Genomic DNA, 72,089 nt, shown 5'->3' with positions numbered 1-72,089 from the left:
CAGCCCCTTTCATTGCAGTGTTATACATAAAACGTATGTCCATGTGGGCTTTTGAATTAGTGAGGAGGTAAGCCACTTTTTTCTGCGTTTTACTCATATCACACGTAGGAGGAAAATCGAAAGTCGCGCAGACATTATATCTCACGCGAGACAGCCCAGAACGCGTATATATCAAAGATTCTGGGCGAATCTGTGAATCTTAGAATTTGGGAATTGAGTGCCCATGACGATCAGAATTGAAAGGTTGACAAGCAATCGTTGTTACATCACCACCTCCATACACTACTGAAGTCTACACCAAATGAGTTGTACCCTTACATCATTATAATCACTGCTACTGTGTGATGCTGACTATAGAAATAGTTATCAATAGTATTTATCACTTTCACAAATATCCTCTCAGGGGGACAATAATTTTATACCACTTCAACCCCCGTCCCGGGCACAGCCACAAACAATCTCAGTTAATAATTACCCAGAGCATTGTAACCGTATTCTAACACACACACACACACACACACACACACACACACACACACACACACACACACACACACCCCACCCCACCCCACCCCCCTCGCTTGAACCAGGCCTTGGCTTGATCCGTTGTTTTACAATAGTAAGAACATTCTTCACAGAATACCAGACGTATGTATTCACAGGCGATGGATTAACGTGGTGCATGCACACCTGTGATGTACTGACGAAAGTGCCTAAAAACGCAAGCTTTTCTCTCTTACCTCACGTAATCCGACACACATTGCGAGCACAGACTTACGTTTCTGTTCATACAGAATAATAAGGCGCATATCACAGTTGTCAAGTCCGGAATGTCAGCCATTACTTCACCTACAACACGTGGCTTTGTACAAAACAGGAACAAATTCTTGAACTGGATCCCAAGTCCAATGTTTCACAGGAAGCACGTTTACACAGTGGTTCATCCTTCTACACCAAGAAAGTTTGAACAGAGAACATCGCTCAACACATACAAGAGACAAACCAAGATCCAGCCAAGCTGTGACAATATTATTGGGGACATGATGAGATGCTTTGGCAGAGATCAGTCAGTCATGTCTTGGCCCCATATACAAATCTTGTTTCTTATTTGTTAACCATAGGGGTTGGTCTATCGATGTCCCATCCACTCGCAAATTCACAACGGTACCTTGACGCCCTCCAAGGCTTCAACACATCGCAGCCATTCCTGATTTTCAAAATCATGATTCGATTATGAAAGGCATTGCTGGTCATCATTTTTGGTTAGTTTTGTTTTTTGTTTACGCCAAAGTAAGCAATAGTCCAGCCATGGTAGGATGAGTGTCATCAAACTCAACTTTTAAAATGAAAATAACTCCAAGAGAATGGAAGTGGAATAGAACTTAGCAAACAACCATTAACAAGTCGCAGGGTCGGGTAGAAGTTCAGGGTTGGTCGATAATAAGAAACATGTGGACTTTTAGACGGGTTAATGTGGTGTTGTTGTTGGCCGACCATTAGATATCCTAGGTCGAGGAGGAGGCTGTGATCTGTACCAGCCTTTTATGTAACAAAAAACATTCGTCTTTAGGTTTTATGTCATAAAGCTCCATCACCACGCCTAAAGGTTCTTTGTATTCGTTAGTCATAGCCGTAATACCGACGAGTCCACCTCGCCTGTCAACATACGTCATGTTTCCGAAGGTGAGAGTGTTGACAATCTTCCACTTGATATTGATCACTTTGATGCTGTTATTGAATCTATCCGACACAGCACACATGTTCCTTGACATAGCCGTAATATTATACCTACGAGTCCACCTCGCCTTTCAACATACGTCATGTTTCCGAAGAAAGACAGTGATCGCCACAGAGTCATGTCGAAATCATCGGTTGTTCGAGACTGAATGTCCCTCGATAGAGAAGTCGAACTTAAGGGCTGACTGGAAGGACTGGTGCAATTTGATGACCGTTGGGGTTGATATTGTCGTCGAGGATGTTGTCTGCTCATGCAACAGTGGACGTACGCTACTCACACTTGAGTTGGGCTACGCGCAGTTTCAACAGAATACACGTGGACACCGTTCTGAGAGTCCACGACCACAAGAGCCTGTCCAGTCCGACTCGATTCAACCATTGAGATGGTCCTTGGATCAGGAACGCCATCCAGCGGTACCACTGTTCGGCACTCACCTGTCTGTCCATGCAGGACGTGGATTTTGCGGGTCTTGTGATCCAGAATGTACACATTCCCATTGTTATCCTTAGTAATTGCATTGGGTTCCTTCAGTTCCTCGCCTCGGACTCCATGGTAGGAGTGTAGCACGGCGCCATTCGTCCCAACCATCACCACAGCCTTATTTTTCCAGTCGCAGATGACCAGCTTCCCATCACTCAACGCCTCCACTGACCGCGGGTACTGACACTGAACGTCGACATAGGAGAGGACGTCTCCGAGGCTGTTAATGACGTCTACTCTCGGGTTGCCGTGAGGTCGACACATGCCTACTACATACGTATCATTTCTCAAGCTTGAGATTGAGGAATAGGGCCTGGTTTGTACGGTTTGGCTGATGTAGTAACTGTTGTTGTCGGCGTCGTCTGCTACAAAAACCAGAAAAGATTGGTTAGGACAGGTTACAACCAGTTGTCTGATAGAATGTGCATAAGTTATATCCCAAGGATCCATGTTTCCGAAGGTGAGAGTGTTGACAATCTTCCCCTTGATATTGATCACTTTGATGCTGTTATTGAATCTATCCGACACAGCACACATGTTCCTTGACATAGCCGTAATACCCACGAGTCCACCTCGCCTTTCAACATACGTCATGTTTCCGAAGAAAGACAGTGATCGCCACATAGTCATGTCGAAATCATCGGTTGTTCGAGACTGAATGTCCCTCGATAGAGCAGTCGAACTGACGGGTTGACTGGAAGGACTGATGTAATTTGATGACCTTTGGGGTTGATATTGTCGTCGAGGATGTTGTCTGCCGAACGAATAGGATTCCCCTGGGCGTGGTCTGAGGGACGCTGAAGAGAATCCCTGGAGACAATATGGCCGCTCTTCAGGTTGTTGTGGTTTTTGTTGTGGTTTTGGTGGTGGTGGAGCGGAAGGTTCTACTGGAGCTGAAGCTTGAAGCCTCTCTAACTTTGCCTCTTGAGGTGTCTCAACCACCTCCTCCTCCTCCTCTTCCTCCTCCTCAGCTATTTTCACATCAACATTCTCGACCCGCAATTTGATCTCTCCTATCTTGACTCCAGCCATTACCTCCTCTACCTCATTAACGAGAGGCACAAACTCAATGGGACTCTTCTCGCTGGAGGACTGAAGTGTCTCCACAGCGGTGGTGTAGTTGGATATCTGCTCTTCAATGTTGTACAATGCTGTGAGTGCGTTTATGGACGAGCTGCTCATGAGCTTGTCAAAGAGGTCCACCGTATCGTGGAACGACTTTATCAACGAGGAACATTCGTTCACTGAGTCAGGGATTCCTTTCTTCTCCTTCTCTATAATATCCGCCAGTTGTTCGGCTACCTCCTTTTCCTTCTGAATGAGACATTTTACGAACTTACTCTTCAAGTCTGAAAAATGTTCTGATATCTTTAAAGCAAGTTCTTCTTTCTGTAACCGGAGTTCCCGTGGTTTTGAGAGCTCAAATTTTTCTCTTGCTCTCTCCACGTCATCTTTGAAGGTCTCCATTTTTGTTTTAAAATCTTTCAACTTCGAGGCTGCGACGTCTGCAGCATCGTTAGTGTTAAGGTGATGGTTTCCACAATCCTTGTGTTCCGCCAAACAACACTGTCCGCACACACCAACACGTTTCAGAGTACAGTAAGCGTCACACTTGTTTACAGGGTGTTTAGTACACTTCTCAGACACTGTGGTCAGGGTCTTTTGTATGGTGTGGACTGCCGATCTCGAACTGCGCGTATTTAACGTCTCCATCAATCCAAGAATAAAGAAATTGTCTGGGAAAGCGTCTGCCCATTCTTTCAATCTGTTTCCATCCGGATTGGCGGGTTTTGTGACCTTTCGACACACGGGGCACGTGAAGGACAGTGTTCGACCACGTGGGACGTTGTTGGCGATGTGGTCTCCCAAACACTTCCTGCAGAAGCTGTGAAGGCATGGCAGTTGCTTTGGCTCCTGGTACGGATCCAGGCAAATACTACACGTCAAATACTCGTCCGAGATCTCGTCAGCCAGATCCATCCTGGCGACAGGGATACTTCAACTGAAAGAAGACACATTGTGTGAGTGAGATAAACTGTAACATCGCATCATCACTGAGGCTGACCACCCGAACCCGTTAGTTGCCACTTACGACAAGCATGGGTTGCTGAAGACCAATTCTAACCTGGATCGAGGGCCGCAAGTATATACGATAGCACACTTCCACATACTGTATCCCCGTCCATCTTTCCAGTAACATGGGATGATGCATGGATGAGTGAGCGAGTTAGGTTTAACGTGGTATTGAATCGTATTTCAGTCATATCACGATATGTCAGCTTAATGTGTTAGTGTTGTGCTGACAAACCTGGAACATAAAAAGGACGAATTTTGGAATTCGAATCCACGATAATAGTGTTCTGTCGCAAATCTGCACAGCGAGCTACGACACTTTAGACAACTGGGGGGCACGAGTGGCCCAGTCGTCTAAGGCGCCGCGATTCGCTGTGGAGAGTTGCGTCCCTTGGGCATGCCAGGTACCTATGATCGTGGGTTCGAATCCCGGTTCGCCCCGATTATGTTTCTAGGTTTGTCTGCACCATACCCGTGCCCGTGGGTTTCACCGAAGTGGTAAACGTCCGAGACCTGTATCACTTCGGGCTTTCCTCCCACATTAAGCTGACACGCCGTAATATAACTGGAATACTGTTAAAAGCGGCGTTAAAACCAACTCACTCACTCACTCACTTTAGACAACTGGGCCATCGTGCCCGAAATCGTACATGAGATTCGTAGATTTAAGTGGAACAGTTGTAATTGTGTATCATGTCATCCTAAAGTGTATAATGTCGTGTGTGCGGTAACAAGCGGAGGTGGGTGGCCGAAGACGTTTTCCACTTAAACACTACGAGCAAGAATATGGTGCCGACAGCCCAAGGTTCTTAACAGGGGCTAATGTGGTAAACGAACCAACGGCACGACTAAGGTACGACTGACTCTCTCTCTCTCTCTCTCTCTCTCTCTCTCTCTCTCTCTCTCTCTCTGTGTGTGTGTGTGTGTGTGTGTGTGTGTGTGTGTGTGTGTGATGCCGATTTATAGTGCTAGCTCACCGAGATTTCACGCCGCAGTAGCGACTCGGGCCAGTCTGATGGCCATTTTTAAGACTGGGTTCCGTCTTAGCGCAAACGGGCATACCTAAAACAATTGTCAACTCGTTGCGTAATGGTTCACATATATTTCCCCATATGTTATATATATTTCAGATACAATTTAAAGCACATAGGGACGTGCGGAATTATACAGTATGATTGAACACATTTAACTGTGTCTTGTGTATATCTTTAGATGCAAGACATATGTAAAATCAAAAAAATTTTATGAGGGATTATTTGACAAAGAACTCGAAATCATACGCCCATTCTGATTGGTTTGTCGTATTTTCGCACAAACAGTCATCGATAGGGGGACGAGTCTTCTAGCAGGTTACGGAAAGGGGCGAGTGGTGACGGAATGACTAGCCTATATCAAAGCCTGGTGAAAAGTAGGCTTGATATAGGCTTGTGGATTCTCTTGCATCAGGAAGATGGTCTTAAGTGATGAATCATTTCTCAACCGATATTTTTCAGAACTATTCTCGACAAACAATTCTTCCTGGTTGAGCAAATAGATACAGCCATCTTGCTGATAACAGCATCTAATCAGCAGTTTTCAGCGTCCCAACAAGGAAGCAGCCCTCATGGAGTGTTTTCAAACAACCATGAATTCACTTTTAAATAATTATATTTATAATGTACTGAGTGATGAAATACTATTTTTATAAAACACTTACATACATATTATTTACTGGATAATTTCCAACATAGTTTTTCACTCAAACGACGTAACACTCAATGATGCTTTGATAGTTTGTGGTTAAACGACGTAGCCGGCAATATTCCAGCTATATGAACGCGGTAAATAAAGTCAGGACCAGACTATCCAGTGACTGACATCATGAGCGTCGATCTTCGCAATTTGGATACGATGACATGCATCAACCACACCAGCTAGCCTGACCACTCAATCCGGTTGGTCGCCTCTTTGAACAAGTATGGGTTGCTGAAGACCAAGTCTAACCTGAATTTTCAGGGGGAAAAGTACCTTATACATCATAAAATAGAAAATTTGACTTAAAGAAAACCCATCATTGACATAGCTTGTGTCGGTGCCACTTATGAACCATAAATATTGTGAGATGACCCCCATGAGATAAACATGTTATTTGACATCAGTGAGTGTGTATGGTTTTAACAATATTTTTATATCGCTACCGCTAAACAACGACCTAAGAGCAACCCATTACGGGTCACGTCAGACCAACCTTTCACGAACTTTGGCCGACCAATGGTTTGACTGACAAGAACACGAAATTAACCAATCAGAAGGCAGCTTTCTCGTGCTTTACGGCACTAATTTCAATTGGCGACTACGCTTCGAAACATATTTTGACAAGTTCTCGATTTAAAATTTGAAACCTGAACAAAAGAACATTCTGGAATGGCTAATAGATGGTCCAGATTTATGGATTCAGTCGTTAAGCCCGCAACTATCGTTCGTAATACCCCGTGTAAAAGTTTTTGAGGTTGCATGATTAGAAATCACATTTCGACTGTCACTTTCATAATCTGGTAAACGACGCTCTGATTGGTCGGATAAAAGGTCGTTCTGACGTGACCCCTAATGGTATGTTCTCAGATCTTTGTTTAGCGGTAGCGAGAACTAAGATCTGATTTTAATGAGATTGATATTTTGCCCACAATATGAGCGAATAGGTGAGCAGTTATTATTCTGATAGGTCTCGATACAAGGAGTGAGTTGGGTTTAACGCCGCTTTGAACAGTATTCCAGTTATATCACGGCGTGTCACTTTAATGTGTGAGGAAAGGTCTACTACTTTGGTGAAATCCGTGCTTCATTGGATTTGTTTGTTTGTTTAACACCGCACTCAGCAATATTCCAGCTATATGATGGCGGTCTGTAAATAATCGAGTATGGACCCCGACAATCCAGTGATTGATATCATGAGCATCGGTCCACGCAACTTGGATACGATGACATGCATCAACCAAGTCAGCGAGCCTGACCACCCGATCTCGTTAGTCGCCTCTTTTGACAAGCATGGGTTGCTGAAGATCATTTCTAACCGGATCTTCACGGGTTCTTTCATATAGTACTGACAGCTGTGACCATAAATCTTGTAGCAGCTATTTTTTTGCGTTACAAACCCTAGGATATATCCATGACAATATTAAAACTAGTTGTTGAAATCGCCATATTTCAAATAGTTTCGATGGGTATGATTATTATTAACTAGCAAAATATTAATTATGAACATTTTTGGTATTTAATACACACACCCTCCCCCGACCCCAATAAAAAACCCAACACAAAACACCTGGTTTGAAGACATACATGTGTATCCATTCAGTACATTCAGATGTCAACCAAACCCTGGAATGGTAGACGAGTCAGAAATTCTGCATTGACAGACGTCACAAAGCAACTCAGTATTCAGATAATCTTACAATTAATTTCATTCGCAGTCGAGAATACGCATTATATATCAATAAAAAATAGTTCCTGTGTCGGTCAATTAACGTTTGCATGAAGCTGCATGCGGAAGCATGTCAAAGGATAAGCTGGACAGCGAAACCAAATGGGCCAGGTTCGTTAAAGAAACGACTGTTCCAAGGGAGGCAACTGCGCATACAACTGCTGAGTTTTCGCAGTTGGCAGTCGTCAGCTGCCAAAGTATGCACGCAAAAATACAATGTGTATGCATATCACATTTCCACACACAGACTGTCGTATTTCATTATAATTACATGAGATGTAGGTCTACAACTATTACAAATTTTAGCTGAAAACGCTTTTTCGTAGCATTGGATTTGAACTATTCAAAATAATTAACACGTGTTGTTATAAGATGCCATGTACCGCAAGTTTTAAACAGTATTTCGTGTTTGACAAATACTACAACATCGATAATTCAATATCAATTCATTTCGTTGTGTATAAACATGAACGCCCCCTACCGAGGGAAATGGCTACATAATCATACATACTGCAGTAGTCTATCTAGCTCCATAAGGAAATGTTTACCATTTTAAAAAGTTGAGTTGAGACATGACAAACAAACTCGGTCTATTCCATGTAAATGATCGGCAAAACTCGGGTCGGCTGGTCTGATATTTGCCAACCGCCAGCAGCCAGTCACGCTTTCCTCGACTTCGTGGCTGACCTAATTTACCCGCCCAGCAAGGGCAAATAACATTTGGCTTATATCCGTTGACACAGTGCAAAATACAATCAGCTTTGATTACATGGTGTCACCTTGATTGTCACGTGGAATTAAAATGACGTCACTTGACCTTTCGATCCCCGACATTGGGTATATATGTGATAAGCAAGGTATTCTAAACATGCCTTATCGCAGATCAAATTACACATCAATCGCTTGTTGAAATCACCCCAAGAATTTCAAGTATCTTTAAAATGGATCAATGGATATGTGATACGAACTGGTTGTCAGTGTGAGTAGCCAGTGCGACCCGATGCTACCGCTACGAACTGTGGAATAAATCATTTACCTGGTTTTGTTCCGTGTTTACGAAAGGCTTTGTCGGCCGCCTTCTCTTAGAGTTACTTCCCTTAGATATATTTCCTGTGTGGGATATATCAGTTGAATCTCTGGCCACGTCTATGTCATGTGCTTTTCGGCATTCAAGTGTCGTGTGTGTGCCAAAACGTAATATTTACAAGTATTAAAATTAGGGTGTGTGCGTTTTGCTATTTTTATATTGCAAATATTTAAGATGTAGTTTACGAATGAGATATTATTAAAATGTTAAGAAACGTATTAATATTATCAGTCTGTTAAGAGATTCAATAATAATAAAATTAGAAATATCAGACAAAGGATAGGATATAAAATCAAAAACCAAGGTATTGATTTCACAAAATCGATTTTAGATATATACAAAATACATTTATTGATAAAAATAAGTGAATGAATTATTGATATTACAAATCATTTTTTCATATTACTGAACACAAGTTCGAATTCTATACATTGATTTATTAGAGTCAAATGTATGATATCTATCATTCAAATCTTGGTTCCTGAAAATAATGAATTCTCCATGAAATGTCATTCCGCAGTTGGGGGCACGGGTGGCCAAGTCTAAAGCGCCGCGATTCGCTCTGCAGAGTTGCGTCCCCTGGTCACGCCAGAAGCCTATGAATGTGGGTTCGAATCCCGGTTCGCCCCGATTATGTTCCTACGTTTGTCAGTACCGTACCCATGCTCGTGGATGTCATCTAAGTGGAAAACGTCTGAGACTTGCATCACTTCGGACTTTGCTCCCTCATCAAGCGGACACTCCTATTGAATTCAGGCCTGGAATACTGTTCAAAGCGGCGTTAACCCCAACTAACTCACTCATACCGCAGTTAACAGTATAGTACGAACACCCGGGCTAGATTCCCCACACGGGTATAATATGTGAAACCCATTTCCTATGTCCCCCGCCATGATATTGCTGGAATATTGCTAAAAGCGACATAGAACCATACTCACTCCATCGTCACATTGAGGATCCACGCTCCCCCAACTCACACGCCGTAAACATCCAGGTTAAAGTTGGTCTTCAACAATCCATGCTTGTTAGAGGCGACTAACGGGATCGGGTGGTCAGGCTCGCTGACTTGGTTGATGCATGTCATCGTATCCCAATTGCGTTGATCGATGGTCAAGCTGTCAATGACTGGATTGTCTGGTTCAGACTCGATTATTTACAGACCACCGTCATATAGCTGGAGTATTGCTGAGTGCGGCGTTAAACAACACACAAAGAAATCACGCGCCGTGTTCCTAGAGGGGAATCCAGGTTACAATTGGTCTATAGTGACAATTGTTTGTCGTGCATTGCGCCTAAATGGAAAGGCTCGATGATGGATTATATCAATCACTGGTTTGTCTGGTCCAGAATCGAATACACTGGAACAACCACAAGCTCCAGAGTCGTGAAAAAGGATGTACCGCGTGAATCGCTGTTGCGTGCTGCACGATAAATATGTTGATGCTCGCCACACACGTGCCCCATACTTCGCGGCAAGCATTGACCAGGGATCTTTTCTGTTTCATGTGTCCAAAACGAGTATTTAATCTATCGCTTGGAAGTTTTTAGTCCATGCTGACGGTTGGTTGGTTGGTTGGTTTGTTGTTTAACGCCGCACTAAGCAATATTCCAGCTATAATGACGGCGGTCTGTAAATAATCGAGTCTGGACCAGACAATCCAGTGATTCATATCATGAGCATCGATCCACGCAATTGAGATCGATGACATGCATCAACCAAGTCAGCGAGCCAACCGATCCCGTTATAGTCGCCTTTACGACAAGCATAGTCACCTTTTACGGCAAGCATGGGTTGCTGAGGACCTATTCTACCCCGGATCCCATGCTGGCGGGAGTAATAGGACAGATATACAGCCCTGAACCAGGACACACATGCTTGTCTGTTAATTTTTCTCATTTTCTAAAGTGTTATCGAATAATTGCAGTATAGTTTGTTTGTTTGTTTGCTGTTTAACGCCACACAGCTATATGACGTCGATCTGTAAATATTCGAGTCTGGACCAGACAATCTAGCGATTGATATCATGATATATCATCGATCAACGCAGTGGAGATACGATGACATTCATCAACCAACGCACCGAGCCTGACCAGCCGATACCGTTAGTCGCCTCTTACGACAAGCATGGGTTGCAGAAGACCTATTCTTACCCGGATCTTTAGGGTAAATTTTAATATGGGACAACATAATGTAACACAACAATATGCTTTATTTTCTAAGATTATAAAGATATACAACTATTTGAAAGTATTTGATAGTAGGTTTCACACTGTTCTGTATCATGCTGCGCTGTAGCCGGGATCGGTTACGACATGCCCTCCCTGTTGGCAAAGCACTATCGGGAACCCCGTGAAGATCCGGTCACAATGCATGTGTCGCCGCGAGTCATAATGTTAGCTCCTTGGTTAAAGAAGAGATCAACAAGTTTTTTTTGCTCTTTATTGTGTAATAATGTTTCCCCCATGCTTGTAAAAAAGCATCTTCTCGAGGAAGGGGAGTTATTAAGTCCAGTTTCCACCCTTGCCGAACTAGACTGGAATTTTTGGCCTCGGTCGCATTGCCACCAGGTTATTACGAGTTGTGTCCCTTCTATGCCTCTCCTATGGACCAATCAGATTCCTACTCTTGTATCACTTGCATTTGCTTCAAACAAAATGGCGGCGCCCAGTCAACACGATGTGATCAATAATCAAGATCTATATTGTGATAAAACGGGTCATACAACGCAAAGTGCATCAAATCACGTGAGCACATTGATTAAAAGCCGCGCCAGCTTGGTTGATGAATGTTTTAGAAAATCGATGCTCTTGTCAATGACAGGTTTGAATTGTCTAGACTTGATTATTAGTAGAGCCCAGACTCGAATACTGCCCAGTGCCGTGTTAAACAAACAAAACTGCCTTGTTACTTAGGTGCTTCAAACATGCCTTTCATAACATTTTTATTACCAACAAAATTCTCATGACCTTCCCTCATATGGATATAGTGCAGACCTCTTTCAGTTTTTAAACCATGCATTACCAAAACATCTAAAATATGCAAAATTTGCATTACCTGAGTGCAGTCATAAGGGATTGAATTGTTTCCCTCTAAAGGAGCCCCCATATCAAGGCACTTTACAAGGGATGATGAAGACTCGGGGTAGAATAGTTCTTCAGCAACCCATGCTTGCCATAAAAGGCGACTATGTTTGTCGTAAGAGGCGACTAACAGGATCGGGTGGTCAGGCTTGCTGATTTGGTTGATGCATGTCATGGCATCCAAATTGCGTGTCAATCACAGGATTGTCCAGACTCGATTATATACAGACCACCATCATATAGCTGGAATATTGCTGGGTGGGAGAGCAAAATGGGCTTCACACAGTGTACCCATGTGGAGGAGTGAGCGAGTTGGGTTTAACGCTTTTTTTAACAGTATTCCAGTTATATCACAGCGTGCCAGCTTAATGTGGGAGGAAAGCCCGAAGTGATGCATGTCTCAGACGTTTACCATTTCGGTGAAACCCACGAGGACGGGTATGGTGCTGACAAACCTAGAAACATATTCGGGGCAACAGGGATACGAACCCACAATCATAGGTTTCTGGCGTGACCAAGGGATGCAACTCTGCATAGCAAATTGCAGCACCTTAGACGACTGGGCCACCCGTGCCCCCCATATGTGCTTCACACAGTGTACCCATGTGGAGGATCAGCTGGAGTCTTGGTGTGACAAGCCTTTGATTTAACCACTAGGTTGATACAGTTACCCAACACCCTCTTCCTCATACACAGAAAACAGAAGATTTACACAAGAAATATTATGAATTTTATTTAAAAATAATTCTTATGAATACACTGTACTACAGGTCTCTTTGAATGTGGCCCTAAATGAGGGATGTTAATTTACAATGAAGCACTTTGTGTAAAACATGACCATGTGTGAGATAACACCATACAGGGAGGTGTGTACATATAGATGCTCAAATACATCACTCACTGTACAAGAAGTATACAGTAACTTTCCAGAAGGATGAAGTGGGAACTATAATACATGTAGTTGGTGAGACTGAGCGAGCGAGTGAGTGAGTGAGTTGGGTTTAACTCCGCTTTTAACAGTATTCCAGTTATATCGTGGCGTGTCAGCTTAATGTGGGAGGAAAGCCCGAAGTGATGCAGGTCTCAGACGTTTATCACTTCGGTGAAACCAACGAGCACGGGTATGGTGCTGACAAACCTAGAAATATAATCGGGGCAAACCGCGATTCGAACCCACAATCATAGGTTTCTGGTGTGCCCAAGGGACGCAACTCTGCACAGCGAATCGTGGCGCCTCAGACGACTGGGCCACTTGGCCCCAGAGTGAAGAGTGAATGGTCTGACCCTGTTTTACTTTTTGAATACGGTATGTCTTTTGTTCTCCCCACTCAGCAATATTCCAGCTATATCACTGCAGTCTAATTAACAGTGTGCCAGATAAACCAGTGATTGATATCATGAGCAACACCCACACCCTCAGCTTCTATGACACATCATCCACCTGATCCATGACAGTTGCCCCTTCTGATCAACATGGGTTGCTGGGGTCCAATTCTAACCAGGAATCTAAGTTGTAGCACTATGGAAGTTTTAGCAGTTTTTTTAATGCCAGGTTTTTCCCACTGATGTCTGCGTAAATGTGGAAAGACAGCCAAAAGTTATTCTGGTCATTGACACATACCACTTAAGTGAAGCCGACCAGATTGGTAGGTGGGCGAACCTTGGATACAAAACAAGAGCTAGTGACCCCCAGCAGACCGGACGTGGAGCATTAAGAGGATATGCTCTTAACTCAAATCATCTCCTCTGGTCCTTGGAGCCATAACATGTTTTCTTTCTTTTTTTCCTCCTTTATTTATTTGGAGCGATAACATGATAATTGTCACATTCTTCAAGTCTTAAAACAGTGCACTGGGAATCCACATAAAGCTGCTATAAAGGCCCAAATAAATCAATTATTTGATTTTCAACTGTGTTGTGTGCTGCTTGACGCCACACTATTCCAACTATTTGACAAAGGCTTGTAAATAAGCGAGTCTGAACCAGATGATCTAGTGATCGATGCCGTTGGGGTACGATGACATGCAATCAACCAAGTCACCAAGTTGACCACACAAACCATTAATTGATTCTTATGACAAGCATGTGTTGGTGGGGAGCAACTCAAAACCTGCATTCCCTTGAGGGGCATCAAACCTGTGAGGCAGGGGCCAGTTAATTTTCTACAGTTCATATTTTGAAATAAACTGTACATTTATTGTCGACTGATGTTTAAATGATGCATAAGTGTTTTTTGTAAGTCAATGAATATAGTGTATTTCATCACTCAAAGAAAGGAGTAAAAAACACAAGCAGTGTTTTTCGTTTGTGACGTGAGGTGAAAAGGGGTTTAACATTGCGTCCAAGATAATTGCACTGATATAGTGACGTACATGCACGTGTGTGTGTGTGTGTGTGTGTGTGAGTGTGTGTGTGTGTGTGCTTGTACTAGTCTATTAATGCTGATTTTATAGTGCTGGCCTACTGAGACCATGCCACAGTTTAACATAAAAAAAACACTCAGATACAGTTTACTGACTCTGAGACGACCAGTCCTTGTTTTAGCCCCTTAATTCAGAGCGCCAGACAGGGTAACAACAAGTACCATCTTTTAACATCTTTTAGTATATGGCCGGGGATTGAACCCCCAACCTTCCTCTCTCCAGGGGGACGCTCTACCACTAGACCACAGAGGCAGAATGCAGAATAATGCATAGCAAGATACCAAGGGTTGTTCAAAGGAGGTTGGTGTGTCACATGATTATTGTGTGTGGTGATGTCACGTTTTAAACTCTTGTGGGCGGTGATGGTGGTGGTAGTGTCACATTTACAATTCTTGTGGGTGTTTGTGGCGTCAAATTTTGAATTCTTGTAGGGTGGTGGTGGTGTCCCACTTTTAAATATTGTGGTGGTGTCCCATTTTGAATTATGTTTGGTGTTTGTTGCATCCCATTTTGATGCTGGTGGTGATGGTGGTGTCCCATTTTGAATTCTTGTGGGTGTTTGTGGTTGTCCCATTTTAAACTCTTGTGGGTGCTGCCATATTTTGAATTCTTGTGGGTGTCATTTGTATTCCAATCATATAAATATTACATCTCGGTTCAAGTCATTGGTGTCTACATACAAATTACTGAGTTCGAACCCCACAAATCCCCTAGACGCACTACTGGTAACGTAGAGAGGTACTCCCCGTACACAGCTCCCTGTACACAGCTCCCTGTACACAAGCATAGGTCCATGTCCTTCTATGTATAACAGCACACAGCAACACCACCCTTCTGTCAACACTATGTACATGGCCATAACTTGAACCTTATGTACACAACAGGGGAACCCTACCTAAATGCAGAACTAAATGTTTCCAGAATGTCCACTTGCTAAATGCTGTAAATACTTGGCGGCAATGGTAAGGACATATGTTGAATGAAATGAAAACAGGAACATATTCAGGCACATGTTAGAGGTAAAAATAAATGTACCTGAACAATCTGACGAAAATAGCTACAGAAATAACTGTTGAAATACCATTAACGCCATTCTGAAAATATTCAAGAACATAGTTTTGACAAAAGGAGATCAAACCCTCTGCAATGCTTTGCACACAAGCTTCATTTTATTTGTGAATTACTGGGATGAGAAATGTTGAAATGAAGAAGGGACATAACTCTCGATGAACATATTCTGTACAGTCAGACTCTATATACAAAGCTAAAAATGTGAGCATTTCAACTAGTGTGTGTACCATGCACAATGAAAAATGAGTGACACTTACACTAACAATGGATTAGATTGTAACAAATTTGTACAACTGTGCAAAAATATACAGTCATTTACAATTAAATTAAATCCGTATTTAAAACCATTCTTATTCACAATGTTTATTTACAATACAAGGGCACAACCTGCATTGTAAGTGTGGTGGCTGTTTGTCTACTTGTCTATTTCACACAATTTGTACAGCACTACAGTAACTGCAGAAAGAAGCACCTAGCCTGTCTTGTTTAAAGCATCCCAAATTGATAACCAAGGTAACCTCTTTGTAAATAACTACAAACAAATTATTTCATGAATTCACATAAATTAATTTGCCTGTAGCATCTATATGGTCAAAATAACCAAGTTGAATAAAAAAGACCCCAAATGAAACACTCATGTAAATATGAATATTTTCTTAAATTTATATGTTAAACTTTAGATTCCTTAGATACAAATTTGATATAGCAATCACAGAACTTGGTAACGCATAACCTGATACATGATAAGATAATGTAATTGTTTCTACTTCAAAATAAATGATAATCAATGGTTATCAGCATTGGATTTCAAAGCTACAGGGATTTATTCAGGATTCTAAACTAAGTGCCCTTGGCAGGCAATTTGGGGAAAAGATAATCATTTTGCTCAAACTGGTCTGTAAAATGCAGGTTTCCTCTACTAAGCCATAGCATTAGTTATTACTATGTAACATGAATTGAGAAATTTTAATTCTAATTTGGGAATTCTTACAGACATTGCTGCAGACTTGAGGCCAAATATCACCTCTGAGCACGTCAAAATAAATCCCTGAGCCAACAAAAAGATGATGTCAAAGTCATCCCAGATGATTACAAGATGAGGAAACCTTCGAAAAGTACACAAATCGGGGTGCTAAACTCAGGACCAAGTCCTACAATGACAATTGCAATACAATCATATACAATGTGCGTTTCCACTGAACACGTCTGGTTCAACCATTGAGGACAATTTAGGATGAGAACACTTACTCATTCTGGTTACATTGTCATATCATGGACAATACCTGTAGCAATGTGCATTCAGCTTTAACAGTTCAGGATTCAGATCACCATCATCTGAATCATGACAGCATCTTTACATTTTGAAATGTTAATGTTTGATAAATGGGCTGTGGACAATACCATGCAAGATATGATGAATGAAAGGACCCTGGGCCCGGTTCCACAAAGCGATCTTAGCGCTACGATCATCGTAAGTCTATGTTAAAGTATGAGAGATATGATCGCCTTTGTGCTTTGAGGAACGAGACTCCGATCATGAAATAAGGAATAGTGAGAGATTGAGTTGGGTTTCTTCACCTTGTTTGTTTCAGGACACATTCAGTAATTCCAGCCATATGATGGCGGTCTGTGAAAAGTTGAGTCTGGGCCAGACAATCCACTGACTGACATCATGAACATCGATCTACGTAATTGTGATACGATGACATGCATGAACCAAGTCCGCAAGCATGACCAATGTCAGTCGCCTCTTACAGCAAGCATGGGTTGCTGAAGTCTTTACATATTATTTCTGTCACATCACAATGTGTTGTAGCTGTATACCATGCCAGTGAAATCCATGGTCATGGTTATAGGATAGACAAAGGATCATAAACAGGGTGAATCCAGTATTTTCACAACAATCAGCGGATACTGGCATGACTAAGGGAAGCAACTGCACAAAACATTGCAATGCCTCAGACCAAGTCCACCTATGTCCTCCAGTAATTATTTGCAGTTGTGGTAATGATTGGAGAAAAATTCCAAAGAGAGAAAAAACGCAATGATTCCAATGACAACATTATAAATGGAAGAAAGTGGTTCATGCACTAATTCCAGAATGCTTTTTTTATATTATTGTTCTAATGCATCTGCAACATTATCTAAACAACAAAACAATCTTTTTTGTGTGCGATTCTTCGAAAATGACACTTTTTCTCACTTGATATTGTTACCATGGTAACAGAAATAAGTTACACATATATCATAAATATAACAATAACCAACAATTCGAGTAGCACTTTTGAAGCATAATTGAGATGAAGATCTCCAGATAAAGTTTAGGCAATGACATGGGCGTGACTTCATCTGAGTTTACCAATTCACAGCATGCATCGGATTTCATTGCACAGGTTTAAATATAATTCAAATCAAAATAAGAAACTGAAGACTGTCCCAATTCCACACGGGACGTTCCGAGAACACTTCATCAATATCATAAAAGATTTGTGTGAATGAGTAAGTGAGTGAGTTGGGTTTAACGACGCTTTTAACAGTATTCCAGTTATATCGCGGCGTGTCAGCTTAATGTGGGAGGAAAGCCCAAAGTGATGCAGGTCTCAAACGCTTACCACTTCGGTGAAAGCCACGAGCACAGGTATGGTGCTAACAAACCTAGAAACATAATTGGGGCAAACTGGGAATCGAACCCACAATCATAGGTTTCTGGCGTGCCCAAGGGACGCAACTCTGCTCACAAAAGATTTGAACAATATACAATTAATTTTAGTTAGAAGCGACTAACTGTATTTCTTGCAAGGAAGTCACAACTTACATAACCATTATGTTTAGGTATGTCATATCTATTCAAGTCCAGAATTTTTGGCATGATGCAATGTATTAACAAACTGCCAGGCAAAATAAAGTATACACCCATGTTTGATGGTGGCTAAAATGAAACAAAACAAGAAATAGTTATTTTGCTGGTGATGTTTTTGTATTTATCACAGTTGTGTTTTGGACCTTAAGTTGCCAGTGTTTAGGCAACTGTTTTTAAGTCCAGTAATGTTTTGATAATGTTCATAATCGTTTGGTCAAATTCAATTTTCAAATGCATACAAGGCCGATTTAAGGAACTTGATTTAACTTTCAGCAGGTGCATGCTGACATGAAAACCAGGTTGCATTGGATCCCATAAATTTATCAACGTTGAAATTGCTGCAAGTGTCACATAAATTACCGTAATGATGCAATTCTGTAAAATGTATTAAGAACATGTGCAAATAATCTTAAAGTACCAACAGTTTGATAATGTCAAAGCCACGAAAGCATGCAAATTACACCTAACACAGAGATTAGTGTAATGATGTTGTATGGTAAATAAATATGCCTTAGCGGTATTGAATGTGTTCAAAGATCGTTGTTGTGTGGAAAAGTAAGTGTTAGGCAGACACAAATTTTGATATTTTTTGTAATATTTTCATGTTGAAAAAAAAGATTAGGTTGTATTTTTCAATAATAGGCCGCACTGGTGCATGTTTTATACCCACAGTTTGACTTCAAGCCTAAGTATGCAATCACGAATTAATGATGTAGTCTGGTAAATAAACTTAAGAGGTATTAAGCGTGTTCGAAGATCTATATTGTGTGACCTGCGATTAGAGAAAAAATGGAACATTTTGACATGAACTTGTTGCATGTAGACATGTAAGGCTGCAATTTTCACTAACAGATTGCACTTGTGCATGTTTTATATAGCTAATAAAGCCCTGTCATACTTTGTTTTGCCAGGCAGTTCGTAAGGGGGGACTAGACTCATTGGCAGGCCCAACAAACTTAACACAGAATCCCCCAACCAATACTTCCTTGGACTGCTAGTTCAAATATACGATGTATATCAACCCAGCTGTTACTGATTACCCTACACAAGACAATATCCCAGTTTCTTCATAGAGTCAATTAAAATCTTAAGAACAAGGCATGGACATCAGACTAAGCAGTGCCCCCTTAATACCAATCGTTTTGTTGGTTTGTTCGCACCAAGCGATATTCCATAGCAGTCTGTAAATAATCAAATCTGGACTTAACATTGAGAATCTCACCCTCGTGTCTTTTGATATCAAATATATCAACTTGAGTTGAAAAAAATGGAAGAACTCAGAGGCTTGCCGAGGACTTTTTCCATTTTATCAACGAGCGTTGATATATTTGATATCAAAAGACACGAGGGTGCGATTTTTTTTATCATCCAACATAATTCTTCCATCTGTTTCAGTTTGTAGACAGAAATAAGCAGTGTCTTAGTGTAAAAAGAACTGCTAACAGCTTCAGTAGCAGAGCCATTAGTGATGTCATTTGATTGTGATGTCATGGTAACCAATGATGTCACAATAGTCTGCAAAGCATTGTGATGCAGTTATTTGCAGCGATATCTACAATCTACATGAGCATTGATCTACGCGATTAGGATATGACGACATGCAACAAACAAGTTAGCGAGTCTGACCACCAGATCCTGTTGATACATACCCTTTGCCTATCAAAGCAGAAGTTACAGACTTGGTATAAGGTAGGAAACTGTCATGACACTGAATATATGGATGATGCTATTGAAGGTATTGACTAGACTATGCCATGAATTTCCCTTAGCATGTTTAGACAGTGAGTGAGAGAGTTATATCACGGCGTGTCAGCTTAATGTGGGAAGAAAGCCCGAAGTGATGCAGGTCTCAGACGTTTACCATTTCGGTGAAACCCAAGAGCACGGGTATGGTGCTGAGAAACCTAGAAACATAATCGGGGCGAACCGGGATTCAAACCCACAATCATAGGTTTCTGAGTGAGTTTGGCTTTACGCCGCTTTTAGCAATATTCCAGCAATATCACGGCGGGGGACACCAGAAATGGGCTTAGAACTGGGGGGCTATAGAATTAAATACTACAGCAACAAACCTCAAGGACACCAGGGCCCCCTTAATTAAGAACACTGTTGCCCTGTAGTTTAATGTCTCAACCTCTGAACCTTCTTACTTCTCAACAAAACGAGTAAAAGATATTGACCATGAAATAATCTGTGCATTGCTCAAGTATCTTCACAATGGATGTTTTGGTTATAAAATAATGGATTTGTTTTTGAAAGGATTTATGAATTTCATCACAAAAATCTCGACATGCGTTGATGTTGTTTCAGGAAACAAGCTTGGAGCCATCACTACAATTGTTCTTGTTACCATGGTAACTAACTGAACACAAGGCCATGTTGAGGGGTGAGCTCTGTCACCATGCTAACCATGTCTCAGTTGATTCATCATCTTGACTGATTGGAGCAACTTTGAAGTTAATATACTCGCTGAAGCCATTTGAAATGCTACCCTGACCTTGACCTTGAACTCAAGAGTTCATGTTGTTGACACATTTTTTTACAGGATTCATGAGTACACAAGTTCCAATTACACATAAGCCATTCTTTTTTTAACCACTATGCTCGTTCTCAGCAGTCTGCAGAGTCAAGTAGTGTCTCTGTGCTCGACACACAGACCAAGCATCAAGAGGGCTGACTGTATGGTATCTTGGCCAGTGGCTATCCCTGCTTCTTTCTGCATATCCAACCTTCACCTTGTACAACCTGTTGTTCTGCCATCACACACACCAGGCCGACCCACGAAGCACAATTGAGAGGCAATTGAAGCACATGGGGAAAGACCCTTTTAGCACATGGGAAAGGCCACCATGAGAAGCCATGTTTTCCTTTTTGGTCAAACCCCAGCATATGCCATATCACAGATCAATCATTTCGATATAAGGCTGTACCACCTATTGAACACATCCCAGAATACCTGGCTGTTCCATCAGTTGAGAGTGCCCCTACAGCCAACAGCGCCACAGAGACAGGGAATTTTCTCATCCTCAATGGGAAACTTGTAGTCATATGTGATTTCCTCATTCACATCAATGTCTCTTTTAGAATAGATTACAATTTTCTTTTGAGTATCTACAGTGATGATCTTTGCATAGCAGTTGGGCTGAAAAGAAAAAAATATGTTATAGTGGTTTGGGGTCAGTATCATGGAATTCACATTGCAATACAGCAAGAATGTTTTCAGTACTTAGGTAGGATTTAACGCCGATCTGAACAGTATTGCATTTATATCACGACGTGTCAGCTTAAAGTGGGAGGAAAGCTCAAAGTGATGCAGATCTACAATGTTTACCACTTTGGTGAAACTCACAAGCACGGGTATTGTGCTGACATTAATTTACACCTGATTAATTATGCAAACTAAACACAATTTATGGATTACTTTTTTCTGGTACAATTATACCGACATCTCGGTACAGATCCTTACGCAGTTGTCAAACAAGGCAATGGTATAAGGACCTATACCAAAATGTCGCTATGATAGTACAATAAAGAAGTTGTTATCCATATATTGTGTCTACTTTGACATGTGTCAAGTTCTAAGAAATACCTATCAAACAATTCTGAAAATATAAGTTCTGAACTCAACAATGGTTCATATACCTTAGAGGCCAAACTGGCCAGTTCACAGCAAAGCCATGATGCGATACATATCATGATACCTAGGTCATGATACGATACGTATCGCAATATGTATATTTACGTCAAATCACGTTGAAACTTATTAGCAATATTAGCTAGATCACACGGTGACCATAAAGCCCTCGTTTGAAGCAGCTCTCTGTTAAGCATGGGGTGTTGGGAACCTCTTCTGCCAAGGAATGTCCAATACTACAGAAACCATCATTGTCCTAACTGTGACTTGTACATAGCTGCCATCTTCCCCAACATACAAGTAGTATCTTGGTACGTTCGGGACACAAAAGCCAATAACAATGAAACGTCTACAGTACAATACAGACATGATTCTGAAACTCAGTGGATAATTTTAATGCTTTGACTGTGGCAACTTATGATCATATGAGAGGAGTGTCACACCAGTTGATAAACAACACATGCTCCCGTTTGTAGCAGACAGTGTGAGGCTAAATAATGATCCTCTCTCACTAGTGTCTATGAAAATTTAGTCCTTGTGATCTCCTTTTTGTAGACTGGCATATGAAACTACATTTGAGTTGCAAATTCGTAACAACTATGAAACATTTTGGACAACTGGCAGTTATGTATATAAGTTTGTATGTTTGTTGTTGAATGCTGCACTCAACAATATTCAAGATATCAAACGACGACATGGAAATGTCCAGACAATTCGGGGTAAAGTTATCCGAAAATTACTTACATTGCAGCTGTGATTGATGAATCTGGCGAGGTTGCCGCACTTGGTGGCGTCAATAATGGTCTCTCCGTCGACCCGGAACAAATAGCTGCTGCCGATACCGATGTTCTCATACTGCTTCTCACGTAGGTCGGCCATCGACTGACGAACAACCTGCCCCACATATTCGATGACCATTTCGTCGGCTGCAATAGGCTCCAGAGCAAACAGTCCCCAGTCGTGAATGGAGCTCTTTGCAAACCTCAGATGCTTCTTTCGGAACTGGAATAAATAGTAAGACGATTACCACCTACTGAGCTCCAGATAAGCTGCGTATCTGCGTGAAATACGCATCAGAAATGCAGAAATACGCAGTAAAATATAATCCAAGCGTATCAAATACGCAACGAACATTACAGATACGCTACAAAAATAAAACTTGTGCGTATCATCAAAATATTGTGAAGTAACCCTGGTTATTCGATTAGCAAATCAGCAACTTTTTTAAAAATTATAAACGGGCATTCCGTCAACCTTGCCTAACTCCACGATGACAGTTACATCATGATCATTTGCCATCACACTTTCTTGTGGAAGTATCGTGGTATTTTTGAGTCCTATAAAGCTCTCGAACCCACACGACACAAGTTTGCAGGGACTAGATGAATAGTGTTTTAAATATTTAACTTAAATACCCACATGTGTAAAAACTAGTGGGTAACAGAAATTTGAATACCCAGATAGAATTACTGATACCCAATGATTTTAAAATGCATGGGTAAAATACCCACAACACCAAAAGCTTATCTGGAGCTCTGCACCTAGATCATACAAGGGAAGGGTTGGGATACTGGCGGCCTTTTCTGCCTGGAATTCTTGTGTGTTTTGCTTCAGGACCCTTTGAACAGTATTCAACAGCTGTGTCACTGCTGTCAGTGTGAAGTGATGCAGGTCATTTGTGATGGGCATTTACTTTTGTATTGCAATGTATTGCAATAATGATCCATATATTGCGATACATATCAGAATAAACTGCATGCGTTCTTTCATCTGTTATTTGTTATGAACCTAAATAAAAATAACCCATATGACATCTTCACAGTCGTCTGCCATTTTGTTGGATGTTGCTGTGGTCAAAACACATCCATAATAGTACATTATACACAGGAAGCTGTTCGCTAATGGTTTTGCTTTTTCGATCACAGGAATCAGTTGCTAATTTCTGAATTAAATAAGTTCACATCTACTTGTTACTTATGTAAACTTTGCCAACAAGAAGTATTGCATGATTATGAAAAACGCAATATACTTGTATTTTCCAAACGTATTTATTTTGAATGAGGGAACAGGGGAATACCACTGACCTCTAAAGGTCATAGATGTTTACTACATTAGTGAAACACAAGCACAAGTATGGTGCTGACAAACCTTGAAACAATCAGGGCAAACCAGGATTCAAACTCACGATCAGAGGTTTCTGGCAGACCAAAGAGAGGCAACTCTGCACAGCCAATTCCAGTACCTTAGAGGACTGGGGCCCCTAAGTATGGTAGTTGGATCAGAGTCATACCCCCTTTTCTCAGATACCTAATGTCAACCTGTATCAGACCATCTATCATAGGTTCATGACTTCATGACTTCGAGTGTACAACCCTCCAGGATCTGTACTTACAAGGGTCTGAGACACTCTGCCTTCTCTGTTTGTATTGTCGAGTGTACAACCCTCCAGGATCTGTACTTACAAGGGTCTGAGACACTCTGCCTTCTCTGTTTGTATTGTCGAGTGTGCAACCCTCCAGGATCTGTACTTACAAGGGTCTGAGACACTCTGCCTTCTCTGTTTGTATTGTCGAGTGTGCAACCCTCCAGGATCTGTACTTACAAGGGTCTGAGACACTCTGCCTTCTCTGTTTGTATTGTCGAGTGTGCAACCCTCCAGGATCTGTACTTACAAGGGTCTGAGACACTCTGCCTTCTCTGTTTGTATTGTCGAGTGTACAACCCTCCAGGATCTGTACTTACAAGGGTCTGAGACACTCTGCCTTCTCTGTTTGTATTGTCGAGTGTACAACCCTCCAGGATCTGTACTTACAAGGGTCTGAGACACTCTGCCTTCTCTGTTTGTATTGTCGAGTGTACAACCCTCCAGGATCTGTACTTACAAGGGTCTGAGACACTCTGCCTTCTCTGTTTGTATTGTCGAGTGTACAACCCTCCAGGATCTGTACTTACAAGGGTCTGAGACACTCTGCCTTCTCTGTTTGTATTGTTTGTTGTTTAACGCCGCACTCAGCAATATTCCAGCTATATGACGGCTGTCTGTACATAGTCTGGACCAAACAATCCAGTGATTGACAACATTAGCAACGATCCACGCAATTGGGATGGATGACATACATCAACCAAGTCGGAGAGCCTGACCACCAAATCCCGTTAGTCGCCTCTAACGACAAGCATAGTCGCCTTTTACGGCAAGCATGGATTGCTGAAGACCTATTCTACCCCGGATCTTCACGGGTCTTCTCCAGAAAGGGTTAGGTTCTATTCTGGTGCCTACATCACACTACATTTTGGACATTACCAAGTTCTGATAGTTCTCCCAAAAGATCAGCGGTTTACTCAACTGGATTTTCAACAGAACAGAACATGGGCCAACAACATATACCACTCAAAAAAATCAAAGGACCACTTGATTCTTTTATATTACCATACATCACGGCATGACAGTTTAACTGTAGTAATAGGAAAGAATCGATTGGTCTTTCACTTTTTTTAGCAGTATATATACAGTGTTTGCGTTTATGGCATCCGGTATACAAATATATGCACTGAAAAAACTGGGACGCAAGAAAAGACAAGAAAGTTTACTTTACGCATAACTTTTGCTGTTCCGTTTATAGTTTCTCTTGCCTCCCAAAATCTGTCTGATATGCACATAAAAACAGACACTTAAATATTTCAGGTCTATATTTGAAAGATTTACATGGGTGGGGGGATGCACCCAAATTCCCCCAGGTAGCTTCGAGTCTGCGCCCCTTGCGGCTTACGCGTCCAAGGTCTCTTATTTTTCAGATCAATGCAAACACTGATATATATTCTCATTACAAGCTTAAACATGTTAAATGAACGTAGTCCATAAAATTGAGTACAAACCTTAAGTTGATTGAATTTAAACAAGTCCGACATTCCCATCTGGTCGGAGAAATCAGAGAGAGCTGTCTGTAACCTTCTGTTTTCACTCCTTGCTTCCCGAGACGACACCATGTTCTTCTTAGCCTGTTCAGCCTGCACACAAATGACAGAGAGTGAGCATGTGAGGTGAAATGGGGTATAACGCTGCATTGCAGATTATTGCACTTACTGCTATATAGCGATGTGCTGTGCTGTGCTGTGTTGTGCTTCACTGTGCTGTGGGGTTGTGTTGTGAATGGGTGTGTGGGGTGTTATGGATGGGTGTGTGGTGTGTGGTGTGGTGTTGTGGTTGGGTGTGTGGGGTGTTGTGGATGGGTGTGTGGGGTGTTGTGGATGGGTGTGTGGGGTGTTGTGTGGTCATGTGTTATGGATGGGTGTGGGGGGTGTTGTGTGGTTGGGTGTTGTGTGGTTGGGTGTTGTGGATGGGTGTGTGGGGTGTTGTGTTGTGTTGTGTTGTGTGGTGTGGTGTGGTGTTGTGGATGGGTGTGTAGGGTGTTGTGTTGTGTGGTGGTGTGGATGGGTGTATGGGGTGTTGTTTTGTGTGGTGTTGTGTTATGGATGGGTGTGTGGGTGTTGTGTTGTGTGGTGTTGTGGATGGGTGTGTGGGGTGTTGTGTTGTGTGGTGTTGTGGATGGGTGTGTGGGGTGTTGTGGATGGGTGTGTGTGTGGTGTGGTGTTGTTGTGTGGTGTTGTGTTATGGATGGGTGTGTGGGGTGTCGTGTGGTGTGGTGTTGTGGTTGGGTGTGTTGTGTTCTGGTGTGGTGTGGCTGCTACTACTAGCCTGGAGTTAGCTGGTTTCACAGTGTGAGCCCACGGAGATACCACATGGACACCCCACTCGGTCAAAGTAAACGGACTCCAAGTCGACCAGTCCTTGCATTATCCCCATAATGCTTTCACACCAGCCAGGGTAACAACAAGTACCATCTTTTAACACCTTTCGAGTGAGTGAATGAGACACAATTGCGATCATTATTTATATTACAACTATTGCAAGAGTGTCCTACATGTACCATACTTCACACCTGCATTATTCAACAAGATGGCAAAGTCAAACATGGCACCAATACAAGGAGTGAGTGAGTATGGCTTTATGCCCACTTTTAGCAATATTCCAGCAGTATCACGGTGGGGGACACCAGAAATGGGCTTCACACATTGTACGCATGTGGGGAATCAAACCCGGGTCTTCGGCGTGACAAGCAAACACATAACCTATAGGCAACCCCACCGCCCCACCAATACGAAGAAAAACTGGCACTTTCAGCTATCAAGGTATTACTGTAAATGAACGGCAGTCTCTGCTGCAATCAGATTGTCAAATACAATGGCTCCCAGAAATCTTTCACATTATTCACTGTGTATGAATACTTATCTTGATCATGTTGACAAGAATCTTTAGTTTTCTCAGTCTTAAATTGGGCAAAAATGAGAATAGATATCACTAAAAGATATTAAATATGATCAATGTTTCTCATAAACATGATAAAAACATTTATTTAATTGTTTCCTCACATTCTGGAAAGCAAGCGTGTTCAGTCATCCATTTTGTCAAGATGTCATAGCATTCTAGATAGCATCATGTCTGTCTCAACTGCGAGAGTTCACTTAAATGAATGCCCAGAAATATTCATTTGAATCGACAGCATCTGATAAATAACACCAACATGGTTCTGTTTGCCGCACTGGGCAATACTGCAGCTATGATGGTGGCCTGTAAATAACTGAGTCTGGACCAAACAATCCACACCGTTGGGGTACAATGATATCAAGTACCCTGGTCTGACCACCCAATCCATTTGGTCTCCTCTTATGACCAGTGTAAGTCCAAATTTACTACCAGGGTACCCACACCCCTATTACCCTACCCTACCCTACCATACCCGGGTACCTGCTGTAGGTCCGAAGAGATAAAAAACAAAAATGTCTGATTGGGACTAGTTTGACCGTAGCCCTGGCAAAAAGTACTTAAGTACACATATAGAATGATCCAGAGCTCCAAATAAGCTGCGTATCTTCGTGAAATACGCATCAGAAATGCAGAAATACGCAGTAAAATATAATCCAAGCGTATCAAATACGCAACGAACATTACAGATACGCTACAAAAATAAAACTTGTGCGTATCATCAAAATATTGTGAAGTAACCTCTGTATTCGATTAGCAAATCAGCAACTTATTTTGAAATTATAAACGGGCATTCTGTCAACCTTGCCAAACTCCACGATGACAGTTACATCATGATCATTTGCCATCACACTTTCTTGTGGAAGTATCGTGGTATTTTTGAGTCCTATAAAGCTCTCGAACCCACACGACACCAGTTTGCAGGGACTAGATGAATAGTGTTTTTAAATATTTAACTTAAATACCCACATGTGTAAAAACTAGTGGGTAACAGAAATTTGAATACGCAGATAGAATTACTGATACCCAATGATTTTAAAATGCATGGGTAAAATACCCACAACACCAAAAGCTTATCTGGAGCTCTGATGATCTGGTCATGCATACACTGAAATTGACTGAAGTTTTATCTTTAGTCAAACATATTAAAATCAGAAAGCAATGCAAACATAATTGACTTGAAATGTTACCAACTGAGTCCTAGATTTTTGTCATTAAACAATATGTCACGTGACTGACAACAGGTCCAGGTTGTCCCGTGGGTACCCGGGTCCAGCTCAGTACCCACCCAACCGGAGTACCCGAGTTACCCGTTCCAGCCCTACTGGGGAGTGTGTGTTACTCACCAGTGTCTGGTTGATGCTGTCAGCAACCTTCTGCTGCATCTTGGCATTAGGACCATTCGACAGGTACTGAGCCTTCTCCTCCATCGACAACTTGTAGTAGCCATCTGTCCTGGCACAGCCTAAACACAGGGAACACAGGAATATCAAGACAGAGCTGACAGAGTGACACCTGATTACTGCATACCATGAAGCGCATCAATACCAGTACTTGGCTGTGAAACCCCTTTACTTTCTACCATAAAAAACATCAATGCCAGTACTTGGCTGTGAAACCCCTTTACTTTCTACCATAAAAAACATCAATGCCAGTACTTGGCTGTGAAACCCCTTTACTTTCTACCATAAAAAAAACATCAATGCCAGTACTTGGCTGTGAAACCCCTTTACTTTCTACCATAAAAACATCAATGCCAATACTTGGCTGTGAAACCCCTTTACTTTCTACCATAAAAAACATCAATGCCAGTACTTGGCTGTGAAACCCCATTACTTCATACCATGAAACTCATTAATAGGTTGCACTGGTGCATGGTAAAGCCAAATGTCATATGTGGATGAAAAATCAAAATATGCCCCCCCAAAACTGCATATCAAATTTCCCAATGACAGTTATGGCTGAAAAAACCTATTTCAATGTGGCTGCCATGGCAAATAGTGTTTAAAAATCGGATTTCAATTCTGGGAGCACTTTTCGGAGAGCCCATAGCTAGGATCACTTGCACAATTTTTCACTTCCATGGGCCTTGTAGCTTCAGTGATGGTGTCGAACACTGAGTAAAACCAGAAAAACTGGGGTATGTGAAAGGTCATAGCTGGATCCAAAAAAACAACATGCCAAAACTGTATTACATGTTAATCTGAAAATCACACACTTTACAAAACTGAAAACATGTTACCACTTGTATTTGTACATGAATAATATCCATTAAATACTAATATAGCGGGAATACTGCCTGAATCCCACATCATCAATCAAAATTTTACATCTGCACTGTGTATGTAACTTTGCAAGTCTTCCTATTGGAAATCATTCTGGGTTTAATCTTGGATTTCAAACAGAGTGACCGTGGCATTCAAATTATAGAAAAACTTATTATTTTCTTCAAAACTGGAATTTTCTAAAAGTTTTTTGTTTTTTAAATCCAACTGCGTTCAATACAAAAATGAAAAAGTAAGCATCAAAGGCTCCTCTTCTTTATGGAACCCATCACCGAAACATCAGTCACCTCTGCAACACTGTATAAATCCATGACATGTGTCATGACAATATCAACATCCATAATTAATTCAAATTTGAGAATGTTACAGACTTTTGTGCCGACTTTTGGGTCGAAAATGGGCATGTCATACCTGTTACCTGTTTGTATATTTGACATGTCACCACCAAACTAGTTTCCTTCTTACCTGATATTTTTGTTTTGTATTGTGCTTCGTCTGTTTTCCGCCGTTTCTTTGACGGTGATGGATCTGGAATATTTGTGACGGGATGATCAACCCACAAAATGTCGTTAATCCAGTAAAACATAGGATCATCGGATGACATCAAGTCTTCATATGTCCGTTTCAAATACTGAATGTCTTCTTCATCCATACCGTTATGGTACATTTCGAAAAACTTTTGCCTTTCATCTTCATAAGACCTAGGACTAAATGACACTTTTGGTTTGGGAGGTGGTAAAATACTGGATAATTCACGACTCCCTCGACTGTTGAGGGTTGCTGTAATGTCTGCCAATGCATCTTTCTTTTTCGAACGCTTTTTTGGCTCTTTTTGTTTGCTTTTCTTCTTTGCCGGAGAATCGGACGAAATGTCGGATTCACCGGCATCTGACACACTTTTGTCTTTGACCTTTGACACTTTAGACACAGCACTAGTCCTTTCATCACTCTCTCTACCCTCCGGGACATCTATCTCCGGCAATTCAAACTTGGCTGGGGGGAGACAGTAACTGTGGTCCATCCACACTTCACGGGACAGACCGGCAGATTCCTCATCAGCAGAGGCTGTGGCATCTGAATCGGCCTCATCTGCCACAGGTGGGGGAGCTGCAAAATAGTCATGTTCTGCAATAGCAGGATTGATGTAAGGACGCCGATCTCCATCGTCCTCGGACCGAGGGAGTGAGAGCGTTTCCTCATTGCCGACAGGAGGAGGAATATCTTCCTCCTTCTCAGCCACATCATTCTTCCCCTCTAGCACCTTGGAATCAGGACTTAATGTCTTCTGAATTAGCTTGGCTAACTCAGGCGCCTCTGCTGATGGTTTGGATGGCTTTGTGATGGGCAGAGGAGTTGGAACCTTCTTTGGAGAAGAGGGATGCGGTGGAGAAGAGGGTTTGACCTCTGACACCTTCTCTTCTTCCTTGGCATTTGTTGCGGTTGGTTTCTGTAGAGGTTCTCCGGCTTCCATCGTTTCCTCTTCCTCCTCCTCCTTATCACTAACTTCTCCTTCTTCTTTCTCTTCATCTTCCTTTTCTTCCCTGATTGGAGACAGAGGCCGAGCGTCTTCCTTTGCTTTCAGCTCCACCTCTTCAGTGCTGCTTACCGAGGGCCTGGGAGATTCACAAAGAAAATACACATTATTATCATCAATGCTCATGTTTGTTTGTTGTTTAACGTTGCAGTCAATGTTCCAGCTACTTGATAGCAGTCTGTACAAGTCTAGACCTCACAATCCAGTGACCGACGTGAGCATCGATCTACGCCATTGGGATACAATGCCATACATCAAGCAGGTCAGGGATTCAGTTACCTATTACAGCAAGCATGGGATGTTGAAGACAAACTCTTACCCAGATATTCATGGGCCTGAAAGCTCATGCCACATATATGGTTACAAAAGGCCTAAACCTGCTTAGAACAGTTTTTCAGCAACACAGCATAATAATCGTAGGTCATACGATTTACCAGCTCAGTTAAACCCTCAATCATTGTATTCCAAGGTTTCACCAAATCCTGGTCGTTAAGGAGTAACACCGTATGATGAATTGCTGCGCCTTATATATCAAGTGTTAACAACAAGGGGAAAAAAATAATAATTAAGCAATCTCACACATAATTTATTTTTCAGCAATAGGTGATCATTGGATTCTGTCCTTAAATGTCATACATACATTAGAACTGTCAAGACTATGAAATTATTTATGTCCCACAAAGCCAAACTTACTTGTCTTTTTTGAGGAGGTCAATGTCTGACTCAGTCTCAATATCAACATCCTCCTCTTCGCTTTCACTCTCCTCGTCCTCATCATCATCACTATCGTCATCTTCATCCTCATCACTGTCTTCCTCGTCACTGCTGTCCCCACTCTCTTCTTCATCTTCATCCTCATCTGAAATAACATGATCAAACCCTTTCTTTAAAATGTTGTGACAACATACTTGAAACAAACAATCAAAACAAAAACGTAGTGAATTCCCACGTTTCTATGAAATATAATCTGGCCTAACACATTTCTTGTCATAACTTGTATCCCAGGCAAAGTAGGATCTTACTCACTCTTACATATATGCTGAAGCAGTTAGGGATTCAGTTCAGTTCAGTTATCTCCCTGAGACTAGTCAGAGTGTTATGACAAAGAACCCTAAACTTTCTGAATGAATGAATGAATGAATGAATGAATGAATGAATGAATGATATCACAACATTGGTGAAGTCCATTTACCTCCAAATAAATAAATAAATAAATAAATAAATAAATAAATAAAGTACACTTACCTCCAGATTGAGTCTTGTCTGCCTCTTCATCATCTGATTCATCCTCGCTATCACTGACCACTGGCTTCCGTGACGTCCGTGTTGGAGACTGACTTGCCTCTCCATCTGAATACATATCACATTTCCTTTAGCTTACCAATAAAAGATAACTCACAAGTTTTTGTTCTGGATACACATCTGAAAACTGTGGCGACAATTATACATGTAATATTCAAAATAACAGCCTGGCATACACGGAGGGGAGACAAGTGAATTGAAAAGTTATCTCCCCTTAGATGTTAACTGACAGAAGGTTGCATGAGAAGCAGTCAGATCAGGATATGGTAACAGCAGAAGTAAATGTCAATGGATAATGTACATATGTTAATTATATCTGTCCTGTCATAACATATTACATTAGCAGTTGTAGCAGGATCACCAGGGGTACATTGGGTTTTATGCGTCCTGTGTTGGGTTTATACCACGAGCATTGTAGATGACATTGGAAAAGAATTAAAACAAATTCAAAGTTGATAGAAAATAGCTGTTCAATTAGCTTGCACTTTGTCACGTGACTTTCATTAACTCTGAAAAAGCATGTGTCTTTTTGCATCAAAACGGGGCATAAGAGATTTATTCGGCCTATCAGAAATCCACATGCACATGTCTTGCTCATGGCGGGGTATAAGGGATTTATTCACCTGCTGAGAAATTTATTTCCCTCCAAGGCAGGATAAATAGTATTTTATCAAGGTCACATGGACCAATCAGACCTCATCATTTTGACATGGAGGAAGGATAATACTGATTATGACACCCTACCTGACCACGCCTCTTCCTCTTCATGTTTCGAGGTATGGCCTTCTTCTGGTGGAGGGGAGGGAGGACGGAACTTTTTCTGCAGAGATAGAAACATGTTACAGTCACAACGCATCCAGGGACATACCTGGATCTTTCGTTTTGGGGGGATCCCATGCATAAAAACAAGAGATCCAGTTTTATCACTGTGACTACTTGATGTCAACCTGTGGCACACCACACATAAAATAACGTCATATAAATAGCACTAAAGTCCTGCACTGGCTCTGAATCCCTGCACATATAATGAAAGCTGCTTATTTTGTTTGAAACAAAACTCAGTGAACGAGTGAAGAAAATCAAAAATGGAAAGTCTGAACTACCCTATTTTCTCGAGTATAGTGCCCACCCAAGTATAATGCGCCCCCCCTCTCTAGCGGATTCAGTATTTGGGATTTTCTTTTAAGGATATTATGCGCAGAAAAAAATTACACCGTACACCTTCTGCGAATTCAGGTAAACAGGCTGAAAAGAAACTTAGTCAGTACAAATTTGAAATTTGAGATACAAAATCACCAGACCTGTTGATTTACCTTTGTTTTTTTTTGTTCTGCTTGGCATTGTTTTACATCCAGGGATTAAGATTACTTTGTGTATTTCCTCTTAACTAAGCCGGAAACAGCAATCAGCTGGACAAATGTTTTCTTGGAATCTACTGGTGATTCGGTTAAAACTTACCCAATGATATAACCAATGATATAACCAATGATGCAAGGATTGGGAAAAATTGTATCTGAAACTGTTTTTTTATCAGGAATAATATATTCCAATATCATGTTATTTTAATTGCAGCTTTTACTGAATATATTTAAAATAATAATAACCCTAAGCGTAGCACTACGGTGCAGCTGATTGCGATTGCCGGTTATTTTTTTCACATGGAACAATTTGACCAGTCATAGTCGAGGCTCCTGTGATCGCGAGAACTACATGTTGACAGAGAATCGTCAAACTACAACAAATATGACTTTTAATGAGTCAATGTATGGCATTTATGATATATGTATCCATTCTCTGTCAACTAAAGTTTGTTTCAAGGCGTCAATAGCGGTAATCTGACAATGGTGGCTATTAATAACGGTGAGTTGTGCGATCTTCTGATCGCTCCACACATGATTTCACCGAAATTAATTAAAACAATATAAAAAGGAAACTAAACCGTAACCAAAAAAACTACACCAGGGATTTATCATACATTCCAGACTTGGCAGGCTAACTTGGTAAAACCTCTCAATCTTTTCAAAATTGGAATTTTTGTTTATTTTTCTCATTTTCTCTGATACGGTCTTTTAACACTGCATTCAATGCAATAGTGTTAAACTAAGCACTAAATTTCTTGGAACTGTTCTGAGTGGAACACAAAGTCATAACATCACTGATAGAAATTGGAATCGTCCTATAGTCCTTGCCAAACTACCCAATAGTAAAGGTATCATAAGGACTAGTAGAAATTTGCCCTTTTGATAGGTTCTGCTAAATGTTTTCATGACAGGACTAGAGGACTAAAAATGTTAGTTTTGATCATTGGTTATCATTGGTTAAAACTATGACTACATGAAATGGCAATTTGTAATTCTAACGTGGGAATTTGTACTGATATGAACCTCTGAGCAGATCGAGTTACATCCCTGCTACATTGACCACAGATAAGCACCTTCATCTCCTACACATAATAGTTCCTGTGACAAGCAGAAAGAAGAACTAACCTTGAATGATGGCATCTTAGGCATTCCTCCTCGAATACCAAGAAGCCCTCCGCTGCCGAAGCTGCGATTAAACCCACCAAAACCACTGTCCATGCCTCCATCTCGAGACCAAGAAGGTTTGGACTCGAAGAGTGAGGCTATTGTTGAACTCATGGCATTCTGACTTGTAGTTGGTGCTGGAGCTGGTGTTGGCTTAATTGTCTTTTCAACACTTGGTAAAGACTTTGTAGGCTGGAAAAGAAGACATCGATTTTGTCATGATTGTCACACCTAGTGAAAAATGATTCAGGCCAACATTTCCAGAGCTCCAGATAAGCTTTTGGTATAGTGGGTATTTTACCCATTCATTTTAAAATCATTGGGTATCAGTAATTCTATCTGGGTATTCAAATTTCTGTTACCCACTAGTATTTACACATGTGGGTATTTAAGGTAAATATTTAAAAACACTATTCATCTAGTCCCTGCAAACTGGTGTCATGTGGGTTCGAGAGCTTTACAGGACTCAAAAATACCATGATGCTTCCACAAGGAAGTGTGATGGCAAATGATCATGATGTAACTGACATCATGGAGTTAGGCAAGGTTGACGGAATGCCCGTTTATAATTTAAAAAAAAGTTGCTGATTTGCTAATCGAATACCCAGGGTTACTTCACAATATTTTGATGATATGATTTTGATAGTCTATGATGAGTGAGTGAGGGAGTTAGGTTACAAGCATGGACACAAGTTTATGAGTGAGAGAGTGGCTGTGTTAAATGCCACTTTTAACAGTATTCCAGTTAGTTGAGTTACATCATGGTGCGTCAGCTCAATGTGGGATGAAAGCCTGAATTGATGCAGGTCCCAGGCGTTTACCACTTTGATAAAAACACTTAACTTAATTGGAGCGAACCCGGATTCATGATACCAAGATTAACAGATCGGTTTATCAAACTGTCCATGTTCAAATGATAAAACCAAATCTGTCCATATTCTGCAAAACCTTTCCAGAATTCATTTTACAAGCAGAAGTTCTGAAATTCCTCACCTTCGTTTTCTCTGTTTCCTTGTCCCACCATGTTTCGAAGGACTTGAATGCTGAGCTGACAACCATCTTTTTACACAAGTCTTTTTGCATCACCTCTTTCAGTTCCTTCACAAAACTATTGAGCACCTTGGCAAACATGGTCTCATCAACAGGCAGCTTGTCCGCACTTTCTATAAAGTCTGAAGTGCCACTCACACCGTTCTGATAACCATAGTAGCTCTGATTGTATGTTGGATTAAACATATTGTTCGCATTGGGTGGGTAGGTGGCATAACCTGGCCACGGATTCATATTGGACAGACCCTGACCATACACAGATGCTGTTGGGTTGAAAGATGACAATGTGGATGCTGATTGCATGAAAGATGTGGAAGACCCTTGCTGGGCCTGGGTAGAGTTCGTTTGTGGGTTGATTTCAAGCTTCTGTTCACCACTGCTGATGGAGGAGAGAGACATTTTGTCATCGTCATCATCATCAACCTCCATATCACTTGTCTCTCCTGCAGGAGATGCCTGTTTCGCAGATTCTGCATTGACTTCTTTGGAAGCCGGGAACTTTCCTTGGGCGTCATTGTTTCGGAAGTTATGATTCCCCAACGGCCATGCATCTTGGTGAGCACCAGGTTTCGGCCATGTTCCTTCTGCAGGGGTTTGCTGATGTGAGTGAGGCGTTGACCAAGAGTTGTCTCCTGGGGTGTGATGGCTTGGTGTGGGCCATGAGTTGGTGTCTTGCGTTGATGCACCAGGAGTACCAGAGGAGGGATCCCAGCTGCGGTCACTAACTGGTGACAACTCACTTTTCTTAGTCTTTGCTGGTTCCGGTGGAGGCTCCTCGTCTACAAACCCTGTAAGGAGTTTCTGGATGCGAGAATCAAGACTCATTGTTCTCGGTTCCTCTTCAGCTTCTGGTGTCTTTGGTCTTACTGGTTTTTCTATTCTTTCTTTTGGCTTCTTTTCCTCTCTCTCCCTACCCTTGCCCCTTCTCTCGTGGTCTCTCTCCCTCTCATAATCTCTATCATGGTCTCTCTGGTCTCTCTCATAATCCCGGTCATAGTCTCTATGCCGGTCTCGGTCCCTGTCACGCCCTCTATGATGATCCCTATCCCTGTCCCGCTCACGATTCCGATCACGGTCTCTGTGATCCCGATCCCTGTCACGTTTCCAGTCTCTGTTTTTGTCCCGATCTCGATCCCGATCCCGATCCCGATCTTTGTCTCTCTCCCACTTTTTATCTTCCCCTCTCGGCTTCCCCCAACTCCTGCTGTTCTTATCATGGTAATCTGTTGAACTATGTGAAGGGAACGATTCCTCCTGAATCGGAGGCTGGGCTGTATGCAAAGGAGGCGGAGGTCTAGTCGGATCAAAATGAGGGATGCCTGGAAATCCATCTTGAACTGGTGGATGAGCTGGTGGATGTGCTGGTGGATGAGCTGGTGGATGAGCTGGTGGATGTGCTGGTGGATGATGATTCCCAAACGGAGGCTGAATGCCATAGTTAAAGTCCCCAGTCTGTGGAACATTGAAATGCTGAATGTCATACTTATTCCCAGTTGGGAAAGGGGTATGGTTATAAGCATCACCATAGTTTACTGAAGATGTGCCCGAAGCATAACCCAGGTCTGAATGGCTGGAGTAACTAACATCAGACTTAGGAACAGAGTGTCCGCCTTCACTGAACAGAGGATGGTCATACGGAGGCGGAGGTGGGTGGCGTGGAGGGAACTCGTTATCGCCTGGGTCATATGCGTCATGCTTCTTCGGGAAGTCATTTCGGAAGGGTTTATGACCATGACTCATCTGTTTATCCAGGCGTTGCTTGGGTTCCACCAGCATCTCTTCAATGATCCGAGATCGCTCCCGCCCTGAAGAAAATAAATAAAGTCTACAGAAACATTTTTGAGGCAACTAGTCACAAACTCGACTCTTAGCATAATTTCAGTCGATTTTAGTGTTATTAGGACTAATATTTCTCAGCTGACTAGACGAAACAGAATGTTACTAGACTTATGCTTCAGACTAGTGGCTAAAATCACAGTCTGTGAACATATTCATACATCCTACATTTTCACTTACAGAATAAAGTCCTGTATTCACAAGATCAATTAAAAGAAACAATGCAAAACAACTGTAAAAAAATAATTGACAGGACCAATTTTCAAACAAAGTCTTGACAAGTATCTCATAGATTAGTATGCAAAGTTTCATTCATGTAACTTCGGTAGTTTCTGAGAACACTTGTCCCCATTTCACAACAAGGGCCATAACTCTGTAATAATTAAATTTACAACACCAATTTTTCAATCTCATTAAAATCACATCTAAGTTCTCACTGCCGCTAAACAAAGATCTGAAGACATCCCATTAGGGGTCACGTCAGAACGACCTTTCGCGAACCAAGACCAACCACTGAAATGACTAACAAGAAGTTGACATCAGCCAATTAGAAAGCAGCTTTCTCGAGCTTTACGGCACTTGTTTCAACATGGCGACTTCTATTTCAGACAATGCTTGAAAAATATGTTGACAAGTTCTCGATTAATATTTTGAAAACTGAGCAATCGAACATTCCGGAATGTCTAAATATATGGCTGAGATTGTATGGCAGTGCTTCCCATGTACTGTGCAACGCCTCCTCTGTTCAAATGTTTATCCCCCGGAAGCGAGAGATAGATGATAATTTTGACGGAATCAGTTGTACGGGCTGTAACTGTCATTCGGAAAACCACGTGTTAACATTTTCGAGGTTGCATGATTAGCAAACACATTCCGACTGTCACTTTCATGATGTGGTAAGCGACGCTTTGCTTGGTCGGATGAAAGGTCGTTCCGACGTGACCCGTAATGGGATGTCCTCAGATCTTTGTTTGGCGAGGCAAGAACTAAGATCTGACTTTAATGAGATTGTCAATTTTTTAACTCATTTGAGATCATGACCAGTAAGACCAGAGTGCAAAATTTCATTCCTCTGACTAAAATATTTTTTTAGAAAATTTGTTACCCTTGAGAACCGGACGGACGAGCTCCATCCAATATCCCCCGTCCCACTTTGTGGCGGGGGATAATAACAAGGATGTTCGGGGTATAAAATACTAATTTTCCAGCAACAAAAGCCAATTACTAAAAGCATGTTACTGCATGTTTTTTTCATAATAATGAATCATCTTTTACTCTCAATCTGACTATCCAAAGTCTTCACAGCATTAGAAATTGGCACTTGTCTTGTAGTCCTTGAGAAACTGCCCAATAGATAAGGTATCATAAGGACTGGTAGAAATTTGCCCTTTTTAAGGGTTTTGCTATATGTTATCATTATAAGGACCAGTGGACTAAAACTATTAGTTTCCACTGCTGATTTAACATCTTAAAACCTTTCTATCACATGCTGCAAGTGATTATCAATTAATAATTAACTGGCTGCATATGTTACATGTCAAATTACTGATGTCATGTCTGATATGCAAGCTCTCTGTAAACACACTTCAGCTACTTTTCAGGATGAGCGGATTGCTTCAAACAAGGAGTAAATTTCAATAATATGAGTTATCTCCCTTGAGTTGAATGCTTGATTGAGTTAGCAATATCTGTCCCAGCTCAACCCTTAACAGTGTTTAAAGTGAGTGAGTGAGTATGGTTTTAGGCCGCTTTTAGCAATATTCCAGCAATATCACGGCGGGGGACACCAGAAATGGGCTTCACACATTGTACCCATGTCGGGAATCAAACCCGGGTCTTCGGCGTGACAAGCACCTTTAACCACGAGGCTACCCGACCGCCCCCCAGTGTTTAAAGTTCACAGTAAGAGACATCTCAGTCAACATAATATCAGCTCCTCTCTTTGCAAGAAGTCAATACAGATTCTTCAATGCAGGCATCTCCTGCGGGAGACAAGTGATATGGAGGCTGACAATTATGATGACAAAGTTTTCTGTACTACAGATACTGTAAACTGTTACCATGGTTACTCACCCATGGTGTCTATGACAACTGTGATGATGTTGCCCATTTGAGATGTCTGGTTCAGCTTCTCTGCACACGTGCGAGCTGCTTTGGAAGATGTAAACATGACCTGAAATAGGGAACTGCATTGTTCACATATGTCATCACCCATCCTTATTTGTGACGCATCTTGCGACAAGCATCAGGGTTGAGGAAGTTTTTATCAACAAAAAAATACACACTGAACGTAAATGATATAAACACAACCTACGACTTAGGGCTGGGACGGGTAACTCGGGTACCCGGGTCAGGTGGGTACCAAGTAGGACCCGGGTCCGGTGGGTACTGAGTAGAACCCAGGTACCCACAGGACTACCTGGACCCGTGTTTGTCACATGATTATATTGTTTAATGGCAAAAACTATCTAGAACTCTATGGTTACACTATAAGTGACAAATGTTCACATTTCTTTCTGACTTTGCACACATTCCTTCTGACTTTATAGGTTTGCATAATGATAAAACATCAGTCAACTTCAGTGTATGCACGACCAGATCGGTTTATACATGTATCTAAATTTCTCTTGACAGGAGTACTGTCAATCTATTCAGAATTGGACATGTTTTACCTATCTCTTGAGACCTACAGCGGGTACCCGGGTAGTGTCGGGTAATAGGGAGGTGGGTACCCGGGTAGTAAATTTGGCCTCGTCCCAGCCCTACTACGACTTGTACATCAGGTCATGTTATCGTAAACTTAAGTATTATTTGTGCCATAAGCATGTTAAGTAACATATTTATGTTTGAATACATCACCTTGCCAATGCCCATGTGCTTCTTTGTCCTGGGGTGGTAGTAGATTTTGCATTCTTCAATCTTCCCAAAGGTTTTGCACATGTTTTCCAGGAAGTCCTTATTGATGTTATCATTAAGATTTCTGAAAGTGATTTCCTTAGCAGGCGGTGTTCCAACATAGTAGCAGTCATACTGAAAAATACATTGTTATACGAGTGAGTGAGTTGTTGAATTCCGTTTTGAACAGTATTCCAGTTATGTTATGGAATGTCAGCTTGATCTGGAAGGGAAGCCTGAGGTGATGCAGGTCTCACACATTTACTATTTTGGTGAAATCCACGAGCACAGGTATGGTGCTGACAAACCAAGTAACAATGTGGGCGAACCAGGATTCAAACCCACTGTCATAGTTTTCTGGCGTGGCCAAGAGAGAACTCTGCAGTCAAATACTTTGAGCAGTATACATCACAGAAGTTTGAGTGTGTAGACAAGTTAGGCGGGTTTTGAAAGGATCAAATCAAATTAGCTGATACATCCGACTCCAGCCAAGTCGCCTTTTAACGAGGGAGTAAAATCCAAACAAAAAGCTGGGAGGTAGATGCAGGGATGAGAATGGATATTTTCCTTCTACAGCTGAAATTTCTTTGAAACAAATTTGTGGTCGCTAAAAATATGCAGAAATTAGCGGATCCGAGGAAGATTCTAACCCTTGAAGATGTTCTTATCTTTGTGAAACCTACAAGCACAGTGCTTACAGAGGATCATAATCTTGGCAAATCTCAGATATGAAACCAAGATCAGCAGTTCCTCAAATGACTAAGGGAAGTAACTCAGCACAGCATATTATGACACCTAGGACGATTTGGCCAACTGTACTCCCACCATAGTACAGTATGCAAATGAAAACAGATCAATCATTAAATAGAAGGCATCTTCAGGCATTCTAAATTATGTTCAGAAGATTAATACCTTAAACCTTGGTACTGGCAAATCTGCCACTTCCTTCCTACTCCATATCCTCTGGAATCGGGATCGGGGATCACGGAGCTCAATCGACCGATTTTCCTGGAATAAGATATAGGTCATAGTTATAAATGAATAAGATAACTTTAAGCTTTGACTCTAAAATATCCATAGCAGGGTTCAAACATAAAAAGTAACAAAAATATACAACTTCATATGGCAATGAGAGCAAACAGAATTTGTGAAACTGAAAAATCTTAAAAAATTGCCACCAGTATTTTTGTGTGGTTATATTCCAATTGGTTAGATAGATGTTGATATCACATGGAATAACAATGATAAACATAAACCAACGTTGCCAGTGATGTGGATGACTATTACTCAAAGTATCAGCAACCTTTATTTTAATGATGGTGAATAAACCTATGATGACCGTCAAATATTAAAGGCAGTAACAAGGTTATGAAACATCTAATGTGTTAAGGTGTATTCATTAATCCAAAGAAATGGAGATTCATAACAGCATCTGAAATATTGCATCATCTTCCTCACGGTGACAGACAACATGATGTACTTTTGTTTTCCTCTGTAGTTATAAACATAGTTTACAAATTCCATAGTTCAAGCATGAATCTAGCAAATAAGGAAGAACATTAAACCTACTCATTGAAGCATAAATCTTTTACCAATATGTAATATGAAAGATTAACTTTAGTAAAATAAAGGAACTGGGTGCTCTTTACTTCTTTTGCGTAGTATATTTCATGTTGATCATATCTGGATAAATTTAGAAATGTTTTCAAAATGATTATTACATGAATCATGCTAAAGTAGCAATATTCACAAACTTCCACATTTAGAAATGTTTTCAATCACATTGGATACAACTAAGCTTGAAAAAATTAAATGCTTAAATTTGCTCAAAACCAGGGTTTTCGATTGGTTCATTTTCTGGGACACTGACAAATTATTTTCTAAATTTTCTTAAAGATATTTGGAAAATAATGTGATGATATAGCCAAAATAGCCCTGTCCCAAGTTGTCAAAATCATGAAATTGTCCTCATACCATGGCTCAAGCAAAATCACTGCTGAAATCAAGCGAACCTCATTATGATAGACACATACAAAGCACTGAAACAGTAAGATGACTTTAACATATCAAATATGCAAAAATCAATTAATAATTGCCCCAAAAATGCCTTTAAAATCATCATATGAGAACAATAACAATCATATGTGTGACCACTGACTTAAGTTTTACACAAACCTTTATGAACAATCAGTTAATTGTCTTGTTTCTACATATATTCATAAACATGAAGAAAAATAACAGGAGAGGTAGGTCCTATGTAAATTGAATCATTATTCTTGAAAAGCAAGTACTGACAGTTGAAACAGATCCCTTAATCACATGTGCATAAAGAATGCTTAATGATGCTTCAGTAAATCTTAAACGTATCATTAGATGTTGGAGATCATTTGGTATTGTGCACAAGCAGGAAAACATTCTTCAGGCATATGAGGTAAGGTGAAATGGGGCTTAACGTCACACAGGCCACATAAACATGATGAAATAATGTTTCAAGGTTCAGAAATATATCTGCAGGTTTACTCATATACAAAACTCGGAGGCTGTGAACAGTAAATTTATTGATCAATGTATACCCTGAACAACTTGAACTTGTTAGAGTTGGTACACATGTGACCTTAATGAAACTTTCAGCCAAATAGATAGTTTGATGTAGATAATATATATGAGTGAGTGATTGAGTGAGTATGGTTTTATGACGCTTTTAGCAATATCATGGTGGGGGACACCAGAAATGTGCTTCACACATTGTACCCATGTCGGGAATCGAACCCGGGTCTTTGGTGTGACGAGCGAACACTTTAACGACTAGGCTACCCGACCTCCCCCGAATATATATGACAGATTGGTTATGGTAAAGTAAAGCTGACAAACATCTGCGAGATCAATGATCATATGGTTTGATTAATAGTCTAACTGAACACATTGGAGACATTACGGGTTTTAACAACCAAGACATGATGCATAAAAACATCATCAGCCCATTGCGCACAAAACCATCTTGATTCGCTGAGCGTAAGGTCTAAATCTGCAGTCTCGTCTGCTAGAGATGAGGGTTCCCTTAGACATTCTCACCCCAGGAATCACGCCATCAATTCTGTAGACTTTCTGTTGCTGACCTCGATGGAGAAAGGGGTCAATAACAAGTTTATAGTTTCTTTTCTTCTTGTCCAACTGATCGACTGGAAGCCCCCTCTGCAAGCCATTAAGGTCTGAAATGAGAAAGAGTTGAATTCATTAAGGAGATGCTGACATAACTCTACCAAATCGAACGCGATAACTGAGATACCGGCTTCTGTTCGTTTTCTTCACACACAAAATAGTGTTTTCTCTCACATGGATCTGGAGGTCTTCTGTCATGTTCCATTGTGTCCCGTGCCAATCTAAGAAGATTGGAATACAAAGTACGGTGGAAGATTCACTTGCATACAATTGTCGATCATTATATGTTACTAACTACTCGTCTAGACAGTTTGGAGCCAAAATATATCAATGACCAAACAACAACACATCCCTCTGTGTTGTATCAAAATTCCCTGCTATCCCACAATTCAACAGGCGGATGTAGTTGAAACCAAAAAAACGATAGTTTCGTTTTATTTATATGTTGTTCTCCATGTAGGTTATGTTTCAGGTGTACGATATACAGAACATATCTAAGATAGTAATTCAAAATAATAAAATGATTATTTTAGAATTAGTATCAAACGAAATACGAAACTAATCTTGCATTTGACTATATGTTTCGTTGTTAAATGATCACCCATTCGTTATATTCTTGCTGGAATCAACCAATCAGATCCAATTTTACACTCGCGTGTTGGACGCACGTGTGTAAGTTTTCATAGGGATGGATAAGAAGGCTAAATTGTTCACCAAACGTTTTGCCGAAAGATTGGCAAAAGGTAATGAATGAATCGCAACATAAAACGAAAACAGTTCCAGCGTCTATATTATTTTCCTGACTGGTAGTGTCTTTGCAACTGAATATTTAACTCATTTTCACTTGGCGAGCCTTTCAGCAATTCGTCAATTTCTGTCCTCGTCAAAATACGTGCACTAAGCCTAACTTGGCCACTGAAGGTAGACTGGTAGTAGTCGACGACATGAGCCTTGTCAGATCTGAAGCCTGCATCACTTCGGTCACATCAAGGTGACACACCGTGATAGAACTGAATAATTTTCAAATCCTACTCCTTTACTTTACCACTTTCAGTTTCACAACGTAAAACTGGAGTACGACATGGGACTATATATCTTAATATCTTTTAACAGAAATGAATACATGACACATTTTTATGAATAGCAACTTCTTTTATTCTTTGTACGACGTTTCAGAGCTATTTCTTTCTCCTTCGTCAGGTGAATGCCAAGTAAGTGCATAGAGTATTTTTATTTGTAAATCATGATGTTTACATAACATAAGGTTGGATGAATGTACAACGATAATAACATAATGAAAAAGCCAATGACATAAGATTAATGTACAACGATAACAATGTAATTATAAAGCCAATTGGGATAGGATTAAAAACAAACAATTCATGCTTTTTCCCAATTCTACCATTCCCAAAATAAATAATGGTCTCGGTTCTAATTCATTAGTCGTAACATAATATATTTGACAAATGAAATGTTTTGATGAAGTCCTACCCTCAAATATTTGTCTCACTGATTAAAGGGAAACAGCACTCCAATTTTGAAAGTATTAATGTGGATCAGCTTTTTATTCACAGATTCAAAATTTGCTTTTCATGGACTATTAAGTGACTCCTATCGGAGGGTTGGCGAATGAAAAGCTGTATGTCATAACAAAAGATGTACAATAAACGTCTGAAGCCAAACTGACTTGTGATTTTGTTGTTGATTGATTGATGCAAGACCCAGTTTATTGGGTCACTGATGCTAATTATCATCTGCTGATTACTCAAGTTAATTAAAACGGCGCCGACTAGACAATTGAGAATTTGAGTGTTTCCTTTAAAGGTAAACGGTAAAATACCATGAGAGGTACCTATCTATGATAAGCTGTATGTCTATATGACTTCATTTTCATCCTTGTGAATGAAGAAATATGAAGACATTAATTGTTATATTATAAATAAACAATTGATGCCAAGCAAATGCATGTTGGAAGTTAAAACATTTAATGAGAGTGGCGTTTTAGCATTGTGAACAAAATTTTAACCCCATGAAAGTGGAAACTTTACGAGTAACAATGACACAAAGATCCAGGGGACCAAAATGTAATCATTCACATTGTCATTGTCAAAACACATGTGTAACAACAGACTTGTACATCACTGCAAAGTCATAAGTCACTGGTTTAATACTAAGTATGTCCACCTCATGCATCAATGCAGGCAACAAAATGTCACCGCTCTGATGCTGTCAGCAGGAATCATGTCTTGATCAGACATCATTCCAGGTCCTGATGGTTGACTGGTGGTACTGGTCCCCTTCTGCCTTGCCTGTCAAATAATCCTACAAGTTTTTTATAGGGTTTATGTCAGGAGAACGTGCAGGCCATGACAAAACAAGGGGGCATGGGTGGCACAGTCGTCTAAGGCGCCGCGATTCGCTGTGCAAAGTTGCGTCCCTTGGGCACCCCAGAAACCTATGATGGTTCGAATCCCAGTTTGCCACGATTATGTTTCTAGGTTTGTCAGCACCATACCGTGCTCGTGGGTTTCACTGAAGTGGTAAACGTCTGAGACCTGCATCACTTCGGGCTTTCGTCCGACATTAAGCTGACAAGCCGCGATACAACTGGAATACTTTTAAAAACGGCGTTAAACCCAACTCACCCACTCACTCACTCACTCACCTTGGCAAAACTTTACTGTTTATGTTGGAAAGGAAGTCAAATACATGTCAGTCTTGCAGTTATCTTGCTGGGAGACTACACTGCGTGGTTGTAAAACTCCATCCTGATACCTCTGTGCAGTAATCCTTGAATGCTAACCAGCCTCTTCTTCAAGTCTCCACAGATTCTTCTCCAGACTATACACTACCGCCATCATTTCATTTCGGAGATATGGCGACTATGCTCATCACAAGAGGCGACTAACGGGATTGGGTGGTCAGGCTCGCTGACTTGGTTGATGCATGTCATTGTATCCAAATTGCATGGACTGATGCTCATGATATCAACCGCTGAATTGTCTGGTCCAGACTTGATTATTTACAGACCGCCATCATATAGCCGAATTATTGCTGAATGCGGCGTAAAACAAAAACAAACAAATATTTCGGAGATGAAGTCCACGGATGTAACGGTCCTCAACGGTCACACAGGGTCTCCCACTCTCAGGCCTGTCTTTTGTCAGACCTGTCTGTCATTAAAGTCACATGAACCTGGTTATGCAAACACGGATGCAGCCGAATGTTCTTGCCATGTCGGCATGTGTGGCTTCATCCGGGGCCATACCACCGCATCTCCCTGGATTTGCTGAGAAACAAGGCATATCTTCTGTTCTGAACATGTGCTGTCAGCAGCTGTTTACACATGTTTTGCACAACAACATTTTGCAAAATGCACTTTTAAAAAAAAAAATCCTTTCAATGCTTTATTTCATCAAATACATTTGATTGTATTTCACCATGATTTCATGTCTATGGTTTACTTTTTGAAGTAATAAAACAAAACAAAAAGGTCTTTTTTACTTTCTTTTGGACGTCAGTTTAGATAAACAAGAAGTTACAATTTCTTGCTACCACCTTATAACGTTTTCATGACTTTTAATTAATCTATTAATTCATATTTAAAACAAATGTTACTAAGAACAAGTGAATATGAATAAATTCTTGAAGTTGACTGAAGAGTTAAAATATGCATATGAATTGTAAATAACAATAACCTTTCAACCATTTGTAACCATGGTAACAATGATTTGGAAAGGTATCTTACCCTGAATTTCTATTTCAGGAAAGCCAAAGGAGGTCAAGAAAAAGGCTCTTCTTCTGAAGAGTATACAGAATATTTCAAAAGAATCTTTGAAAAGAGAACTAAAAGATAACATTGATTTGTATCTGAAATACTTGAACAAGTAAGTAAACACAAAATAAGAATCTGTAATCAAATTTGTTATTGCTGCACATTTGTCACATTTGAGCAAGACCCGTGAAGATCTGGGGTAGAATAGGTCTTCATCAACCCATGCTTGCCATAAAAGGTAACTATGCTTGTCATAAGAGGCGACTAACAGGATCGGGTGGTCAGGCTCGCAGACTTTGCTGAACGTGTCATTGATCCCAATTGTGTGGATCGATGCTTGTGATGTCAATCACTGGATTTTCTTGTCCAGACTCGATTATTTACAGACAGCCGTCACATAGCTGGAATATAGCTGAGTGCGGCGTTAAACAAACAAACAACTTTCAGCTTCCGTGCCAATTTACACTTATCAGAGGGGTAATCAAAGTGATCTAGACTAACAGTTTCTGACTTCATTGTTTGTGGAAACCTCGGTGGTTGAGTAGGTAAGATTGCTGACTTTGTGTGCTGGTTTTAGGTGCCTCACTCTGGGAGTGTGGGTTCGAATCCCAGATGGGACTCAATCCAAAAAGTACTAGAATTTGTACTTTGCTAAGAAAGTGTTATCCCAAATATAACATTTGTAAGATAATTTGTAGACGCATAATGACTTAAAAATACAGATTTTCTTGTTTTTATTTAATTTATGACATTGCAGATGTTTGAAACGGTTGTCTGTGGATACACCAAGTGGCAGCCAGGACTTCCAGCTGATTCAGACATGGGAAGACTGCCAGAGTGTTGTTGGTCTCACCAAGGAGGCCAGCAGGCATCTGTGTAACTATCATACTTTTTATTTGATTTACTTCCGAACATTTGTCACTTGTCCTAGGAACCCATGGGGATTCTGGGTAAAAATAGACTGCTTCCCTGGTCTGGTCGTAGAGCGTCCGCCCGGAGAGCGGAAGGTCCGGGGTTTGATCCCTGGCCGCGTCATACCAAAAGACGTTAAAAGATGGTACTTGTTGTTACCCTGTCTGGCGCTCGGCATTAAGGGGATAAAACAAGGACTGGTCGGCTTGGAGTCAGTATACTGTGTCTGAGTGGGGTATTCATGTTAAACTGCGGCATGGTATCTCAGTGAGCTAGCACTATAAATCGGCATCAGTCCAGACTATTACAAGCAGCCACACACACGTATGCACATGCATGCACGTTGCTATATAAGTGCAATAATCTTGGCCGCGATGTTAAACCCAATTTCACCTCACGTCACCACACCTTGGTAAAAATATAGGTCCCTGGCAACCTGGGCTTCTTGTAAGAGGCGACTTGATGGATCTGGTTACCTGTTAGGATCCGGGTTAGAATTGGTCTTATTCAACCCAAGCCTGTCATAAGTGGCGACTAACGGGTTCAGGTGGTCAGACTCGCTGACTTGGTTGATGCATGTCATCATATCCCAACTGCGTAGAGATCGATAAGCTTGATGTCAATCACTGGATTGTCAGGTCCAGACTCGATTATTTACCGACTGGCGTTAGACAACAAATACCAAATGGATCGGGTGGTCAGGCTTGCTGACTTGGTTGATGCATGTCATCGTATCCCAATTGCATAAATCGATGCTCATGATGTCATTCACAGGACCCGTGAAGATCCAGGGTAGAATAGATCTTGAGTAACCAAAGGTTGCCGTAAAGGGCGACTATGCTTGTCGTAAGAGGTGACTAAGGGGATCGGGTGGTCAGACTTGCTTGATGTATGTCATCGATCTCAATTGCAAGGATTGATGCTCATGATATCAATCACTGGATTGTCTTGTCCAGACTCGATTATTTAGAGACCTCCGTCATATAGCTGGAATATTGCTGAGTATGGTGTTAAACAAAAAACAAACACTTATCCTGGGGCTAATTTTGCACGTGTTCTAGCTCCGTGGAATCCCTGGCTTGAATTGGTCCACAGCAGTATATGATTGTTGTAAGAGGTGACACTATAGATCTGGTATTTTGAAGATTGTGTTTTGGTTTGGAACATTGCTTATAATGTTAATCATAGGTTAATCTGGTCCACTTCAATTATTCACAATTTGTCTTATTGTTGGAATGTTGCAGACTGCAGCGTTAAACAAGCCAATACAGTGTAAAAGGTTCTTTTTGTTTCCTTGTGTATGACATGACTGTGTTTTGACTTAAACTACCATGATATTAACTGTCATTCTATGATCAGGTACACAAGTGACTCTCAAGGAACTTGGAAGTGACGAGAAGGATTTTGTAACAATTTTACAGAAATATGAGGTAAGTTTTCTTTTTTTACAATGATGAAACATTTGACTTGTAAAGAAGTTCAGATTGATACGACCAGCAATTTGAAAATGATGAGCCAAGGGATCATTTTATTGTAATGGATGAAGAAGGAGAATCTGTTGAATCTGAAGGAGAATCAGCAAGCTTCAAAGGGGAATACTTTTGAGAAAATAGAAAATTAAATTGTACAGTCATGGGGGAAAATGGTAATTTGATACGAGGAGGTTGAATTCTGACATGAAGAAGTGGGACAATATAAGTTGTAGCCGGATGACGAGGGGTACAAGTGGTTTTATGATCCCGCGTTAGGTTTTATACCACGAGCACACAATTTTATCTTACCAACATGTTTAAATATGCTATTGTGAAAGATAAAAAAACAAATTCAAAATTGATAGAAAACAGCTGTTCGAGTGAGTGAGTGAGTGAGTGAGTGAGTGAGTACGGTTTTACGCCGCTTTTAGCAATATTCCAGCAATATCACGGCGGGGGACACCAGAAATGGGCTCACACATTGTACCCATGTCGGGAATCGAACCCGGGTCTTCGGCGTGACAAGCGAACGCTTTAACCACTAGGCTACTCGACCGCCCCTTGAGCTGAGGTTAACTTGTGCAATGTCATGTGACTTTTATTGACTCGGAAAAAGCCTGTGGCTCTTTGCTTCGAAGCAGGGTATGAGGGATTTATTCTCCCGCTGATAAATCCACATGCAGCCTTTTTTCTTTGTGGCGGGGTGAAAGGGATTTTTACTCCCTGTCAGAAATTTATTTCCCTCGCATGCGGGATACATCATATTTTATCATAACCACCAATGAGATCTCGACATTCTGACATGGAAGTATAATGGAACTTGTTCTTTTTAACTTTGACCAAGTGAAAAGATACAACCCATTTATTCTGCATATTACTTTTAATTGCATTTTAAAATACAAGTTGGTGTGAGAAATGAGAGTTTTGATGGAAATGTTGTTTCGTTACTGTGATGAAAGATTCTAGAAAAATATTTGCTCTTTCTATTTTGGGGTTCGCTCTGATAAAATATTGTAAAAATCTTTACTGTTGTTTTTATTTCTCGTCTGAGTCTGAGGTTCCATAAACCAACTTAAGAAAAAGTCTAATATCCTGGAAAATTGTATTATACCCTGGAAAAGACATGGAAATTTGTCCGGCGAATGGTGAATGAACCCTGATCTGGAATTACTCTTTAAGTAAGGATAAGATGTATCAACTTCTTTATTACAGTTAGGAGCGACGTTGATAACGGTGTTAGAACCTACACCGAAACGTCGCTCCTAACTGTAATAAAGAAGTTGATACATCTTATCCTTACTTAAAGAGTAATTCCAGATCAGGGTTCATTCACCATTCGCCGGACAAATTTCCATGTTCAATCATATATCTTATCCTTACTTTCTCCAACCTCCAAATGCCTCTCGGGGCCGGTCGGGTAGCCTAGTGGTTAAGGCGTTAGCTCGTCACGCCGAAGACCCGGGTTTGATTCCCGACATGGGTACAATGTGTGAAGCCCATTTCTGGTGTCCCCCGCCGTGATATTGCTAAAAGCGGCGTAAAACCATACTCACTCACTCACTCACTCCAAAGCCTCTCAAAGAATTTATGGAATAACTCTATAACTGTTTTTCAATCATTCATGGTTACCAGATGATTTGAGCTATGTTTCTGCATGACTGTCAGGATAAATGTGACATCAAGTCAAAGGAGATGGTACCAGCCTGGATGGCAACCACCAAGCACCTGCTGGCATCAACCCGGAACACCACCGTCATCACCAAACTCATGATGTACTATCTCAGGTACTTGGGCAGACTAATTATTTTTCCATGACACAAAGTTATGTAAAAGATGAAATATTAGTAATTCCATCTTACATGGAATCTTGCCGACAAAGTCATGTCATCACGTGGTTGTGTAAGTGCAATAATCTGCCGCGAGACGTTGAGGACCATTTTACCTTACAACTTACTAAATAAGGTCCAAACTGCTCACTTTGTCCTGAGCAGGGGGCATGGGTGGCCCAGTCGTCTAAGGCTTCAATTCACTATGCAGCGTTGCGTCGCTGCCTCCGTGGTCTTGTGGTAGAGCGGAAGGTCCGGGGTTTGATCCCCGGCCGCGTCATACCAAAAGACGTTAAAAGAAGGTACTTGTTGTTACCCTGTCTGGCGCTCGGCATTAAGGGGCTAAAACAAGGACTGGTTGGCTCGGAGTCAGTATACTGTGTCTGAGTGGGGTATTCATGTTAAACTGCGGTATGGTATCTCGGTGAACTAGTACTATAAATCGGCATCAGTCCGGACTAGTACAAGCAGCCACACAAACACACACACACACGTACGTGCATGCACATCGCTATATAAGTGCAATAATCTTGGACGCGACATTAAACCCAATTTCACCTCACCTCACCTCACCTCAGAGTTACATCCCTTGGGTACACCAGAAACCTATGATTGTTGGTTTCGAATCCTGGTTCGCCCAGATTATGTTTCTTGGTTTGTCAGCACCATACCAGTGCTCATGGGTTTCACCGAAGTGGTAAAAGTCTGAGACCTGCATTTCCTCCCACATTAAGCTGGCACGCCGTGATATAACTGGAATACTGTTAAAAGCAGCGTTAAACCCAACTCGCTCGCTCACTCACTCACTCACAATTGTCCTGAGCAACGTCACTGCTAAATATATGTCAATTAACTTTGACTGTTTGTAAAGAACACATCATTTTAGTTGTTGTTGACTATTAATGGTTGGGGGTGAAATTATACAGCAAGGTCGCGATACGCATATTTATGTCAAATTGTGTGGAAACTTCTTGACAGGCGCAAAAACTAGCTGTAGACACATGTTTGTAGCGGCTGTTTTTCTATTGTGAACTTGAAACACTGATACGACTCCTTTTGTGACATTTGACTGACAAAAGTGCTGGGGCCATTAAACAAGTAAGTAATTTATCTTTGAAAGTGTATCCTCTTGTATCTATACAGAAAAAGACTTTACATGTATCGTATCGTCGCTTGAAAACTCATGATGCAGTAATGGTCTCTCTGATTACAATTTCAGCAAACTACAGAGTGTTGCAGAAGACAGCATAGCTAATGGAGAAGAGTGAGTGAAAAGCTGGGGTTTTTTTGTTGTGTAAATTGTATTGTACCAGTACCTGTTTGAGTGTTCAACAGTCCTGACAGTAGTCATTATAATATTGGTATCACATGGTGTCTCACTAATGTGCAGGGGGGGTCGGGTAGCCTAGTGGTTACACCGTACCCTCGTCACGCGGAAGACCCGGGTTAAGTTCCCGACATGGGTACAATGTGTAAAGCCCATTTCTGGTGTCCCCCTCCGTGATATTGCTGGAATATTGCTAAAAAAGCGGTGTAAAACCATGCTCACTCACTCAATCACTCACTCACTCACTCACTCACTCACTCACTCACTCACTCACTCACTCACTCACTCACTCACTCACTCACTCACCCTCCTTTCACTCACTCACCCACCCACCCACCCTCCCTCCCTCCCTCACTCACTCACTCACTCACTCACTCAAAGTGTCATGAAATAATATCTTTTTCTTACATCACTATGTAGCCAGTATGATGTACAATATGATGGCTGAGAGACAAAGTTTGCAAACATAAACATAGGGATGATTCCCTTAATTAAAAGTATGTCTTTTAAGGTCCATATTTGTGACAATCCAAATGAATCCTAATAGCGCCAACAAGGAGGCGTGGCTTATTCAGCTAGGGCTGCAAGCTGATTGGGTGTTACCACCAGCCGGGGACAGAATACACCTGTCCTCTCTTTAGTTGTGGGGAGCCCTTTGAGTTTTTCACACAAAATTCCAAATTGCTTAAAAAATATAAAACACCACGCCCAAAGCAACATAATATTAAAAAACTAAAATATATTTTCAATCGTACCTTTGACTATTGACTTTAATTCAACCCTAAGTTTTATCTATCTTTGTCAAAATTGGAAGTAAACATGTTTAACAATTGGAAGACATTAATCATTTATCGTAACCTCAAAAGTTTTTAGTTAGCATCAGTAATGAAAGGTTCAGCAATGAGTTCTGAATCACTTGACCATTACCATGTAACATGTTTTCATTGGCTGGTACAATTGCTGGGAAAGAGTTATCTCCCTTACATCACCAGACCAATCTCCTATCCCTGTCACCCACTTGTCATGGTGTCAGAGGAAAGAAAGCTGTTTATTGAAACTCTTTCAAAACTGCATAAAACTGATGACCAGAACATTTTTGCAGATTATGAAGAGGTCAATTGATGATTGTTGGTTTTGAAGTATTTTTTTCTGAGAAAGTGCAACTGATGTACTGTGTTGAGTTTATAGTTGCTTTCTTGAATGTGAAGGGGGCACAAGTGGCCCAGTCGTCTAAGGCGCCGCAATTCGCTGTGCAGAGTTGCGTCCCTTGGGCACGCCAGAAACCTATGATTGTGGGTTCGAATCCCGGTTCACCCCAATTATGTTTCTAGGTTTGTCAGCACCATACCCGTGTTCGTGGGTTTCACCGAAATGGTAAATGTCTGAGACCTGCATCACTTCGGGCTTTTCTCCCACATTAAGCTGACACGCCGCGATATAACTGGAATACTGTTAAAAGCGGCGTTCAACCCAACTCACTCACTCACTCTTGAATGTGACTGCTGAAACAATGAAAGAACTGAAGAAAGTGTAGTTTTTTAACTCTGACTGGAAGTCTTTGAAAAGTAAATTATGATTTTAGCTGTGCAGAGTTGCGTCCCTTGGGCACTCCAGAAAATCTCTGATTTGTGGGTTCGAGTCCCAGTTCACTCTGATTGTGTTTCTAGGATTGTCAGTACCATATCGGTGCTAGTGGGTTCAACCCAGTGGTAAACGTCTGAGGCCTGCATCACTTTGGGCTTTCCCCCCACATTAAGCTGACATGTCACGATATAACTGGAATACTATTAAATAGTTGTTAAACCCAACTCACTCAATCATAATGGGTTAATGGTGAGGAAAACACCATTTCATTTAGTGTTAAACACAACTTGCTGATTAGATGTTTACTGTGTCAGAAGACAGCGCCTGTTATTTCTTTGACATACACATTTTATTTTGTCCTACGTTTAACTTTGACTTACATATTTCACTTTGATATATATATTTTATTTGACATACATATTTCACATTTTACTTTGACATACAAATTAACTTTGACAACTTACATATTTCACTTTGACAAATTATTTCACTTTGACTTACATTTTTCACTTTGACATACTTATTTTATTTGACATACATATTTCACATTTTACTTTGACATACATATTAACTTTGACTTACATATATCACTTTGACATACCTATTTCACTTTGACTTAAATATTTCACTTTGACACATCTATTTTATTTGACATACATATTTCACATTTTACTTTGACATACATATTAACTTTGACTTACATATTTCACTTTGACTTACATATTTCACTTTGACTTACATATTTTACTTTGACATACATATTAACTTTGACTTACATATTTCACTTTGACTTACATATTTCACATTTTACTTTGACATACATATTAACTTTGACAACTTACATATTTCACTTTGACTTAAATATTTCACTTTGACTTAAATACTTCACTTTGACTAGTCTACATATTTCACTTTGACTAGTCTTACATATTTCACTTTGACTTACATATTTCACTTTGACTAGTCTTACTTATTTTCACTTTGACTTACATATTTCACTTTGACTTACATATTTTACTTTGACTTACATATTTCACTTTGACTTACTTGTTTCACTTTGACTTACATATTTCACTTTGACTTACATATTTCACTTTGACTTAAATATTTCACTTTGACTTACTTGTTTCACTTTGACTTACATATTTCACTTTGACTTACATATTTCACTTTGACTAGACTTACATATTTCACTTTGACTAGTCTTACATATTTCACATTTTACTTTGACTTACATATTTCACTTTGACTTACTTGTTTCACTTTGACTTACATATTTCACTTTGACTTGCTTGTTTCACTTTGACTTACATATTTTACTTTGACATTTTTCTTTATTTCAGTGTGGAAAGCATCACCACAAATCTGAAGCAGTTCCTCCTAATGGCCTACTTGAGATCCGGCAAGGTATGAAACATTTAAACACAGACGGGAATTTGTCTGGCCCTGCTGAGAGGCCAATAATCAGCCCCAATTCTTCAGCAAATGGCAGTAAAAATGCCGACTTTATTGACTTGAACGTACTTGTCCCACTTCTTGTTATTGATGACAACATACTTATCCCACTGCTTGTTATTGATGACAACATACTTATCCCACTGCTTGTTATTGATGATAACATACTTATCCCACTGCTTGTTATTGATGAGAACGTACTTATCCCACTGCTTGTTATTGATGATAACATACTTATCCCACTGCTTGTTATTGATGATAACATACTTATCCCACTGCTTGTTATTGATGAGAACGTACTTATCCCACTGCTTGTTATTGATGAGAACATACTTATCCCACTGCTTGTTATTGATGAGAGCATACTTATCCCACTGCTTGTTATTGATGATAACATACTTATCCCACTGCTTGTTATTGATGAGAACATACTTATCCCACTGCTTGTTATTGATGATTACATACTTATCCCACTGCTTGTTATTGATGAGAGCATACTTATCCCACTGCTTGTTATTGATGATAACATACTTATCCCACTGCTTGTTATTGATGAGAACATACTTATCCCACTGCTTGTTATTGATGATAACATACTTATCCCACTGCTTGTTATTGATGAGAGCATACTTATCCCACTGCTTGTTATTGATGATAACATACTTATCCCACTGCTTGTTATTGATGAGAACATACTTATCCCACTGCTTGTTATTGATGATAACATACTTATCCTACTGCTTGTTATTGATGATAACATACTTATCCCACTGCTTGTTATTGATGAGAACATACTTATCCCACTGCTTGTTATTGATGATAACATACTTATCCCACTGCTTGTTATTGATGAGAACGTACTTATCCCACTGCTTGTTATTGATGATAACATACTTATCCCACTGCTTGTTATTGATGATAACATACTTATCCCACTGCTTGTTATTGATGAGAACGTACTTATCCCAGGTGCAAGCTAATGAACAAGAAGAATCTCCCAAGAGACAAGATGTCCTTGCATCTCTCCTGTCCATCTACATTGACCTGCTCGTGTACTTAAACAGGTGAGTTCATCATGTTGACCTGCTCGTGTATTTATACCGATGAGATCATCATGTTCACCTTCTCATGTACTTAAACCGGTGAGTTCACCATGTTGACCTTCTCGTGTACTTAAACCAGTGAGTTCATCATGTTGACCTGCTTGTGTACTTAAACAGGTAACATCTTCATGTTGACCTGCTCGTGTGCTTAGACAGGTGAGATCATCATGTTGACCTGCTCGTGTACTTAAACCGGTGAGTTCACCATGTTGACCTTCTCGTGTACTTAAACCGATGAGTTCATCATGTTGACCTGCTCGTGTACTTAAAAAGGTAACATCTTCATGTTGACCTGCTCGTGTACTTAAACCGGTGAGATCATCATGTTGACCTGCTCGTGTACTTAAACCGGTGAGATCATCATGTTGACCTGCTCGTGTACTTAAACCGGTGAGATCATCATGTTGACCTGCTCGTGTACTTAAACCGGTGAGATCATCATGTTGACCTGCTCGTGTACTTAAACCGGTGAGTTCACCATGTTGACCTGCTCGTGTACTTAAACAGGTAACATCTTCATGTTGACCTGCTCGTGTGCTTAGACAGGTGAGTTCACCATGTTGACCTTCTCGTGTACTTAAACCGGTGAGTTCATCATGTTGACCTGCTCGTGTACTTAAACCGGTGAGTTCATCATGTTGACCTGCTCGTGTACTTAAACCGGTGAGATCATCATGTTGACCTGCTCATGTGCTTAAACCGGTGAGATCATCATGTTGACCTCTCGTGTACTTAAACCGGTAACATCTTCATGTTGACCTGCTCGTGTACTTAAACCGGTGAGATCATCATGTTGACCTGCTCGTGTACTTAAACCGGTGAGATCATCATGTTGACCTGCTCGTGTGCTTAAACCGGTGAGATCACCATGTTGACCTGCTCGTGTACTTAAACCGGTGAGATCATCATGTTGACCTGCTCGTGTGCTTAAACCGGTGAGATCACCATGTTGACCTGCTCGTGTTCTTAAACCGGTGAGATCACCATGTTGACCTGCTCGTGTGCTTAAACCGGTGAGATCATCATGTTGACCTGCCCGTGTACTTAACCCGGTGAGTTCACCATGTTGACCTGCTCGTGTGCTTAAACCGGTGAGATCATCATGTTGAGCTGCTCGTGTACTTAAACCGGTGAGATCATCATGTTGACCTGCTCGTGTACTTAAACCGGTGAGTTCACCATGTTGACCTGCTCGTGTACTTAAACAGGTAACATCTTCATGTTGACCTGCTCGTGTGCTTAGACAGGTGAGTTCACCATGTTGACCTTCTCGTGTACTTAAACTGGTGAGTTCATCATGTTGACCTGCTCGTGTACTTAAACCAGTAACATCTTCATGTTGACCTGCTCGTGTACTTAAACCGGTGAGATCATCATGTTGACCTGCTCGTGTGCTTAAACCGGTGAGATCATCATGTTGACCTGCTCGTGTACTTAAACCGGTAACATCTTCATGTTGACCTGCTCGTGTACTTAAACCGGTGAGATCATCATGTTGACCTGCTCGTGTACTTAAACCGGTGAGATCATCATGTTGACCTGCTCGTGTGCTTAAACCGGTGAGATCACCATGTTGACCTGCTCGTGTACTTAAACCGGTGAGATCATCATGTTGACCTGCTCGTGTGCTTAAACCGGTGAGATCACCATGTTGACCTGCTCGTGTTCTTAAACCGGTGAGATCACCATGTTGACCTGCTCGTGTGCTTAAACCGGTGAGATCATCATGTTGACCTGCTCGTGTACTTAACCCGGTGAGTTCACCATGTTGACCTTCTCGTGTGCTTAAACCGGTGAGATCATCATGTTGAGCTGCTCGTGTACTTAAACCGGTGAGATCATCATGTTGACCTGCTCGTGTACTTAAACCGGTGAGTTCACCATGTTGACCTGCTCGTGTACTTAAACAGGTAACATCTTCATGTTGACCTGCTCGTGTGCTTAGACAGGTGAGTTCACCATGTTGACCTTCTCGTGTACTTAAACCGGTGAGTTCATCATGTTGACCTGCTCGTGTACTTAAACCGGTGAGATCACCATGTTGACCTGCTCGTGTGCTTAAACTGGTGAGATCATCATGTTGACCTGCTCGTGTACTTAACCCGGTTAGTTCACCATGTTGACTGGGATAGGAAGCTGTAGCTGCTTATCAGCTGTACTAAGTATTACTTACAGATGTAGGTTTGTGGCTTATGAACATAGTGCCTTATGGAGCCCTATTGACAGATAGACTCTACCTCATGGAGATCTGTTAATTCATATGTACAAAGTCAATTGGCGTTTATAAATATTTACATCGCCCGTGGGTCATGTTGATCTATATATATATATATATATATATATCCAGTGCTCAATGGAATAATATTTTAAATCATAAAGTGTGTCATTTATCTTGGGACCTGTAAAGATCCCCCGGGTTAGAATAGGTTTTCAGCAACCCATGCTTGCCGAAACAAACGACGAAGGTGACTCATGAGATCAGGTGGTCAGGCTCACTGACTTGGTTGATGCATGTCATTGTATCCCCATGGCGTAGATCGATGCTCATAATGTCAGTCACTGCATTGTCTGGTACAGACTCAATTATTTACAGACTGCTGTCATATAGCTGAAATATTTCTGAGTGCCGCATTAAACAACAAACAAACAATCATTGATCTTGGTATTGGGAGACATCAGCCTGAAGCCCAAAATTCAATTTACTTCATGGGTAAAGAATCTTTTATTTGAGAGAGAACTGCTCACTAACAGGTATTAATAATGTTTCATATTTTAATCTTGTTTTTGTTCTCTGTAAAGTTCATCTCTTGACACAATGGCTGTGTTCCTGGAAGTAATACAAACATTATCACCTGCAGGAATAATGAGAAGAAAAAGGTGTCAAGGGAGATAACTGGCTTGACGTCTTACCTACTTGGAGGAGATTTGCCTATGAGACTTGATGTTCTAATCCAGGTGTGCTCTCCAGTTGACTCAACCCATGTCCTCTCATTAGCCAGGTGAGAACTTGAACAGTTTGCAGATTATATGTCTGTGGTACTGTCTGCAGAACACATTGTCTTAAGTTTGCTTGGTTGAGAAAGGATGAGGAACATTTCCTGTGCAGAGTTGCGTCCCTTGGCCATGCCAGGATCCATTGATAAATTGTCCCTTATCTATGGTCTGTTAACACTGTACCCATGAGCATGTGTTTCAAGGTAGTTTTGAAGTGGAAAGGCCTGTGTTACTTTGATGTTTACTTCCTCAACTTCAGGCGTGATTGTGATGAATAGAGAGTGTTTCCATGAGCCGTCCTTGTTGTCTCCATGAGCTGTCCTTGTTGTCTCCATGAGCTGTCCTTGTTGTTTCCAGGTCATGTTTAGAGAAGATTCCAGAAATGATGGACCATGCCACATACCTCAGGGTCCTGCTCTGTCTCAGGAAGTTCCATGACAGCATCCCAGATATAATTGAGGTACGTATGGAGCCCTTGTTGAAAACAGATCTTCAGATCACTCATGACTTCGGTGCTCTTGCTGCCAAAGAAGAGAGTTATTTGCTTTGATCCCCCATTTATTTTCATGCATATGCGGGGCCGGTTGGGTAGCCTAGTGGTTAAAGTGTTCACACGTCACACCGAAGACCAGGGTTCGATTCCCGACATGGGTACAATGTGTGAAGCCCATTCCTGGTGTTCCCTGCCATGATATTGCTGGAATATTGCTGGAATATTGCTAAAAGCGGAGTAAAACCTCACTCACTCACTCATGCATATGCAGTATATTCGCGAACCGGGTTCTATGAAAGTAGAGGGCGGTCGGGTAGCCTCGTGGTTAAAGTGTTCGCTCTTTACACCGAAGACCCAGGTTCGATTCCCGACATGGGTACAATGTGTGAAGCCCATTTCTGGTGTCCCCCACCGTGATATTGCTGGAATATTGCTAAAAGCGGCATAAAACGTCACTCACTCACTCACTCACTCAGAAGGACTGAACAGTCTTCTAGCTAATGTATTCAGTCCAGGATAAGTAGGTTGTAAGTAGACATGAGAAATACCTGTCATGTTTTTGAAAAGACAAGAAACATTGTGAAATGTGTGCTTTCTTGACCCCAGTAATGCTTTTATCTGGGGGGTGACTTAATGGATCAGTTGGTCAGACTCTGTGACTCAGTTGATAGCTTGTCGGCTTGTCATCAATGATATGGATTGTTGCTCATATCAATCACTGAATTGTCTGGTCCAGTCACATAGCTGGAATATTGCTAAGGGTGGTGTTAAAGAAGAAAGCTTTTTTATTTTACTTGACATTATAAGAACACTCAAATATTTTGTGTTCCCTGGGACCAATAGGATCTTATTCCCTGATCAAAAGATCATAATTTATCGATCAAAAGACCAGATTTACTAGTCAGGCAATACACGGTAGTTGCTGAAAGAGCAGTCGAATATGCAGTCTGACGTTTCCAGTTCTGTAGTATTGAGACAACCTCCGTCGTCGTGTCGATGAAGTGCTGGCTCAGAGAGTGGGATGTAGATGGTTTGATCCCTGACCTTATGATACCAAAAGGTGTTAAAAGTCGATACTTGTTGTTACCCTGCCTCTGCGACATGGCATCTCGGTATTATAGCTCTATAAAACTGGCATTAGTCTGGTTTAGTATAAACAGCCACCACTCTCACTCTCACTTGGGGGCGGTCGGGTAGCCTAGTGGTTAAAGCGTTCGCTCGTCACGCCGAAGACCAGGGTTCGATTCCCGACATGGGTACAATGTGTGAAGCCCATTTCTGGTGTCCCCCCACCGTAATATTGATGGAATATTGCTAAAAGGGGCGTCAAACCATACCCACTCACTTATGAAAGTGCCATAATCTCGAACGTGACTTTAAACCCCATTTCGCCCCATCTCACTTGAAATATTTGACTAAACACAGTTTTGACTAATTCTGAAAGAGATCAATTTCATGCTGTTCAGCATATTCTCATAGCAACAGCACAGATAGTTATTTGACTCCAGTGTTTTTGTTCTGATGGGCTACCAGTGTTTATTGTTCAGCTTCGTCAACCGTATTTTGTACTTATGTTTTCGAAATAGAATCTATTATCTGCCTTACCATCTTTTCTAATTGCTACAGAACAGCTGGAAGCTAAGAGCTCCCCTTGGCTTCATTGACTGGCTGCGAGACAGGAGTCCCGAGGCCATGACGCAGATCCCGGATGATATCCGCTTCAAGGGGAGACAGATCACTCGCTTCCTTCTCACAAACCTCTCAGAAGACCTGCAGACTGTTCTTGAAGATGTAAGGATGTTTCTTCTTGCTAAATATCCACCCAAACAAATCATGTTTACCACAAGGGGGTCCCAAGTGCCCAATTCTTGTGATAACGACCTGAAAGGTGGACCTAGTGGGCACAATGGCTGGTTGTTGTTGATAGTGTTTGGATTGGGTTACTACTTGGTCTGACCAACAATTTGTACAGCTGCAAAAACAAGATATCTTTTTATTTAAAACTATGAGCCTAAGTATACTTGGGGGGCACGGGTGGCCCAGTCGTCTAAGGCACCGCGATTTGCTGTGCAGAGTTGCGTCCCTTTGGCATGCCAGAAACCTATGATTGTCGGTTCGAATCCCGGTTCGCCCCGATTATGTTTCTTGGTTTGTCAGCACCATACCCGTGCTTGTGGGTTTGCATCACTTCAGGCTTTCCTCCCACATTAAGCTGAAACGCTGCGATATAACTGGAATACTGTTAAAAGCGGCATTAAACCCAACTCACTCACTCACCTAAGTACACTTGAAACAATGTATTTTTTGTTGTAGACATTGTTGATGTTTGTTAACAGTTTGAAGCATAATTATTACTTTCAAGCATTTTCGCAGACAAATATGTGTTTGTAACAAATTTTATATTTGGGATAACCCTTTTTTTAGTAAAGTACAGATTCTCATACTTTTTGGGGGTTGAGTCCCATCCGGATTCAACCCACACTGAGTGAGGCACCTAATCGTCAGCACACAGTCAGCAGTCTAACCCACTCAGCCACCGAGGCTCCCATACAACGACAACTGGTAGTCTAGATCACGTGCTTTGTGTACCCCATCACAATTGACACTTGTCAGAGGGGTACACAAAGTTAGATTGCTGAGAATCTGTATTTTACTAAGAAAGTGTTATCCCAAATATAACATTTGTTATGTTTGACCACTTTTTAAATGGCATTGGGGGCACGGGTGACCCAGTCGTCTAAGGCGCCGCGATTCGCTGTGCAGAGTTGTGTCCCTTGGGCACACCAGAAACCTATGATTGTGGGTTCTAATCCCGGTTCGCCCTGATTTGTCAGCACCATACCCGTGCTCGTGGGTTTCACCGAAGTGGTAAACGTCGGACACCTGCATCACTTCGGGCTTTCCTCGCACATTAAGCTGACAAGCTGCGATATAACTGGAATACTGTTAAACGAGGTGTTAAACCCAACTCACTCACTCACTAAATGGCATTGTGTGTTCAAATATGTGTTTGGTAAAATAGCAGGCTCTCCTTTGTACATTGTCTTGGCGTGCACCAGAAAAGGAAATTGGGCTTACCGTATATCGCTGTGTATAAGGCGACCCCACGTATAAGACGACCCCCCTGTACACGCCTTAAAAATCAACCCAAAATCCTATACTCCGTGTATAAGGCGACCGGGAATGAAACATATCACAAGTCTGACTGATATAGAAGATTAACGTGCGCTTTCCGACTGTAGCGTATTTCGCACACGGACATCAGAAGTTAGTTAGTTACTTTGGAGATTTAACGTGCACTTTCCGACTGATGCGTATTTCGCACACATCACAAGTGCGCACACAAACCTTATATATGCAATAAAAATATGTTTATCTTGCGTTGTTTTTTTTCTACAACGATAGGTCGCGTGTGTAACTCCAGCACACGTCGCCATTTTGTGTTTACACGGTACGACACCAAATTGGTGCCCGTAAAATAAAATTCATTTATGAAGTAATAACATATAAGAGACAATGGTGAGTAATTTAATCGCCAATTAACTATGTTGTAACTAACTAGGCTTATGTTTGCTTCACATTCAGCGTGTTTATTCCACAATCACTTGTACACACCGTCTCCAACACTTGTTAATACAACTGTAAAAACAGCGGGAATTGATTTCAGCTTCACCGGTTATCACATGTTAGGTCACATGTGCAATATGCAAATGCTTACCGGTACTTCCGGCTCTCTACTCGCGGATGTTGATTGTTTTACCGTGTCAGGTGGTTTGACAATCTGCATCGAGGCGAGGGTCATTTCAACTTTATTTGCAGAAATTATTAAACTTTATTCAAGGAAAAGAGATACAAATCATGTTTATGTATGGAAATAGTTATTGGAACAGTTATTGAGGACGAAATGCGAAGTTTTATTGTCAAATGCTGGGCTGGCTATCGGACGCCGGTTGACATCGCCAGTGGGAAAAAATGTGAGATCTTCGACTCCGTGTATAAGACGACCCCCCTTCTTAGCCCCCTTATTTTAGGTACGAAAAACTCGCCTTATACACAGCGATATACGGTATGTTTTGTATGAACCAATTCAAACCCTTATCTCACGTACTATGTCCATTCTCCAGGTACTGACAGACAGGCACGCTGTCAGTGCATTGATGCCTGGGGATGACCTACAGGATGAGGATGGTGATGGGGACCAGTGTGAGACTGAGGCGAAGCAGCAACTCTTTGTCATGGACAGAGGGAGGACAACTGATGATCCGGTGAGCTTCAGACTTCATGCAGGGGGTGTGATCGATTGGTTAATGGGCTCACTTGCCCTACGGGAATTCCGGGTCAGAATATGTCCCAGAATCTCATGCTTGTCTCTTCATGCAGGGGATGGGGTCGAGTGGTTAATGGGCTCACTTGCCCTGCAGGAATTCCGGGTCAGAATATGTCCCAGAATCTCATGATTGTCTCTTTATGCAGGGGTTAATGGGCTCACTTGCCGTCTGGGAATTCTGGGTCAGAATATGTCCCAGAATCTCATGCTTGTCGCCTCAAGATAGGGGTGGGGGTCGAGTGGTTAATGGGCTCACTTGCCCTGTAGGTTAGAATAGGTCTTCAGCAACACATGCTTGCCACAAAGGGTGACAACTGATGGGATCTGGCTCACTGGTTAATGCATATTATCTTATCCCAGTGGCGTGGATCGATGCTCATGAAGTTAATCACTTGTCTGGTCCAGACTTGATTATTTTACAGACCGCCATCATATAGCTGGAATATTGCTGAGTGCGGCGTTAAACAACAAACAAAGAAACATTTGTCCTGTGGGAATTCTTGATCAGAATATATCCCCAGAAACTCATCCTTGTCATATCAGCTGACGGATGGTCAGACTCTGATGGCTGCCCCAATAGAGTTGATGTTTGCAATCTGTTTCATTCATAGGCTGGAAATATAACAACGGACATTATTACATTACATGATATATTTACCCAGCAGTAAATGGGTACCCAGTAGGATGAGATTGTATTGTGACTGCCAACTTTCAACCTCCCCACCAACAGCTTGGGTTGTATACTCCCCAGGGAGCTGAGAATGTAAATCGAGTGCACATTGATCCATTGCCAGGTGTAATAATGTTGAGCTTTATGCAAGCTTTTTGGTGTGGATTTGGCGCATTATAAATATGCAAGTTATTAATGTTATTATGTAAATTAGATTATTCAGTGGGGGCAGTACAACTGAGATAAATGTTTTTTTTGTTTTTATTGGCTCTGATTTTATTGATGGGCATAACCTCAATTTATTCATTTACTTTATAGGAATCTATCAATTTATCTTCCAGAAGTCAAAACAGAAGTCGGATGGGAAGCATGAAAAGAATTCAAAATCATCCACTGACCTTGACCTTGAAGAAATGGATGTTGAGACTGAAGATCTCGAAACTTCGCAAACTGTTGACAATACAGCTGAAGTTGAGGTCATAGATCTGTCAAATGTCCTCAGTGCTATATACGACAGCAAACCAGACCAGTGTATCGGAACAGAATATGTGTCCACTTCGTCACAAGATTCCCCAAGGAAGAAGTCAGGGCCAGGGTTTAGACTGCCATCTGCTAAGGCAAGGAAGGGCTCCAAGCCCGAAAAGTTGAACCAAATTGATGAGATTGTACTGGGCACTTCTGATGCTGATGAAGCAAAGGATGTGATGGTCCCCAACCTTGCTGCTCACCTCAAGCATGCCGAGCAGGTAGTTCCTGATATTTTCATTGTGGATGATGCAGAGGTTGAGAAAGCAGAATCTTTCACACAGATGAAAACGAAGGGAAAGAAAGGCATGAAAATGTCAAACACTTCACCAGAAATTATTGAAAGCGAATCAGACGATTTCACTTTGGTCCAGATGTTATCTCCTCCCAGAATGTCCAAGGTTGATAATTTAACTAACAGTGAGGTTAAGAAGAAGAATGTAGAACATGTTCCTGGGAAAGGAAAAAAGCGTTTGAGTTCAAATTCATCTCTTGAAGATAATGTCTTTTCTCCAAAGAGAAGTCCTGGTGCTAAAGTTAACGGAAAATCTCCCAGTATGTTGAAAGGGAACAGTAGAGGACTTCAGTCCCCAGGCTCTGTGATCGAGATAGAAGATACAGATTCAGCAGTTGACACTGATAAAGATAAGGATCTGCTAGGCAGTCCAAAATCCAGCTTGTCTCGCCGGAAAGCTTCGGGTCCCATAACAAGGCATGTTCTGAAGGAGACCAGTGACTCTGATAAGGAACAAATGAGGATGAAGACAAGAGATTCTGGTTCGAGGAAACCAACACCTGATGTCGTGGAGCAGGATGGCAATGCTAGTGGGGCTGGGTTGAGATCTCGCAGACGTTCGGCCAACAGTGCATCAGAGTCTGAGTTGGCTGGTGGGGCACCAGAGCAGCAGATGTCTTCCCCGAAACGTGATAAACCAAACTCCCCAATCAAAGGTTCTGTCTCTAGTCCAAGTTGGGGTTCGAAGAAAGTTCCAGAGTCAAAGATTCTTTCCCCATTCATTAAACCAAGCTCAACTGTCCGTGATGCAATGACTAGTGCTAGGAGTTCAAAGAAAACTTCTGATGAGGATGATGCAAGTCCATTAAAAAGTCCTCGGGGGTCCAAGAAGAATTCTGACAAAAATGTTGCAAGTCCAGTGAGAAGCCAACATGGCTCAAAAAATTTTGATGAGGATGTTACAAGTCCCCTGAGAAGTCCTCAGGGGTCCAAGAAGAATTCAGATACAGGAGGTGCAAATCGATTGAGAAGCCCACAGGGTCTAATAAAGGATTCAAGTGAGAAGGTTGCTAGTCCAGTGAGAAACCCAAAGCGACGTAGCTCAACGTCGCTGTCAGTTGAGGAAACTGAAGAGTTGACAGAGACCCCAAAAAGTCCAAGAAAGAAACATGGACGTGAATCGTCTGCTATTCCCAGAGATCAAACTCCCTGTTTAGAAACAAATATTCCTATGTCCCCTGGAAAATCTGAAGGTAGTAAAAGTCCAGCAAAACCACAATTAATGAGTCCTGTGAAAGAATCATCACCTGTAAAGAAGAAGGCAGCACCTGTAGATGAATCTGTCATCCTGAAAACCCCAAGTCGTACACCACGTAGGAAGAGTGCCATGTCTGTTCAGCAGATGTCAAGTGTCGCCAAGGAGGCCAAAGTTATGGACATAAGCTCCACACAAGATGAGGATGATATGCGTAAATCTTCACGGAAAAGGAGATCATCGCGATTTGGAACTGATGACGAAGATGCTGCTCCAAAAGTCAAAACTCCAAGGAGAGGAAAGAAAGGATCAAAATCGGATGAGAGTCATGGCTCGGAGTCTGGTGACGTATTATCTTCCCCTGAAAGAGGGAGTGGTAAAGCATCTTCTACTTCACTAGACCGAGGGACAGATGGCGGCTCAAAGACAAAAGTTAAGGAAAACACTCAGGCCACGCCAGGCAGAGATACCAAACTTAAATATTCGTCTGACCAGGACACTGAAGCGAGATCTCCAAAGAGTGGGAAAAAACTGAAGAAGTCAGTGTCTGCTTCAGATGGTAGTGAGACAAACACACCAGAGTTATCGGCCAGTATAAAGGGAAAAACCAACTCGAGTGCTACACCTGGTAAGAACACTGTGGGACAGACCCCCACAAAAGGGGATGCTAAAACTCCAAGGAGAAGTTCAAGGTCAGCATTTGTAGACTCCCCTATGGTCACAAGGTCAGGGAGGAAGGTGAAGATGCCAAAGAAAGGGAAGAGAACTCCAGATACCACACCTTCATCAAAGCTAATGACAACTATTAGGGAGGACGGGGAAGATGGAGAGGTGGTCTTCAACATGACACCATCAAAACAGGTAATCAGCAACCTTCTAATAATGCGTTTGAATTTAGTCTCAGGGTTCGAAAAGCTAAGACGTGTTCGAAATGGTTATTTGCTTATTACAAGCAATGTATGAGTAACACTGCAATATTATGGCCAGTTGTATCACTCGGGCGGTCGGGTAGCCGAGTGGTCAAAGCGTTCACTCGTCATGCCGAAGACACAGGTTTCGATTCCAGACATGGGTACAATGTGTGAAGCCCATTTCTGGTGTCCCCCACCATGATATTGCTGGAATATTGCTAAAAGCGGCGTAAAACCATTCTCACTAACTCAATCACTCACTCACTCCCTCCTGTATCACTAATGGGAGCTGAGGTGCCTCCTTGGACTAGTGGATAGGGCATCTGCTGGAAAGCTGAAGGTCGGTTGGATCCCCTGGCCACGTCATGCTAAAAGACGTTGAACGATGTTCCTACTTGCTACCCTGCCTGGAGCCTGGTGCTCGGCATTAACGGGGAAAAACAAGTACAGGTTGGCTCATAAAACTGGTGTTGGTTGATGCATGTCATCGTATCCCAATTGCGTGGATCGATGCTCATGATGTCAATCACTGGACTGTCTGGTCCAGACTTGCTTATTTCCAGACCGCCATCATTTAGCTGGAACACTGCTGAGTGCGGCGTTAAACAACAAACAACCAAACTGTTGTGGTTAGAAATGTTGTTTGTTCTAAAGGTTCGCATAGCCAAGTGAAACAGTCACCACCCCATGTTCTTTAATGCCACTTTATGTTTACAGAGGAAAGGTGGAAGTGTGTCCACACCGTTTCGGTGAGTACAGTATTTATACCACAGGGTTGCACAGGCTTTGAAGGCCTAAATATGGTAGTCCGACCTCGAAAAGGCCTTCCATTTGGCAAGCTTTATTAAATCTGGGGTTAAATAACATCACTATTTTTTTCTCTCATGTGTGACATCAGGAGTTACTGATCATAATAGTCCCGTTTCCATCTTCATGATCAAAATTGCATAACGGAATGAACATTCGGTTCGTAAACATGACAACTGCTGTGTATATTTCGGTCGATTACAGAATTTGCAAAGCATAACTACCATAAACTTGGTGTCGACATATATTTTCCAAATCTTTTCATCAACTTACTGAAGTGATTTGATGCACTTCACAAGGTAAAACCCATTTATTTACAATAGTGATCTTGATTATTGGCGCTGCCATTTGTTTGAAGCAAATGCAAGTGATATGAGAGGTTTAATATGATCTGTCACTGTGGACCCGTGAAGATTCCGGGGTAGTATAGGTCTTCAGCAACCCATGCTTGCCGTAAAAGGCAACTAAGCTTGTCATAAAAGGCAACTAACGGGATCGGGTGGTTAGGCTCGCTGACTTGGTTGATGCATGTCATCGATCCCAATTGCGTGGATCGATGCTCATGATGTCAATCACTGGATTGTCTGGTCCAGACGCGATTATTTACAGACCGCCGTCATATAGCTGGAATATTGCTGAGTGCGGCGTTAAACAACAAACAAACAAACAAACTGAGAGGGAGATAGAAGGGACAAAACTCGTTAAAGCCACTGGTGGCCCCAGGATCAAGACTTTTATAGTTGGGTAACTCCCTTGTCTCGGGAAGATAGATATCATGTAGCCAAATATTGGTCTATAAGTTTGTGGATAAGTAATATTGAAATACTGGTGTGAGGACTTGAATATTTATGTAGATAAGTGTAATTGACAATGAAAGAAAGTAGGAACAATAAACTTGTTTGAAGGAACACAGTGCTGTTAAGCCTTTAAAAGCATGATCTTTGCCTATGAAAAGTAAATGGATTCAGGACTTTTTTAGGAGCAATGTACTTGAATATTCCAAGTAACACACTAACTTTATAACGGCAGTACATGACACTGTGGATTCTGCCAGAACGAAGAGTTTCATAAATACTAAGATCTGTACGAAATAGCAGAAATAACTTAAGTTGTATTCACAACATTCATGTCTCAATACCCAGGGCACTAGAACCATTTTTGATTACCCCAGGGCACTGGAACCATTTTTAATTACCCATGGCACTGGAACCATTTTTAATTACCCCAGGGCACTGAACCATTTTTAACTACCCCATGGCATTGGAGCCATTTTAATTACCCCGGGGCACTGGAACCATTTTTAATTACCCCAGGGAACTGGAACCATTTTAATTACCCCAAGGCACTCGAATCATTTTAATTATCCCGGGCATTGGAACTATTTTTAATTACCCCAGGGCACTGGAACTTTTTTATGGGCGCCTTTGGCATGTAACTGTACAGAGTGGTCTGTGTTATGACTAAAATACTTGCAAAAATGTTTTTCGAAACTCACTCACTCCAAATATCTTGATCACATTTATTTTTGGGGTGGTCAGGTAGCCTAGACCAAGGTTGGATTCCCGACATTGGTACAATGTGTGAAGCCCATTTCTGGTGTCCCCCACCGTGATATTGCTGGAATATTGCTCTCACTCACTCACTCACTCACTCACTCACTCACTCACTCACTCACTCACTCACTCACTCACTCACTCACTCACTCACTCACTCACTCACTCACTCACTCACTCACTCACTCACTCACTCACTCACTCACTCACTCACTCACTCACTCACTCACTCACTCACTCACTCACTCACTCACTCACTCACTCACTCACTCACTCACTCACTCACTCACTCACTCACTCACTCACTCACTCACTCACTCACTCACCCACTCACTCACTCACTCACATTTATTTTGGTTAATTAGTTATGGTTTCTATTTTCAGCTCTGGTCGCAAGAAGACTGATGCATGAGTGATAACTCTACAAAGTCAGCATCCAAGGGTCTTTCATTACATAAAATACAGCTTGTCTCTTTTGTTTAGAAATATTTAAGAGTAACTTATAATGTCAATTTAGTCACGAATAATCAGTTACCTGTGTAATGTAATTGCAGATGTTTTGTCTCTTGGTTAACTGGTTTACTAATGGGACCAGGGGTCAGGCTCGGGGACTTGTTTGATGCGTGTCATCGTTTCCAAATTTCATAGATTGGTTCTTATAATGTCAATCACTGGATTGTCTGGTCCAGACGATTATTTACAGCTGTTGTCATTCAACTGGAATATTGCTGACTGCTCAGTTAAACAAACACAAAGAGATTTCCAATATGTTTTATCTTGAAACAAGTCAGTGCTGTAGCCAACAGGGGGGGGGGGGGGGGGGGGGGGGGGGCAGTTGCAACTAGTTGGTAACTACGGCCTTGCAAGTGGTCTGAAAATGTTGCCATGTTAGTAAAGCAGCTCTACCAGTCTACCAGTTTCTGCTTCATATGCATAATACATGTCCCATATTTGCTGTAATAAGCTGCCCCTGGTGCTTAGAAAATTGATGAAGAATGGTGCTTATTAAAAGCACACATGACAAGTTAAAATTGCATTTAGAGATCGAGGGG

General features: G+C 41.3%; 3 protein-coding genes across 4 annotated transcripts; 1 reads left to right on the top strand and 2 right to left on the bottom strand.

The window, feature by feature from the left end:
* Nucleotides 1–1,790: 1,790 nt before the first annotated feature.
* Nucleotides 1,791–8,842, bottom strand: LOC124153023 (E3 ubiquitin-protein ligase TRIM32-like). 2 transcript variants are annotated; one of them, XM_046526122.2, is made up of 2 exons: nt 8,788–8,842; nt 1,791–4,220 (listed from the first exon to the last, which is right to left on the bottom strand). In XM_046526122.2, the coding sequence occupies exon 2, from the start codon at nt 4,196–4,198 to the stop codon at nt 2,012–2,014; it is 2,187 nt and encodes a 728-aa protein (XP_046382078.1). In that variant the 5' UTR covers nt 4,199–4,220; nt 8,788–8,842; the 3' UTR covers nt 1,791–2,011. The 2 variants fall into 2 exon arrangements, with proteins under 2 accessions (XP_046382078.1, XP_046382079.1); XM_046526123.2 differs by lacking the exon at nt 8,788–8,842 and adding an exon at nt 8,300–8,484.
* Nucleotides 8,843–20,872: 12,030 nt separating this feature from the next.
* On the bottom strand, nt 20,873–44,192 carry LOC124153022 (histone-lysine N-methyltransferase SETD1B-A-like). Its single transcript, XM_046526120.2, has 15 exons — nt 43,988–44,192; nt 43,727–43,863; nt 41,567–41,662; nt 40,619–40,789; nt 39,833–39,932; nt 35,867–37,728; nt 34,835–35,065; nt 33,093–33,168; nt 32,292–32,396; nt 31,740–31,905; nt 29,978–31,125; nt 28,574–28,692; nt 25,781–25,912; nt 22,652–22,909; nt 20,873–21,415 (listed from the first exon to the last, which is right to left on the bottom strand). The coding sequence occupies exons 1-15, from the start codon at nt 44,016–44,018 to the stop codon at nt 21,242–21,244; spliced, it is 4,806 nt and encodes a 1,601-aa protein (XP_046382076.2). The 5' UTR covers nt 44,019–44,192; the 3' UTR covers nt 20,873–21,241.
* Nucleotides 44,193–44,428: 236 nt separating this feature from the next.
* Nucleotides 44,429–71,823, top strand: LOC124153019 (muscle M-line assembly protein unc-89-like). Its single transcript, XM_046526117.2, has 15 exons — nt 44,429–44,556; nt 47,580–47,700; nt 48,346–48,464; nt 49,860–49,930; nt 51,638–51,756; nt 53,018–53,062; nt 56,053–56,116; nt 57,134–57,228; nt 60,126–60,266; nt 60,619–60,721; nt 62,381–62,545; nt 64,879–65,019; nt 66,093–68,627; nt 69,395–69,426; nt 71,422–71,823. The coding sequence occupies exons 1-15, from the start codon at nt 44,502–44,504 to the stop codon at nt 71,447–71,449; spliced, it is 3,834 nt and encodes a 1,277-aa protein (XP_046382073.2). The 5' UTR covers nt 44,429–44,501; the 3' UTR covers nt 71,450–71,823.
* The last annotated feature ends 266 nt before the right edge of the window (nt 71,824–72,089 follow it).

Source organism: Haliotis rufescens, unplaced genomic scaffold (genome assembly GCF_023055435.1).
Source record: "Haliotis rufescens isolate VD_foot unplaced genomic scaffold, xgHalRufe1.0.p SCAF_21, whole genome shotgun sequence".
Lineage (NCBI taxonomy): Eukaryota > Metazoa > Mollusca > Gastropoda > Lepetellida > Haliotidae > Haliotis > Haliotis rufescens.
The sequence above is the reverse complement of the archived record's forward strand: the minus strand, read 5'-3'. Positions and strand labels throughout refer to the sequence as shown.

Coding starts and splice junctions, on each gene's coding strand:
- LOC124153022 (XM_046526120.2), bottom strand. CDS start 44,018: ATGGAACATGACAGAAGACCTCCAGATCCAT. Junction 39,933..40,618: donor AGCACATGGGCATTGGCAAG/GTGATGTATTCA, acceptor TCCCTATTTCAG/GTCATGTTTACATCTTCCAA. Junction 35,066..35,866: donor AGGAAACAGAGAAAACGAAG/GTGAGGAATTTC, acceptor CTTCTTTTCCAG/CCTACAAAGTCTTTACCAAG.
- LOC124153019 (XM_046526117.2), top strand. CDS start 44,502: ATGGATAAGAAGGCTAAATTGTTCACCAAACGTTTTGCCGAAAGATTG. Junction 48,465..49,859: donor GGAGGCCAGCAGGCATCTGT/GTAACTATCATA, acceptor TTCTATGATCAG/GTACACAAGTGACTCTCAAG. Junction 62,546..64,878: donor TGCAGACTGTTCTTGAAGAT/GTAAGGATGTTT, acceptor TCCATTCTCCAG/GTACTGACAGACAGGCACGC.
- LOC124153023 (XM_046526122.2), bottom strand. CDS start 4,198: ATGGATCTGGCTGACGAGATCTCGGACGAGTATTTGACGTGTAGTATT.